Genomic DNA, 71,717 nt, shown 5'->3' with positions numbered 1-71,717 from the left:
CCAGTGAGATACGAACATAAGAATTAAGAGCAGGAGTAGGCCATTCGGCCCCTCCAGCCTGCTCTGCCATTTGATTAAATCATGGCTGATCTGATTTTGACCTCAACCCTACTTTCCCATCTACCTACTATCACATTTGACTCCCTTGTTCGTCAGGAATCTTTCTAACTCAGCCTTAAAAATATTCATTGACCCTGCCTCCACCGCTCTCTGGGGAAGGGAGTTCCGCGAACTCACGAACCTTTTAAACAAATTCTCCTCATCTCCGTCTTAAATGGGAGACCTTTAATTTTAAACTGTGGTCCCTAGTTCTAGTCTCTCACACAGGGGGAAACATCGTCTCAGCAATTACCCCTTCTAGTCCCCTTACGATATTAGATGTTTCAATAAGATCACCTCTCATTCTTCTAAACTCCAGTGTAAACAGGCCAAACTTGTCCAACCTTTCCTCAGAAGATAACGCCCTCATCTCAGGAATCAGTTGAGTGAACTTTCTCTGAACCGCCTCTAAAGCAATTATGTCCTTTCTTATACAAGGACACCGAAATCGCACACAGTATATTCTAGATGTGGTCTCGCCAGTGCCCTGTACAACTGTAGCAAAACATCTCTACTTTTATATTCCATTCCACTTGCAACAGAGGACAACATTCCATTTGCCTCCCTAATCATTTGCTGTACCTGCATACTAACCTTTTGCGATTCATGTACGAGGACACCCAAATCCTTCTGTATCTCAGATTTCTTCACTCTCTCTCCATTTGAATAATATACTGCTTTTCTATTCCTCCTGCCAAAGTGGACAAGTTCACATTTCCCACATTATACTCCATCTGCCAAATTTTTGCCCACTCACTTAAGCTATCTATATCCCTTTTCCGACTCCGTATGTCATCTTCACAACTTACTTTCCTACCTACCTTTGTGTCATCACTAAATTTTGCAAACATACATTCGGTCCCGTCATGCAAGTCATTGATATAGATTGTAAATAGTTGAGGCCCAAGCATTGATCCCTGTGGCACTCCACTTGTTACATCTTGCCAACCTGAAAATGGCCCATTTATGTCTATTCTATGTTCCCTGTGAGCTAACCAATCCTTTATCCATGCCAATAAGTTACCCCGCACACCATGAGCTCTTACTTTGTGTAACAGCCTTTGATGTGGCATCTTGTACAAAGCCTTCTAGAAATCCAAGTACATCACATCCACAGGATCCCCTTTATCCACGTTACTTGTTACTTCCTCAAAGAATTCTAATAAATTAGTCAAACACATTTTCCCGTTCAAAAAGCCGTGTTGACGCTGCCTGATTGCATTGACATTTTCTAAGTGCCCTGCAATAAACACCTTCATAATAGGTTCTAGCATTTTCCCAATGACAGATGTTAAGCTCACTTGCCTGTAGTTTGCGGCTTTCTTTCTCCCTCTTTTCTTGAATAGAGGAGTTACATTCGCTATTTTTCAATCTGATGGGAACCTTCCAGAATCTAGGGAATTTTGGAAAATTAATGCCAGTGCATCTACTATCTCTGCAGCCACTTCTTTTAAGACCCTAGGATGAATTCCGTTACGACCTGGGCACTTATCAGCTTTTAGTTCCAATATTTTTTTCAAAAACCTTTCCCTGGTGATTGTAAATGTTTTAAGTTCCTCCCTCCCTTTCAGCTCTTGATTCACAATTATTTCTGGCATGTTATTTGTATCCGCTATAGTGAAGACGGACGCAAAATATCTGTTCAATTCATCCGCCATTTCCTTATTCTCCATTATTAATTCCATAGACTCACTCTCTAGAGGACAAACGCTCACTTTACTTACTCTTTTCTTTTTTAAATATCTGTGGAGATTCTTACTACCTGTTTTTATATTTCTAGCTAGCTAAATTCTCCCTCCTTATTATTCTTTTAGTCATTCTTTGCTGTTTTTTATATTCTGTCCAATCTTCTGACCTGCCACTAATCTTCGCGGAATTTTCTGCCTTTCCTTTCAATTTGATACGATCTTTAACTTCCTTAGTTAGCCACGGATGGTACGTCCTTCCCCTGGAGCCTTTCTTTCTCACTGGAATGTATCTTTGCTGCGTGTTATGAAATATCTCATTAAATGTCTACCGCTGCATTTCTACTGATATATCTCTTAACTTAAGTTCCCAGTTCACTTCAGCCAACTCTGTCTTCATGCCCTCATTATTGCCCTGATTTAAGTTTAAAGCACTAGTCTTAGACTAAATCTTCTCTCCCTCAAACTGAATGCGAATTTCAATCATATTGCGATCAATGCTACCTAGAGGCTCCTTTATAATGAGGTCATTAATTAATCCTGTCTCATTGCACATTACCAGATCTAGAATAGCCTGCTCTAGAACGGCTGTAGAACGTGCTGTTCTAAGAAACTGTCCCGAAAGCACTCTATGAACTCATTTTCCAGGCTACCTTTGCCAATCAGATCTTTCCAATCGAAATGTAGATTAAAACCATTCATGATTATCGCTGTTCCTTTCTCACAAGCCCCCATTATTTCTTCCTGTATACTCTGTCCAACAGTGTGGTTACTATTCAGAGGCCGATAAACTACTCCCACAAGTGACTTATTGCCTATACTATTTCTTATCTCTACACAAACTGATTCTACATCTTGGTCTTTAGAACTAAGGTCATTTCTCTCTATTATACTCATGTCATTCTTAATTAACAAATCTAGTCTTCCACCTTTTCCTAGCTTTCTGTCCTTCCGAAATGTTAAGTGCCCTTGAATATTCAGGTTTCAGCCTTTGTCATCTTGCAGCCATGCCTCTATAATGGCTATCAGATCGTACATATTTATTTCTATGTGAGTTGTCAATTCATCCATTTTGTTACGAATGGTACGTGCATTCAGATACAAAGCCCTTAGTAATGTATTTTTTTTCTTAAGTTTGCATGCTCTGTCCCTTCCTGTCACCCTTTGATTATCATTTCCCTAATTGCTACCGTGCTCTCTTGCCTTGTCTTTTTTCTTTAATTTATCACATCTTCACTTACTTGATCTCTCTCACCCATTATTTAATTTAATGATTAGTGGCCAGTGTGTTAATGTGGTGGGAGGTAGAGGAGATCCCAGGACTGTAGGTGCCATTGAGTGATGATTTCCTAACTTCACTCCTGAAAGTCCTGTCTCTAATGTTTAGGTTATGTCCCCTGGTCCTATACACCACTACGGGCGGAAATAGTTTCTATCTATCCACCCCATCAGTTCCCCTTAGCATCTTGGAAACTTGGATCAAATCAGCCCTTAATCTACTAAATTCCAGGGAATGCAACCCTAGTTTGTGTAATCTCTCCTCACAATTTAACGCTTGGAGTCCAGGTACCATTCTAGTAAATCTACACTGTTGTCCCTCCACGGCCAATATATTCTTGCTAAGGTGCGGAGCCCAGAACTGAACACAGTACTCCAGGTGTGGTCTAATCAGAGCTTTGTATAGTTGTAGCATAATATCTATCGCCTTGTATTCTAGTCCTCTACTTAAAAAGGCCACCATTCCGTTAGCCTTTCTGATTAATTTCTGTACCTGTCCATGACATTTTAATGAACTATGCACATGACCCATAAGTCCCTTTGGAATTCCACAATTTCGAACCTTTCAACATTTATAAAATATTCTGATATATCCTTTTTAGGTACAAAGTGGATGACCTCACACTTGCCTAAATTTGAAATCCATTGACCACAGTTTTGCCCATTCATTTATTATATTAATGTCCCTCTGTAATTATATGCTTCCATCTGCACTGCTTACAATGCTGTCGTCGGTGTTATCAGTAAACTTCGATATGTGGCTTTCTATCCCGTCGTCTAATATCAATGAGACCGCCCGAATTGAGGTAAATTCACATTCAGTTTCAATCTCCTCATCATCTTGATATATTTTATTTACTTCACGTGTGTTGCGCCTTGGAAACTTCCGCACCCTGTCCTCTGGAGCTCAAATATGTACTGGATAGAATTCAATTCTCCCAACAGCAACGCTGGAAAGATGCGAGACGCCAATTGGTGACTTTTCACTAAAAGTATTAATACAGCAGGCCTCATTTGCGATTTGAACCCGGGACCTTTCGCATTTTAATCGATTAAACCTCCTAAGCGAGAATCATACCTCTATACCAACGTGCCGCTATCATAACTTATCATGCAGCCAGTGCAAAGGTTCGCTGCCATCTAAAGCCGATCGGCCTTCCGTTCAGATCTCTCCTGTCGATCCAATCTCATTTTCTATTCCGTGTACAGCAATATCAATTTGTGCACTAACAATTGCCAGTCACCAGTATTAGTCTCCCTTTACCAAATTGGTTTCGACTGTATGACTTGTATTATCAAGTAAGATGTTTCAGTATTAGTTGCTCTGAAACTACATTGTTTGGGAGGATACTGAGAGGTGCAGATGAAAAAAGTGACTTGGAGTGCATGTCCACAAATCCCTGAAGGTAGCAAGACAGGTAGATAATGTGGTTAAGTAGGCATACAGGATACTTTCCTTTATTAGCCCAGGCATAAAATATAAGAGCTAGGAGGTTATGCTACAACTGTATAAAACACCAGTAAGGCCACAGCTAAAGTAGTGTGTACCTTTCTGATCACCACAATGCAGGAAAGATGTGATTGCAGCAGAGTGTACAGAGGGGATTTACGAGGAAGTTGCCAGGACTGGAGAATTTGAGCTATGAGGATAGATTGGATAGGCTGGGGTTGTTTTGTTTGGAACCGAGGAGGCTGAGGGGAGATTTAATTGAGGTGTATAAAATTATCATGGGCCATGATAGAGTGACAGGAAGGACCTATTTCCCTTAGTAGAGACGTCAATAATTAGGCGGCATAGATTTAAGGTAATTGGAGGAAGGATTAGAGGGGAGGAGAATATTTTTCACCCAGAGGGTGGTGGGGGTGTGGAACTCACTGCCTGAAAGGGTGGGAGATGCAGAAACCCTCATCGCATTTAAAAAGTACTTGAATATGTACTTGAAGAGCCGTAAACTACAAGACTTCGGACCAAATGCTGGAAAGTGGGATGAGGCTCGATATCTCTTTTTCTGCCGGCACAGACACTGTGGGACGAATGGCCTCCTTCTGTGGTGTAAATATTTATGATTGTGTGGTTCTATATTTGATTGCCGGCTGTCTCGGCATCGTGATAACATACACTCTACCATAAGTCTACTTTAATTGATTTGGTGCTTTGTTTCTCTGTAAGACCGAAGAGACATTAACGTGTAGACATTAGCTGCAGCAGCTGGGTCGCACCTTTACTTTTCCTACCGTCTCAATCTTTCTTTTAACCCTCTCTGCTGGTGTTGCAGGTTCGATCAGCCGTCGCCGATCATGGAAGCCTGAGAAGTCCATCAGTGGACAACACGAGAGACAGAGAAAGGGAGAGATAGAAAAATGCATGCAAAGAAAATATAGAGTATAAATAGATTCATACAATCGTAAAATGGTTACAGCAGATAAGGAGGCTATTCGGCCCATCGAGCCCGTGCCGGCTCATTGTAAGAGCAATCCAGTTCGTCGCATTCCCTCGTCCCATTCCCCCGCCCCTTCCCGGTAGCCCTGCTTCAATTTCCCTTCAAGTACTTATCAAATTCCTTTTTGAAAGCCATGATTGAATCTGCTTCCACCATCCTTTCAGGGAGCGCTTTCCAGATTATAACTACTCGTTGGTAAAAAAGTGTTTCCTCATGTCGCCTTTGGTGCTTTTGCCAATCACCTTAAATCTGTGTCCCTGGTTCTTCGCCCTTCCGCCAATGGGAATAACTTCTCTTTATTTACTTTATCTAAAGCCATCATGATTTTGAATACTTCCATCAAATCTCCTCTTAACGTTCCCTGCTCTAAGGAGAACAACCCCAGCACGGGGTAAATGCGGTCAATTAGCTTCAATTCATTTATTTAAGCATTAAACATCTCTTTAAACGTAACTGTGACATTATGGTCGCGTGGCATCGCGGTCTAAGGTGTTCCATCAAATTTCTATGGAGGCGTGGGTTTGAATCCCACTGCTGTTAGAATTTCTGCCAATGTTTATTTTGATCTGTTCACAGAAAACCCGATTGTAGTGCGATGGAGCAGAGGATGTGAAAGGAGCTGAAAGTGAAAGTGCAGATATTATTTCCATCACGGGGACAGGACACGTTTCCACAGGTAAGGGCCTCTAACCTTAATATTCCTTCCAGCAGAGTGGGACAGGTGATCAGAGTAACCGGGCTCTAGCGGCACAATAAAGCAATGCGCGGTCCTTATATGACAGTACAGGGTCGGGAAATGCAAAGGTTTTTATTCGAGACTCACCTAGATCAACAATTGTTTTTCTTTGTGAACATTTCGAACGGAGCTGAAGGTATAATTTCGGTGTTCCAAATTGCATCAATTATTTGTATCACCACGTGGTTCCTCTTGTTGTAATAGTGATGAAATATTTAGTGTTATTAGTTTACAGGAGGGTGGCTGCGGTATTGGAGCCGCAAACTATGATTTAGATCAATCTACAAGTTATGAGATTTAGCTTGAGCTTTAAACCAGCGCGTTAGACCGGTCAGTCATGGTACTTTCCATCTTGCGATCGTCTGGAGCTACTTCTAGAGGAGTAGAAATACTGCAAGCAAGAATTCTACCCCTCAAGCACCAATACACGACCGGCAGCCGGATGCATGTGTCCAGTTAGAAATCTGTCTGAAGGAACATGCAGTCTGATAGAACCGGAAATCCAGCAGATTGACTTTTGCAGTGAGCAGATGATGAGCCTCCTTCTTGAGAGTGTTTCGCCAATCCAGCTCAGAGTGGATTAAGCATTATAAATTCGGGTGGGTCTGGAGCCACTTGTATAAGAGGAAGTGTAGGGGGTAGTTTCCCTTCCTTGAAGGACATTAATGATCCTGTTGAGGTTTTGCTGCAACATTTCACTTCGCAGCGCGGAAATCACCGAACCCTGAGCTAAAATTCAACGATGGTGAGATTCGGACACACAAACTTTTGCATTGATTAGAAGAAGTCCCACGTGCTACGCATGGCACCAAAAATCGGCTATCGATTAGTTTATTTCACGTATCACTTATGCTGCTTTGGAACTTTTGCTGCGGTGCAGTAAGTGGTTCAAAAGCTCAGTGTGGATTCAAAGCAGCTCCTGAGAAAGCGACACAGCGACGGTTTGTACAATGCATAGTCCTCTCTCTCTCTCCCATTTGCTCACTCTCGCTTTCTATATTGAGCTCTCACTCTCCCCGTTTATCTCTTGAGGGCTGGAATACAAAGAGGTGGAAGTTATGTTAAAGCTGCACAGAGCTCTGGCGAGACCCCATCTGGAGGACAGCATTCAATTCTGGGCACCCCACCTCAGGAAGGATGTATGAACCTGGATGTTCGAGGGGCTGAATGGCCTACTCATGTTCCCATGTTCCAAAAAATAAAAGAATAATTCAAGTATAGAGACCCTAATGTATCAGGATGAGTGAGTGAAGAATGTTTTCTGTTTGAAGTACTGATTTCATTAATTGAATACTCACAGTGCAGTGCAGTCCAGTCCAGACAAGCTGCTCGCAAAAATGGCATTTTCTGTGAGAACACGAAAGACTTGTTCAGGCCATGACAGTACCGAGTGCGGGTAGGCCTGCGCGTGAAATGGAAAATTGAAGTGAACTAATCCCACAAGCAGCGGATGTCTCTGTTTCCATTTCCAGAATGCACGCACGCACGGGTCGAATCGATACAGCTCCTGGGAAAGCTGCGGGGCGTCGCTGGGCTGCCGTGGATCATTTGAAGCAACCGTTTCACTTGGCATCTCCTGTTTCTGAATCTTCTTTCCCTCCTGCTTCCTTTACTCCTCCAACTGCCAGTTGAATTAGATGCTTGATGCAAAAACAGCGAATACATGAAACCCATCTTGACCTGCTCAGCAGGGAGAGGGAAAGAACGGTGTTGTCCATCGAGAAGGGATGGATTTTGCACATACCGGAAAAAATAGACGGAAAGGTCTCATCTCACTGCTTCTTTGCTTTGCGGAATATCTTAGAATTCAGGAGATGATCTCACTGCCCCCCAGGCCCATGATCCCCACTCACACTCTCCTTCCAATCTCAAACACTTTGCTTAGGTTTGAAATCGCGTATGTTTTCAGACTGGGATTTAATTTGCAGAAAGCGATGCTGTGATAACCCGGGGCTATTGAGGAGATGCAGTGCAAGAAGATATATAAAAGGCTAATGATAGCAATGACTGTTCTCACACTGTGAGCTACAGTTAAAGGCTGACAACATTTAAAGTCTCATGAAGCAGGTCCGGGCCCAAATCTTTCACGTGGCATCTCCTTCTGCTTCTGTCACTCCGTTTCCTCCACGTAGAGTTCATTTGGAATTCCTGTGCGGCTTCTTCGAGCGCAATTCGCTCCAGTACATCAATTGCAGATATTAGTTTGATCAAGGGGAGAGGACACCTTTTCACAGGCAAGGGCTGTTCATCCAATTGTTTTTCTGCCAGATTAGGGCAGATGATCAAAGTAACCGGATTGGGTGAACTGTCCGGACAGGTGCCTGGTGGGCTCGTGGTTATGAATCGTCGCTCACACCTCTATAATTAATTACATGAAACCAAATAAACTCGACGAAAAGAGGAATATTTCTGTAAACACCATTAACCAACCGATAACTTTCTGTTGCAGACTGAAAGAAACCCTAACGTGGTTACCGAGTGACACTCATGAGTTTAATAATGATTTGTTTTGTATGTGAAACGCTTTTCAGACTGCATTTTAGGAGACGGTTTTGAAATGTTCAGTGTATATCACACCAGGAGTTTGGTGCAGCCGTTGTTAAATTGATGTGGAGATGCCGGTGATGGACTGGGGTTAACAAATGTAAGGAATCTTACAACACCAGTTTATAGTCCAACTGTTTTATTTGAAAATCACAAGCTTTTGGAGGATTTCTCCTTCGCAGGTGAAGTGTGGGATTCCTTGAATGTTACCGCATTTATAGTCAGAGAACAATACCTGGTGATTACAGATAATCTTTCCAACTGCCCGTTGCCAAGGCAATCAAAGTGTTCAGACAGAGAGATGTTACATGCAGGACCACCGAATATCCAAACGGCCAGAACAAAAGACTGAGAGAGAGAGAGAGAGAGAAACATCCGAAAGGAAGAGAAAGAGAGAGAATGACCCGTTGTATTAAAAACAGATAAATTTTGTTCGCTGGTGGTGTTACGTGCAACGTGACATGAACCCAAGATCCCGGTTGAGGCCGTCTTCATGGGTGCGGAACTTGGCTATCAATTTCTGCTCGACGATGTTGCGTTGTCGTGTGTCTCGAAGGCCGCCTTGGAGAACGCTTACCTGAAGATCGGTGGCTGAATGTCCTTGACTGCTGAAGTGTTCCCCGACTACAGACCTGCTCGTTGCACCTGCTCATTTCATCTCATCTCATTTTCAGCAAAACTGAATATTACTGGAATATAGAATGGCGAATCACAGCTAAAAAATCAATCCTCTCTATCAGGAGGGGACTGAGTCATCCAACATACAGGTGTTTAATGGCAAGGTGAGTTTAATGTTCAGAAATAATAGAGCAAAAATCTTCTCTACTACTGGGCGACCAAGTCTTCCAACATACAGGCTTTTGGAGTCATGGGGAGTTTAATGTTCAGAAATAAGACAGCACAGATTATCACTCGTGCAAGCTGCACACCCTTTATTTTGGAAAAGTAAACTGATAGTAGAGAGATGTTATATTGATCACTGCAACCTGAAGCTTTAGCTCTGTGAATTAGTCCTTCAGCAAACTTAAAGTTGTGTTTCTGTTCGTGAAATTGGTTAGCGCGTTTGGCTCTTCACTGAAAAGTTGGTGGTTTGAACCCACCCGGTGATGCCGGAGTAACTTTTACCTTAAAATTCATTTTCTAGCATTTCTGGGGCTCGAATGTGTGTCTTGTCTGCAAGAAAAAGCACCATAAACATTGCCAGCTGATTGCGTCTGATTTTCCACCATTTATTCTGCGGTTGGACAACAGGCATCTGAAACATACCCAAAAGAAACGAGATTGGCTTGAAGGAAATCGGAATACTTCTTGACAGACAAAGTTCGAAGGTTGCAGGCGAGCTCCTTCACACTAACATGGATATTTCTGCAGTGAGCGACATCAGACTATTTCCACAATGAATGACATTCCCTTAATTTTTGAAAAGTAAAATGCTATTCACATTCCGACTGGTTTCAGTTGATTTGTGAGAGGTCGTAAAAGGATCAATCTCCCGTTAAGGCGTCCTTTTTCTCTGTCTCTCTCTGTTGGTCGAATCCAAAATGAAATTGGAGCTGGACTAATCAGGCAAGAAATCAGGAACCACTTCAGCAAACAAAATACGGCCGAAAGCTGGAACTCTCTCATCCCAAAGGATGTGGATTGTGGCTCAATTCATAATTTGAAGACTGCCATTGATAGATCTTTTTTCGATTCGGGTCCCAAGGAATATGAGTCCAAGGCGGAGATACAGAGATGAATTGCAGATCAACTCATGATCTAATTGAATGGGGCAGCAGGTTCGAGGGGCTGAATGGCCTTCTCTTGTCCCGATGTTCCTATACTGCTCAGCGCGGGGCTGGACAAATGGTAAAAGACATCAGACGAACTCCAGAATGAAAAAAACGGGTGTTCAGAAGAAGATACCCTGAGATTGTGGAACGAACTGAACTCCTGCAGCAAAGCCAACAGCTGTCTCTCTGCAATAATAAGATGGGAAGAATTTTGGCAACCGGCCAGGCTAGCTCAGTCGGTAGAGCATGAGACTCTTAATTTCACGATCGTGGGTTCGAGCCCCACGTTGGGCGATTTGTGTTCTACTTTTCACACTGGGTGATAAAAGTTTCAAAGTGCAACCTCTTATCTCCAGTTCATGAAATCCAGTTATTTTAACAGACACAACACTGAGCTGTGTGAAAGGAAACCGTGAGCGTTGCCAAATATCCAGTCCCTCCCGATACTATCTTCTCATTCCTTCCACATGGGACACGGCAGATACCGTTTCAATAGGTTTCATTTTTGCTGTTATTAAAAATGTTGATAGTTAGGATGTGTAATATTTATAAGATGCCAACTCTGGATCCATTCGCCTCTCTGATACCTCCTGATACCCACTTACCCTATTTGATTCTCCCTGATCTCCTTATCTTCTCTGATACCCTCAAAGAGTCCATTATCCGCTTTCAACCTTGTCAGCGCCCTTTACACTCTCTGATACACGCAGTCCTCACACACTGATACGCCCTGAGAGTCCTTACACTCTCTGATACCCTCTGACAGTCCTTCCCCTCTGTGAGATCTCAATATGCTCTCTGATACCCTCTGGCTGCCCGCTCCCCTCTCTGAGCCCCGTCACACTCTCTGATGCCCTCTGATAGTACCTTCCCCTCTCTGAGATGCCCTTGCCCCAATGGATCGCCACTAAGAAACGATTTGACGCCCTGAGGCCTTCTCAGAACCCATTACCGTCCCTGCTATCAAAGTGCGGTGTAACTTCACAGGTGGATCTACCGGTCTGTGTTAAGGATGAGATCCAGAGTTTGATCGGTCGCTGCTGCTTCCGCCTCTGAGAGCTCTATCGGCGGTCGGTACCGATCTTCCTTCTATAAACTGGGTGTGGATGTATGAATGCGCTGTTGATTTATAAACTTTGGTAGTTTACGTATGACAGCGATGAACTGTGGATGTATCTCTATGAGTACGATGTTTATATATGAACTGTGGGTGTATCTCTATGAGTATGATATTTATATATGAACTGTGGGTGTATATATTAGTGCGATGTTTATATATGAACTGTGGGTGTGTATATATAAGTGTGATATTTATATATGAACTGTGGGTATGCATATATGAGTGTGATGTTTGTTTATGAACTGTGGGTGTGTATATATGTGCGTGATGTTTGTCTATGAACTATAGGTGTGTATATAAGAGTGTGATGTTTGTATATGTATTGTGGGTGTTTCTATATGAGTGTGATGTTTATATCTGAATTGCGGATGTGTATATATGAGTGCGATCTTTATATATGAACTGCGGGTGCGTATATATGAGTGCGATGTTTATATACGAACTGGTGGTGTGTGCATATGAGTGCGATGTTTTTCTGTGAATTGCGGAATAAACAGGAGCTGCAATTCCTCCTGGGGTTATGTTTTCATCCAAGACAATGATGTAAAGGGATGTTGTGACAAGCGGCCGAAATAGCTCAGTTGGCAGAACGTTAGACTGAAGATCTAAAGGTCGATGGTTCAATCCCGGGTTTCGGCAGTTTTTGGTTGTTGAGTTTCTTCTTCCTTGCTTCGATTCTCGCATTTCATTGCAGTGAAATTTGATACCCGCCACTGAAGGATTGGGGATGAAATAGAGAGGCATCAAGGATGGGAAATATGTTTTCGTCTTGATATAGTTTTTATTTCTCTGTTACCTTCTGCCTTTTTCTCTTGTTTTTTCTCTCTCGGTGCCGGGGGACAATTTGATTTGATGCATTTGTCCTAAACTGATGCCTTTTCCACATCTCGCGGCGGTCAGACCCGCTCTGTCTGTCTGTTGCTGCTGATGATCATTAATGGGAACAGGCCGCGAGTTAAACGTTTCTCTGCAAACCGGAGAAAGAAAAATAAAAAGAAAGACGTGTTTCTCCGGCCCAGGGGCAAAGTTACATTGGATGTTATTCAATAAAACTGTCCCAGTGAATTTGTCTGTGGACCTGTTTGTCAAGGCTTGCATTTTAAAAGTTACAAAAACCCGAAATAAATAAAGTAAATTACAAGAATGGAATCCGTGATCATGACATTACGGCATAGTCTTTGCAAATGAGCTAACCGGCGGTCCGAATGGCTGTTTAATTAATTGTTGTACCTGTATGCTGATTGGTAGCGATTTCTGGACTTGGACCCCGAAATCTCTCTGCTCCTCCACAGTTCCTTTTTTCTCACCATTTAGAAAATAGCCTGAATTATTTTTATTAGATTTAAAGTGAATGACTTCGCTCTCCCCCACCTTGAACTCTATTTGCCGCAGTTTTGCCCACTCACTTAATCGATTAATTCCCACTTTTCAACGTCCTGCTTCGATCGACATGACTTATTGCGCCACCAGAAGGCTGCGTGTTCAAATCACGGGGTGACCATTACTTCTCGAGCTGATCGGATTCTGGATCGTTCCGGATTGAATATTTTATCTGCTTTTTCTCAATAAACAGAACCTTGCTCGAAAGTCTGCTTCCCTGGTTCCCAAATTTCAGGAAGGCGTCTCATTCTGCCCTTGACTTTTGATCTTGACCTGCAGTTGAAACTTTTGCAAAGAGGGAAATAATTCGCCAAATCGCTCCACGTGAATCTGAAACGCTTTGGGAAGAAGTTCAGTGCAACCAATCAGGACTATAAAGGCACCTCAATGACCTGCACTTTCATTGAATGAGTTTTGTTCGCCTCTCGGCTTTCATCTCACTGAAGTGAAGAGTGTGACCGCCTTGTATCTGTCAGCGTGTAAGTGACGAGTTTGGGGTGAGCACGGGTCGTCTTTATTTTTGAAATCTCACCAAGCAACAGGGAAAAGAAACTTCGAATCAAACTGTCCCTGTCAGTGAAGAATTGAAGTGAATATCGCTCCAAGCAGATCTGGACAATGAGCAGCGCAGCCGCACAGGAGTCCCAAATCCACCCTCTCGCCACTCGGCAATCACAACTTTACTCCGGCCCAGCATCGCCACGCTGAAATCAAGTATTTCTCGAACACATTTTTTTTAACATCATAGTTACTGGTTTAATAGTGAAGACTACGGTCCGCTTCACTGAAAGTGCAAGCGACAACTTTGTAGACAACGTGTCGTGTCACAGAGCTGCTCCTCGGACCTGCTCATTTCATCTCATCTCATTTTCAGCAAACCTGAATATTACTGGAATATAGAATGGCGAATCACAGCTGAAAAGGTCAATCCTCTCCACCACGAGGGGGCTGAGTCTTCCAACATACGGTGGTTAATGGCAAGGTTGGCTTCATGTTCAGAAATAATACAGCACAGATTTTCACTCATGCAAGCTGCACACCCTTTATTTTGGAAAAGTAAACTGATAGTCAGACAGCTGTTATATTAATCGCGGCAAGCTGAAGCTTCAGCTCGGTGAATTAGTCCTTCAGCAAATACAACGTTGTGTTTCTGTGGCGCAATTGTTTTGCGCGTTCGGCTGTGAACTGAAAGGTTTTTGGTTCGAGCTCCACCCGGTGGACGCTGGGTCGTAACTTTCACCTGAACATTCAATGTCTCGCGTTTCCAGCATTCGAATGTGTGTCCTGTCTGAACGAAAATATACAGGTGAGGTGCCTGAAGATTGGAGGGCAGCAAATGTTGTGCCTTTGTTTAAGAAGGGCGGCAGGGAAAAGCCTAGGAACTACAGACCGGTGAGCCTGACATCTGTAGTGGGTAAGTGGTTAGAGGGTATTCTGAGAGACAGGATCTGCAGGCATTTGGAGAGGCAGGGACTGATTGGGATTAGTCAGCATGGTTTTGTGAGTGGAAAATCATGTCTCACGAATTTGATTGAGTTTTTTGAAGGGGTAGCCAAGAAGATAGATGAGGGCTGTGCAGTAGACGTGGTCTACATGGACTTTAGCAAAGCCTTTGACAAGGTACCGCATGGTAGGTTGTTACATAAGGTTAAATCTCACGGGATCCAAGGTGAGGTAGCAAATTGGATACAAAATTGGATTGACGACAGGTGGTTGTAGAGGGTTGTTTTTCAAACTGGAGGCCTGTGTCCAGCGGTGTGCCTCAGGGATCGGTGTTGGGTCCGCTGTTATTTGTTATTTCTATTAATGATTTGGATGAGAATTTAGGAGGCATGGTTAGTAAGTTTGCAGATGACACCAAGATTGGTGGCATTGTGGACAGTGAAGAAGGTTATCTGGATTGCAACGGGATCTTGATAAATTGGGCCAGTGGGCCGATGAATGGCAGATGGAGTTTAATTTAGATAAATGTGAGGTGATGCATTTTTGGTAGATCGAATCGGGCCAGGACCTGCTCCGTTAATGGTAGGGCGTTGGGGAGAGTTATAGAACAAAGAGATCTAGGAGTACAGGTTCATAGCTCCTTGAAAGTGGAGTCACAGGTGGATAGGGTGGTGAAGAAGACATTCAGCATGCTTGGTTTCATTGGTCAGAACATTGAATACAGGAGTTGGGATGTCTTGTTGAAGTTGTACAAGACATTAGTAAGGCCACACGTGGAATACTGTGTACAGTTCTGATCACCCTATTAGAGAAAGGATATTATTAAACTAGAAAGAGTGCAGAAAAGATTTACTAGGATGCTACCGGGACTTGATGGTTTGACTTATAGGGAGAGGTTGGATAGACTGAGACTTTTTTCCCTGGAGATTAGGAGGTTTAGGGGTGATCTTAAAGAAGTCTATAAAATAATGAGGGTCATAGATAAGGTAGATAGTCAAAATCTTTTCCCAAAGGTAGGGGAGTCTATGACGAGGGGGCATAGATTTAAGTTGAGAGAGGAGAGATGCAAAAGGATCCAGAGGGGCAATATTTTCACTCAAAGGGTGGTGAGTGTCTGGAACGAGCTGCCAGAGGCAGCAGTAGAGGCGGGTACAATTTTGTCTTTTAAAAAGCATTTGGACATTTACATGGGTAAGATGGGTATAGAGGGATATGGGCCAAGTGCAGGCAATTGGGACGAGCTTCCTGGTATAAACTGGGCGACATGGACATGTTGGGCCGAAGGGCCTGTTTCCATGTTGTAAACTTCTATGATTCTATTCCGTGAACATTGCCAGCTGAGTGCGTCTAATTTTCCACCATTTAATCTGCTGTCTGAAAAATATTCAAAAAAAACGTGATTGGCTTGAAAGAATTCGGATTATTTCTTGTTTCCACAATGAATGACACTCGCTTTATTTTGGAAAAGTAAAATGGTATTCACATTCCGACAGGTTTCAGTTGATTTGTGAGAGATCTTTCAAGGATCAATCTCTGATTAAGGCGGCCTTTTTATCTCTCTCTCTCTGTTGGCAGAATACAAAATGAAATTGGAGCTGGACGAATCAGGCAAGAAATCAGGAATCACTTTAGCAAACAAAATAATGCCGGAAGCTGGAACTCTCTCATCCCAAAGCATGTGGATTGAGGCTCAATTCAAATTTTCAAGTCTGATATTGATAGATCTTTTTCTGGTTCGGTTACCAAGCGATACGAGTCCAAGGTGGGGGAAGAGAGATGAATTACTGATCACCTCATGATCAAATTGAATGGGACAGCAGGCTCGAGGGGCTGAATGGTCTTCACCTGTACCGATGTTGCACTCCTGCTCAGTGCGGGGCTGGACGACTGGTAAGAGGCATCAGACTTGACTCCAGAATGAAAATCGGGTGTTCAGATTCTGCCACCTTGGGATTGTCGAACAAACTGAACCCCGACAGCAACGTCACCACCTGCCTCTCTGCAATAATAGGATGAGAAGGAGCCCTGCCGCTGGCCCGGCTCGCTCAGTCGGTAAAGCACGAAATTCCTAAACTCGGGGTCTTGGGTTTAAAGCAAATATTGGGGGTTTTGAGTTATATTTTTCACAGTGGGTGATGAAAGGTTCAAAGTGCAACCTCTTATCTCCAGTTCATGAAATCCAGTCATATAAACAGACACAATACTGAGCTGTGTGAAAGAAAACCGTGAGCGTTGCCAAATACCCAGTCCGTCCCGGTACTATCTTCTCATTCCTTCCACATGGGACACGGCAGATATCGTTTCAATCGATTTCATTTTTGCTGTTATTAAAAATGTTGATAGTTAGGATGTGTAACATTAAGAAGATGCCAACTCTGGATCCATTCGCCTCTCTGATACCTCCTGATACCCATTTACCCTCCTTGATTCTCCCTGATCTCCTCATCTTCTCTGATACCCTCAGAGAGTCCATTATCCTCTTTCAACCTTGTCAGCGCCCTTTACACTCTCTGATACCCGCAGTCCTCACACACTGATACGCCCTGAGAGTCCTTACACTCTCTGATACCCTCTGGCAGTCCTTCCCCTCTGTGAGATCTCAACATACTCTCTGATACCCTCTGACTGCCCGCTCCCCTCTCTGAGCCCCGTTACACTCTCTGATGCCCTCTGATAGTACCTTCCCCTCTCTGAGATGCCCTTGCCCCAATGGATCGCCACTAAGAAGCGATCAGACGCCCTGAGGCCTTCTCAGAACCCATTACCGTCCCTGCCATCAAGGGGCGGTGTAACTTCACAGGTGGATCTACCGGTCTGTGTTAAGGATGAGATCCAGAGTTTGATCGGTCGCTGCTGCTTCCACCTCCGAGAGCTCTATCGGCGGTCGGTACCGATCTTCCTCCCATAAACTGGGTGTGGATGTATGAGTGCGCTGTTGATTTATAAACATCGTTGTCATACGTAGTTTACGTATGACAACGATGTTTATATATGAACTGTGGGTGTATCTCTATGAGTGCGATGTTCATATCGGAACTCTGGGTGTATCTCTATGAGTACGATGTTCATATATGAACTGTGGGTGTATCTCTATGAGTGTGATGATTTTATGATTTGTGGAATGAACAGGAGGGGCAATTCCTCCTGGGGTTATATTTTCTTCCACGACAATAACACAAAGTAATCGTCGGGTGAAGATCCGAAAGAGCTCTGTTGGGAGAGCGTTCGACTGAAGATCTGAAGGTCCTTGGTTCAATCCCGAGTTTCAGCAGTTTTTGGTTGTTCACTTTCTTCTTCCTTGCTTCGATTCTCGGATTTATTTACAGTGAAATTTAATTCCCGCCACTGAAGGATTGGGGATTGAATAGAGAGACATCAAGGATGGGAAATATTTATATCGTTTGTATTTGGCTGTTATTTCTCTGTTACCTTCTGCCTTTTTCTCTTGGTTTTGTCTCTCTCGGTGCCAGGTGACTATTTGATTTGTCCTAAACTGATCCATTTTCCACAACTCGGGGCGGTCAGACCCGCTCTGTCTGTCTGTTGCTGCTGATGATCATTAATGGGAACAGGCCGCGAGTTAAACGTTTATCTGCAAATTGGAGAAAGACAAATAAAAAGAAAGACGTGTTTATCCTGCCCAGGGGCAAAGTTACAACGGATGTAATTCAAAAAACGGTCCCCGTGAATTTTTCTGTGGATTTTCTTTGTAAAGCTTCGATTTCAAAAGTTACAAAAACGCGAAATAAATAAAGTAAATTACAAGAATCGAGTCCGTGATCATTCTCTTACATTATACTCTTTGCAAACGAGTTAACCGGCCGTACCAACGGCACATTAGGCTGTTTAATTATTTTTAGTACCTGCAGCGATTTCTGTACTTGGACCCCTAAATCTCTCTGCTCCTCCACAGCACCGAGTTTCTCACCATTTAGAAAATACTCTGATTTATCTTTCTTAGATTTAAAGTGTATGACCTCGGTCTCCCCCACATTGAACTCTATTTGCCACAGTTTTGTCCACACACTTAATCTATCAATTCCCACTTTTCAATTTCCTGCTACCATCTGCATTATTTCCAGCGTCACCAGAAGGCTGCGTGTTCAATACACGGGGTAACCGTTGCCTTTAGAGCTGATAGGGTTCTATATCCTTCCGGAATGAATGTTTCATCTGCTTTTTCTCAATAAACAGAACCTTGCTCTAAATTCTGGTTCTCTGGATCTCAAATTTGAGCAAATCGTTTCATTTTGCTCTCGACTTTTGATCTTGTGCTGCGGTTGAAACTTTTGCAAAGAGGGAGAAGAAGTCCCCAAATCGCCCCACGTGTATCTCAAACGCTTTGGGAAGAAGTTCTGTGTAAACAATCAGGAATTTAAAGGCACCTCAATGACCTGCGCTTTCATTGAATGAGTTTTTTTCGCCATTGGAATCGACGTGAAATCGCTGTCGGCTTTCATCTCACGGAAGTGGAGAGTGTGGCCGCCTTGTGTCGGTCAACGTGTTAGTGACGAGTTTGGGTTAAGCACGGGTCGCGTTTATTTCTGAAATCTCACCAAGCACCGGGAAAAGAAACTTAGAATCAAACTGTCCCTGTAAGTGATGAATTGAAGGGAATATCGCTCCAAACAGATCTGGACAATGTGCAGCGCAGCCGCACAGGAGTTACAAATCCACCCTCTCACCACTCGGCAATCGCATTAACTGAACTTTACTCTGGCCCGTGTCACCGCGCTGAAATCGAGTCTTTCTCGGCCACATTTTTTCTTAACATAATAATTACTGCTTTAAGAGTGAAAATTGTCGTCCACTTCACTGTTAGTGCAAGAGACAACTTTGTAGACACCGTGTAGTGTCACAGACCTGCTGGTTTGTCCTGCTCATTTCATCTCATCTCATTTTCCGCAAACCTGAATATTACTGGAACAGAGAATGGCGAATCACAGCTCAAAAATCAATTCTCTCTTCCACGAGCGGACTGAGTCCATCAACATACAGGTGGTTAATGGCAAGGTGAGTTTAATTTTCAGAAATAATACAGCACAGATTTTGAATCGTGCAAGCTGCACACATTTTATTTTGGAAAAGTAAACTGATTGGAAGAAAGCTGTTACATTGAGTGCGGCAACCTGAAGCGTCAGCTCGATGAATTGGTCCTTGAACAGTTGCAAGCTCTGTTTCTGTGGCGCAATTGTTGAGCGCATTCGGCTTTTTAACTGAAAAGTTGGTGGTTCGAACCCAATAGAAGGACACCAAAGCAACCTTTTACCTTAACATTCATTGTCTCGCATTTCTTAGGTTCAAATGTGTGTCTTGTCTGCCAGAAAATGTACCGCAAACATTGCCAGCTGAGTGCGTCTGATTTTCCACCATTTATTCTGCGGTTGGATAACAGGCATCTGAAAAATATCCAAAAAAAACGAGATTAGCTTCAACGAAGTCGGAATACTTCTTGACAGAGAAGGTTCGAAGGTTGCAGGCGAGCTCCTTCACACTGACATGGATATTTCTGCAGTGAGCGACATCAGACTGTTTCCACAATGAATGTCACTCCCTTTATTTTGGAAAAGTGAAATCGTATTCACATTCTGACTGGTTTCAGTTGATTTGTGAGAGATCGTTAAACGATCAATTTCCGGTTAGGACGGCTTTTTTCTCTCTCGCTCTTGGCCGAATCCAAAATGAAATTGGAGCTGCACTAATTATGCAAGAAATCAGGAATCACTTTAGCAAACAAAATACGGCCGAAAGCTGGAACTCTCTCATCCCAAAGGATGTGGATTGTGGCTCAATTCATAATTTGAAGTCTGATATTGATAGATCGTTTTTCGATTCGGGTACCAAGGAATATGAGTCCAAGGCGGAGAAACAGAGATGAATTGCAGATGAAGTCATGATCAAATTGAATGGGGCAGCAGGTTCGAGGGGCTGAATGGCCTTCTCTTGTCTCGATGTTCCGATACTGCTCATCAGACTAACTCCAGAATGAACAAACGGGTGTTCAGAAGTCGATCCCCTGAGATTGTGGAACGAACTGAACTCCTGCAGCAAAGCCAACAGCTGTCTCTCTGCAATGATAGGATGGGAAGAACGTTGGCAGTCGGCCCGGCTCGCTCAGTCGGGAGAACATGAGGCTCTTAATTTCAGGGTCGTGGGTTCGAACCCCGCGTTGGGCGATTTGTGTTCCACTTTTCACACTCGGTGATAAAAGTTTCAAAGTGCAACATCTTTTCTCCAGATTCGAACCAGACGCAACACTCAGCTGTGTGAAAATAAACCGTGAGCGTTGCCAAATATCCACTCCCTCCCGATTCAAACTTCTCGTTCCCTCCACATGGGACACGGACAGGTTATCGGTTCAATCGGATTCATTTTTTGCTGTTGTTAAAAATGTTGAAGGTCAGAAAATGTAATATTTAGGAGATGCCAACGCTGGAACAATTCACCTCTCTGCTGCCTCCTGATCCCCCCTTCCCCTATTTGATTCTCCCTGTGCTCCTTATCATCGCTGATACGCTCTGTCTCTTCCCTTTTCCGACACCCTCAGAGAGTCCATGATCCACTTTGAACCTTGTCAGCGCCATTCACCTGCTCTGATACCCACTGAGTGCCCCTTACACAGATGCGCCCTGATCCCCCTTACACTCACCCATACTCGGCAGTCCTTTCCCTCTCTCAGATCTTAATACACTCTCTGATGGCATCTCACTGTCCCTTCCTCTCTCTGAGCCCCCTTCCACTCTCTGATGCCCTCTGATAGTACCTTCCCCTCTCTGAGATGCCCTTGCCCCAATGGATCGCCACTAAGAAGCGATTAGACGCCCTGAGGCCTTCTCAGAACCCATTATCGTCCCTGCTATCAAAGTGCGGTGTAAGTTCACAGGTGGATCTATCGGTCTGTGTTAAGGATGAGATCCAGAGTTTGATCGGTCGCTGTTGCTTCCGCCTCTGAGAGATCTATCGGCGGTCGGTACCGATCTTCCTCCTGTAAACTGGGTGTGGATGTATGAGTGCGCTGTTGGTTTATAAACTTTGGTAGTTTACGTATGACAGCGATGTTTATATATGAAGTGTGGGTGTATCTCTATGAGTGCGATGTTTATATATGAACTGTGGGTGTATGTCGATGAGTACGATGTTTATATATGAATTGTGGGAGTATCTCTATGAGTACGATGTTTATATCTGAACTGTGGGTATATCTCTATGAGTGCGATGTTTACATATGAATTGTGGAAAGAACAGGAGAGGCAATTCCTCCTGGGGTTATATTTTCTTCCACGACAATAACACAAAGTAATTGCTGGGTGCAGAGCCGAAATAGTTCAGTTGGGAGAGCGTTAGATTGAAGATCTGAAGGTCTTTGATTCAATCCCGAGTTTCGGCAATTTTTGGTTGTTAACTTTCTTCTTCCTTGCTTCGATTCTCGCATTTATTTGCAGTGAAATTTATTTCCCGCCACTGAAGGATTGGGGATTGAATAGAGACACATCAAGGATGGGAAATATTTCTATCGTCTGTATTTGGCTGTTATTTCACTGTTACCTTCTGCCCTTTTCTCTTGGATTTGTCTCTCTCGGTGCCAGGTGACTATTTGATTTGTCTGAAACTGATCCATTTTCCACATATCGGGCGGCCAGACCCGCTCTGTCTGTCTGTTGCTGCTGATGATCATTAATGGGAACAGGCCGCGAGTTAAACGTTTATCTGCAAACTGGAGAAAGACAAATCAAAAGAAAGACGTGTTTATCCTGTCCAGGGGCAAAGTTACAACGGATGTAATTCAAAAAACTGTCACCGTGAATTTTTCAGTGGTTTTTTTTTGTAAAGCTTCGATTTCAAAAGTTACAAAAACGCGAAATAAATAAAGTAAATTTCAAGAATCGAGTCCGTGATCATTCTGTGACATTATACTCTTTGCAAACGAGTTAACCGGCCGTACCAACGGCACATTAGGCAGTTTAATTACTTTTTGAACCTGCAGCGATTTCTGTACTTTGACCCCTAAATCTCTCTGCTCCTCCACAGCACCGCGTTTCTCATCATTTAGAAAATACTCTGATTTATCTTTCTTAGATTTAAAGTGTATGACCTCGGTCTCCCCCACATTGAAATCTATTTGCCACAATTTTGTCCACACACTTAATCTATCAATTCCCACTTTTCAATTTCCTGCTACCATCTGCATTACTTCCTGCGTCACCAGAAGTCTGCGTGTTCAAAACACGGGGTAACCGTTGCCTTTAGAGCTGATAGGATTCTGTATCGTTCCGGAATGAATGTTTCATCTGCTTTTTCTCAATAAACAGAACCTTGCTCTAAATTCTGGTTCTCTGGTTCACAAATTTCAGCAAATCGTTTCATTTTGCCCTCGACTTTTGATCTTGTGCTGCGGATGAAACTTTTGCAAAGAGGGAGAAGAAGTCCCCAAATCGCCCCACGTGTATCTCAAACGCTTTGGGAAGAAGTTCTGTGTAAACAATCAGGAATTTAAAGGCACCTCAATGACCTCCACTTTCATTGAATGACTTTTTTTCGCCATTGGAATCGACGTGAAATCGCTGTCGGCTTTCATCTCACTGAAGTGGAGAGTGTGGCCGCCTTGTATCGGTCAACGTGTTAGTGACGAGTTTGGGTTAAGCACGGGTCGCGTTTATTTCTGAAATCTCACCAAGCGCCGGGGAAAAGAAACTTAGAATCAAACTGTCCCTGTAAGTGATGAATTGAAGGGAATATCGCTCCAAACAGATCTGGACAATGCGCAGCGCAACCGCACAGGAGTTACAAATCCAACCTCTCGCCACTCGGCAATCGCATGAACTGAACTTTACTCTGGCCCGTGTCACCGCGCTGAAATCGAGTCTTTCTCGGCCACATTTTTACGTAACATATTAATTACTGGTTTAAGAGTGACATTTTATTTTTATTCGTTCACGGGATGTGGGCGTCTCTGGCAAGGCCGGCATTTATTGTCCATCCCTAATTGCCCTCGAGAAGGTGGTGGTGAGCCGCTTCTTGAACCGCTGCAGTCCGTGTGGTGACGGTTCTCCCACAGTGCTGTTAGGAAGGGAGTTCCAGGATTTTGACTCAGCGACAATGAAGGAACGGCGATATATTTCCAAGTCGGGATGGTGTGTGACTTGGAGGGGAACGTGCAGGTGGTGTTGTTCCCATGCGCCTGCTGCTCTTGTCATTCTAGGTGGTAGAGGTCGCGGGTTTGGGAGGTGCTGTCGAAGAAGCCTTGGCGAGTTGCTGCAGTGCATCCTGTGGATGGTACACACTGCAGCCACAGTGCGCCGGTGGTGAAGGGAGTGAAGGTTTAGGGTGGTGGATGGGGTGCCAATCAAGCGGGCAGATTGAATTGTCGTCCACTTCATTGTAAGTGCAAGACACAACTTTGTAGACACCGTGTCGTGTCACAGACCTGCTGGTTTGTCCTGCTCATTTAATCTCATCTCATTTTCAGCAAACCTGAATATTACTGGAACAGAGATTGGCGAATCACAGCTCAAAAATCAATCCTCTCTTCCACGAGCGGACTGAGTCTTTCAACATACAGGTGTTTAATGGCAAGGTGAGTTTAATTTTCAGAAATAATACAGCACAGGTTTTCACTCGTGCAAGCTGCACACCCTTTATTTTGGAAAAGTAAATTGATTGGAAGAAAGCTGTCACACTGAGCGCGGCAACCTGAAGCTTCAGCTCGATGAATTCGTCCTTCACCATTCACAAGCTCTGTTTCTGTAGCGCAATTGGTTAGCGCGTTCGGCTGCTAACTCAAAAGTTGGTGGTTCGAACCCACTGGAGAACGCTAAAGCAGCATTTTACCTTATCATTCATTGTCTCGCATTTCTTGGGTTCGAATGTGTGTCTTGTCTCCCAGAAAATGTACCGCAAACATTGCCAGCTGAGTGCGTCTGATTTTCCACCATTTATTCTGCGGTTGGATAACAGGCATCTGAATAATATCCAAAAAAAACGAGATTGGCTTGAACGAAGTCGGAATACTTCTTGACAGAGAAGGTTCGAAGGTTTCAGGCGAGCTCCTTCAGACTGAATCACACTGACATGGATATTTCTGCAGTGAGCGACATCAGACTGTTTCCACAATGAATGTCACTCCCTTTATTTTGAAAAAGTGAAATGGTATTCACATTCCGACTGGTTTCAGTTGATTTGTGAGAGATCGTTAAAGGATCAATCTCCGGTTAAGACTGCCTTTTTCTCTCTCTCCATTGGCCGAATCCAAAATGAAATTGGAGCTGGACGAATCATGCAAGAAATCAGGAATCACTTTAGCAAACAAAATACGGCCGAAAGCTGGAACTCTCTCATCCCAAAGGATGTGGATTGTGGTTCAATTCATAATTTGAAGTCTGATATTGACAGATCGTTTTTTCGATTCGGGTCCCAAGGAATATGAGTCCAAGACGGAGAAACAGAGATGAATTGCAGATCAACTCATGATCCAATTGAATGGGCCAGCAGGTTCGAGGGGCTGAATGGCCTTCTCTTGTCCCGATGTTCCGATACTGCTCAGCGCGGAGCTGGACGAATGGTAAAAGACATCAGACTAACTCCAGAATGAAAAAACGGGTGTTCAGAAGTCGATACCCTGAGATTGTGGAACGAACTGAACTCCTGCAGCAAAGCCAACAGTTGTCTCTCTGCAATGATAAGATGGGAAGAATTTCAGCAGTCGGCCCGGCTAGCTCAGACGGTAGAGCATGAGACTCTTAATCTCAGGGTCGTGGGTTCGAGCCCAACGTTGGGCGATTTGTGTTCTACTTTTCACACTCCGTGATAAAATTTTTAAAGTGCAACCTCTTGTCTCCAGATTCGAAACAGGCACAACCCTGAGCTGTGTGAAAGGAAACCGTGAGCGTTGCCAAATATCCACTCCCTATCGATTCTACCTTCTCGTTCCCTCCACATGGGACACGGACAGGTTATCGGTTCAATTGGATTCACTTTTTGTTGTTATTAAAAATGTTGAAGGTCAGAAAATGTAATATTTCGGAGATGCCAACGCTGGAACAATTCGCCTCTCTGATGCCTCCTGATCCCCCCTTACCCCATTTGATTCTCCCTGTGCTCCTTATCATCGCTGATACGCTCTGTCTCTTACCTTCTCCGATACCCTCAGAGAGTCCATGATTCACTTTGAACCTTGTCAGCGCCATTCACCTGCTCTGATACCTATTGATTGCCCCTTACACAGATGCGCCCTGAGCCGCCTTACACTCTCCCATACTCGGCAGTCCTTCCCCTCTCTCAGATCTTAAAACACTCTCTGATGCCATCTGACTGCCCGCTCTCCTCTTTGAGCCCCCTTACACTCTCTGATGCCCTCTGATAGTACCTTCCCCTCTCTGAGATGCCCTTGCCACAATGGATCGCCACTCAGAAGCGATTAGACGCCCTGAGGCCTTCTCAGAAGCAATTACCGTCCCTGCTATCAAAGTGCGGTGTAACTTCACAGGTGGATCGACCGGTCTGTGTTAAGGATGAGATCAAGAGTTTGATCGGTCGCTGCTGCTTCCGCCTCTGAGAGCTCTATCGGCGGTCGGGACCGATCTTCCTCCCACAAACTGGGTGTGGATGTATGAGTGCGCTGTTGATTTATAAACTTTGGTAGTTTACGTATGACAACGATGTTTATATATGAACTGTGGGTGTATCTCTACGAGTACGATGTTTATATATGAATTGTGGAATGAACAGGAGGGGCAATTCCTCCTGGGGTTATATTTTCTTCCACGACAATAAAACAAAGTAATCGTTGGGTACAGAGCCGAAATAGGTCAGTTGGGAGAGCTTCAGACTGAAGATTTTGAAGGTCCTTGGTTCAATCCCGAGTTTCGGCAATTTTTGTTTGTTTACTTTCTTCTTCCTTGCTTCGATTCTCGGATTTATTTGCAGTGAAATTTCATTACCGCCACTGAAGGATTGGGGATTGAATGGAGAGACATGAAGGATGGGAATTATTTATATCGTTTGTATTTGGCTGTTATTTCACTGTTACCTTCTGCCTTTTTCTCTTGGTTTTGTCTGTCTCGGTGCCAGGTGACTATTTGATTTGTCCGAAACTGTTCCATTTTCCACATCTCGGGGCTGTCAGACCCGCTCTGTCTGTCTGTTGCTGCTGATGATCATTAATGGGAACAGGCCGCGAGTTAAACGTTTATCTGCAAATTGGAGAAAGACAAATCAAAATAAAGACGTGTTTATCCTGCCCAGGGGCAAAGTTACAACGGATGTAATTCAAAAACGGTCCCCGTGAATTTTTCTGTTGATTTTCTTTTTAAAGCTTCGATTTCAAAAGTTACAAAAACGCGAAATAAATAAAGTAAATTACAAGAATCGAGTCCGTGATCATTATGTTACAGTATACTCTTTGCAAACGAGTTAACCGGCCGTACCAACGGCACATTAGGCTGTTTAATTAATTTTTGTACCTGCAGCGATTTCTGTACTTGGACCCCTAAATCTCTCTGCTCCTCCACAGCACCGAGTTTCTCACCATTTAGAAAATACTCTGATTTATCTTTCTTAGATTTAAAGTGTATGACCTCGGTCTTCCCCACATTGAACACTATTTGCCACAGTTTTGTCCACACACTTAATCGATCAATTCCCCCTTTTCAATTACCTGCTACCATCTGCATTACTTCCTGCGTCACCAGAAGGCTGCGTGTTCAAAACACGGGGTAACCGATGCCTTTCGAGCTGATAGGATTCTGTATCGTTCCGGAATGAATGTTTCATCTGCTTTTTCTCAATAAACAGAACCTTCCTCTAAATTCTGGTTCTCTGGTTCTCAAATTTGAGCAAATCGTTTCATTTTGCCCTCGACTTTTGATCTTGTGCTGCGGATGAAACTTTTGCAAAGAGGGAGAAGAAGTCCCCAAATCGCCCCACGTGTATCTCAAACGCTTTGGGAAGAAGTTCTGTGTAAACAATCAGGAATTTAAAGGCACCTCAATGACCTGCACTTTCATTGAATGAGTTTTTTTCGCCATTGGAATCGACTTGAAATCGCTGTCGGCTTTCATCTCACTGAAATGGAGAGTGTGGCCGCCTTGTATCGGTCAACGTGTTAGTGACGAGTTTGGGTTAAGCACGGGTCGCGTTTATTTCTGAAATCTCACCAAGCACCGGGGAAAAGAACCTTAGAATCAAACTGTCCCTGTAAGTGATGAATTGAAGGGAATATCGCTCCAAACAGATCTGCACAATGCGCAGCGCAGCCGCACAGGAGTTCCAAATCCACCCTCTCGCCACTCGGCAATCGCATGAACTGAACTTTACTCTGGCCCAGTGTCACCGCGCTGAAATCGAGTCTTTCTCGCCCACATTTTTTCTTAACATAATAATTACTGGTTTAATAGTGAAAATTGTCGTCCACTTCACTGTAAGTGCAAGAGACAACTTTGTAGATACCGTGTAGTGTCACAGACCTGCTGGTTTGTCCTGCTCATTTTATCTCATCTCATTTTCAGCAAACCTGAATATCACTGGAACAGAGAATGGCGAATCACAGCTCAAAAATCAATCCTCTCTTCCACGAGCGGACTGAGTCTTTCAACATACAGGTGTTTAATGGCAAGGTGAGTTTAATTTTCAGAAATAATACAGCACAGATTTTCACTCGTGCAAGCTGCACACCCTTTATTTTGGAAAATTGAACTGATTGGAAGAAAGCTGTTACATTGAGTGCGGCAACCTGAAGCGTCAGCTCGATGAATTCGTCCTTGAACATGTGCAAGCTTTGTTTCTGTGGCGCAATTGGTTCGCGCGTTCGGCTGCTAACTGAAAAGTTGGTGGTTTGAGGACGCGAAAGCAACCTTTTACCTCAACATTCATTGTCTCGCATTTCTTGGGTTCGAATGTGTGTCTTGTCTGCCAGAAAATGTACCGCAAACATTGCCAGCTGAGTGCGTCTGATTTTCCACCATTTATTCTGCGGTTGGATAACAGGCATATGAAAAATATCCAAAAAAACGAGGTTGGCTTGAATGAAGTCGGAATACTTCTTGACAGAGAAGGTTCGAAGGTTGCAGGCGAGCTCCTTCACACTGATATGGATATTTCTGCAGTGAGCGACATCAGACTGTTTCCACAATGAATGTCACTCCCTTTATTTTGGAAAAGTAAAATGGTATTCACATTCCGACTGGTTTCAGTTGATTTGTGAGAGATCGCTAAAGGATCAATCTCCGGTGAAGACGGCCTTTATCTCTCTCTCTGTTGGCCGAATCCAAAATGAAATTGGAGCTGGACTAATCATGCAAGAAATCAGGAATCACTTTAGCAAATAAAATACGGCCGAAAGCTGGAACTCTCTCATCCCAAAGGATGTGGATTGTGGTTCATTCATAATTTGAAGTCTGATATTGACAGATCGTTTTTCGATTCGGGTACCAAGGAATATGAGTCCAAGACGGAGAAACAGAGATGAATTGCAGATCAACTCATGATCCAATTGAATGGGGCAGCAGGTTCGAGGGGCTGAATGGCCTTCTCTTGTCCCGATGTTCCGATACTGCTCAGCGCGGAGCTGGACGAATGGTAAAAGACATCAGACTAACTCCAGAATGAAAAAAACGGGTGTTCAGAAGTCGAGACCCTGAGATTGTGGAACGAACTGAACTCCTGCAGCAAAGCCAACAGTTGTCTCTCTACAATGATAAGATGGGAAGAATTTCAGCAGTCGGCCCGGCTAGCTCAGTCGGTAGAGCATTAGACTCTTAATCTCAGGTTCGTGGGTTCGAGCCCCACGTTGGGCGATTTGTGTTCCACTTTTCACACTCGGTGATAAAATTTTAAAAGTGCAACCTCTTGTCTCCAGATTCGAAACAGGCACAACCCTGAGCTGTGCGAAAGGAAACCGTGAGCGTTGCCAAATATCCACTCCCTATCGATTCTACCTTCTCGTTCCCTCCACATGGGACACGGACAGGTTATCGGTTCAATTGCATTCACTTTTTGTTGTTATTAAAAATGTTGAAGGTCAGAAAATGTAATATTTAGGAGATGCCAACGCTGGAACAATTCGCCTCTCTGATACCTCCTGATCCCCCCTTACCCCATTTGATTCTCCCTGTGCTCCTTATCATCGCTGATACGCTCTGTCTCTTACCTTCTCCCGATACCCTCAGAGAGTCCATGATTCACTTTGAACCTTGTCAGCGCCATTCACCTGCTCTGATACCTATTGATTGCCCCTTACACAGATGCGCCCTGAGCCGCCTTACACTCTCCCATACTCGGCAGTCCTTCCCCTCTCTCAGATTTAATACACTCTCTGATGCCATCTGACTTCCCGCTCTCCTCTTTGAGCCCCCTTACACTCTCTGATGCCCTCTGATAGTACCTTCCCCTCTCTGAGATGCCCTTGCCACAATGGATCGCCACTAAGAAGCGATTAGACGCCCTGAGGCCTTCTCAGAAGCAATTACCGTCCCTGCTATCAAAGTGCGGTGTAACTTCACAGGTGGATCTACCGGTCTGTGTTAAGGATGAGATCAAGAGTTTGATCGGTCGCTGCTGCTTCCTCCTCTGAGAGCTCCATCGGCGGTCGTTACCGATCTTCCTCCCATAAACGAGATGTGGATGTATGAGTGCGCTGTTGATTTATAAACTTTGGTAGTTTACGTATGACAACGATGTTTATTTATGAACTGTGGGTGTATCTCTACGATTACGATGTTTATATATGAATTGTGGAATGAACAGGAGGGGCAATTCCTCCTGGGGTTATATTTTCTTCGACGACAATAACACAAAGTAATCGTTGGGGACAGAACCGAAATAGCTCATTTGGGAGAGCGTTAGACTGAAGATCTGAAGGTCCTTGGTTCAATCCCGAGTTTCGGCAGTTTTTGTTTGTTTGCTTTCTTCTTCCTTGCTTCGATTCTCGGATTTATTTGCAGTGAAATTTAATTCCCGCCACTGAAGGATTGGGGATTGAATAGAGAGACATCAAGGATGGGAATTATTTATATCGTTTGTATTTGGCTGTTATTTCACTGTTACCTTCTGCCTTTTTCTCTTGGTTTTGTCTCTCTCGGTGCCAGGTGACTATTTGATTTGTCCGAAACTGTTCCATTTTCCACATCTCAAGGCGGTCAGACCCGCTCTGTCTGTCTGTTGCTGCTGATGATCATTAATGGGAACAGGCCGCGAGTTAAACGTTTATCTGCAAATTGGAGAAAGACAAATCAAAAGAAAGACGTGTTTATCCTGCCCAGGGGCAAAGTTACAACGGATGTAATTCAAAAACGGTCCCCGTGAATTTTTCTGCTGATTTTCATTTTAAAGCTTCGATTTCAAAAGTTACAAAAACGCGAAATAAATAAAGTAAATTACAAGAATCGAGTCCGTGATCATTATGTTACAGTATACTCTTTGCAAACGAGTTAACCGGCCGTACCAACGGCACATTAGGCTGTTTAATTAATTTTTGTACCTGCAGCGATTTCTGTACTTTGACCCCGAAATCTCTCTGCTCCTCCACAGCACCGCGTTTCTCACCATTTAGAAAATACTCTGATTTATCTTTATTAGATTTAAAGTGTATGACCTCGGTCTCCCCCACATTGAACACTATTTGCCACAGTTTTGTCCACACACTTAATCTATCAATTCCCACTTTTCAATTTGCTGCTACCATCTGCGTTTCTTCCTGCGTCACCAGAAGGCTGCGTGTTCAAAACACGGGGTAACCGTTGCCTTTAGAGCTGATAGGATTCTGTATCGTTCCGGAATGAATGTTTCATCTGCTTTTTCTCAATAAACAGAACCTTGCTCTAAATTCTGTTCCTCTGGATCTCAAATTTGAGCAAATCGTTTCATTTTGCCCTCGACTTTTGATCTTGTGCTGCGGATGAAACTTTTGCAAAGAGGGAGAAGAAGTCCCCAAATCGCCCCACGTGTATCTCAAACGCTTTGGGAAGAAGTTCTGTGTAAACAATCAGGAATTTAAAGGCACCTCAATGACCTGCACTTTCATTGAATGACTTTTTTTCGCCGTTGGAATCGACTTGAAATCGCTGTCGGCTTTCATCTCACTGAAGTGCAGAGTGTGGCCGCCTTGTATCGGTCAACGTGTTAGTGACGAGTTTGGGTTAAGCACGGGTCGCGTTTATTTCTGAAATCTCACCAAGCACCGGGAAAAAGAAACTTAGAATCAAACTGTCCCTGTAAGTGATGAATTGAAGGGAATATCGCTCCAAACAGATCTGGACAATGTGCAGCGCAGCCGCACAGGAGTTCCAAATCCACCCTCTCGACACTCGGCAATCGCATGAACTGAACGTTACTCTGGCCCGTGTCACCGCGCTGAAATCGAGTCTTTCACGGCCACATTTTTTCTTAACATAATAATTACTGGTTAAAGAGTGAAAATTGTCGTCCACTTCACTGTAAGTGCAAGAGACAACTTTGTAGACACCGTGTAGTGTCACAGACCTGCTGGTTTGTCCTGCTCATTTCATCTCATCTCATTTTCCGCAAACCTGAATATTACTGGAACAGAGAATGGCGAATCACAGCTCAAAAATCAATCCTCTCTTCCACGAGCGGACTGAGTCTTTCAACATACAGGTGTTTAATGGCAAGGTGAGTTTAATTTTCAGAAATAATACAGCACAGATTTTGACTCGTGCAAGCTGCACACATTTTATTTTGGAAAAGTAAACTGATTGGAAGAAAGCTGTTGCATTGAGTGCGGCAACCTGAAGCGTCAGCTCGATGAATTAGTCCTTGAACATTTGCAAGTTCTGTTTCTGTGGCGCAATTGGTTAGCGCGTTTCGCTGCGAACTGAAAAGTTGGTCGTTAGAGGACACGAAGGCAACCTTTTACCTTAACATTCATTGTCTCGCAAATTCTTGGGTTCGAATGTGTGTCTTGTCTGCCAGAAAATGTACCGCAAGCATTGCCAGCTGAGTGCGTCTGATTTTCCACCATTTATTCTGCGGTTGGATAAGAGGCATATGAAAAATATCCAAAAAAACGAGGTTGGCTTGAACGAAGTCGGAATACTTCTTGACAGAGAAGGTTCGAAGGTTGCAAGCGAGCTCCTTCACACTGACATGGATATTTCTGCAGTGAGCGACATCAGACTGTTTCCACAATGAATGTCACTCCCTTTATTTTGGAAAAGTGAAATGGTATTCACATTCCGACTGGTTTCAGTTGATTTGTGAGAGATCGCTAAAGGATCAATCTCCGGTGAAGACGGCCTTTTTCTCTCTCTCTGTTGGCCGAATCCAAAATGAAATTGGAGCTGGACTAATCATGCAAGAAATCAGGAATTACTTTAGCAAACAAAATTCGGCCGAAAGCTGGAAGTCTCTCATCCCAAAGGATGTGGATTGAGGCTCAATTCAAATTTTCAAATCTGATATTGATAGATCTTTTTCCGGTTCGGTTACCAAGGGATATGAGTCCAAGGCGGGGAAACATTGATGAATTATTGGTCACTTCATGATCTAATTGAATGAGACAGCAGGTTCGAGGGGTTGAATGGTCTTCTCCTGTAATGAATTTCCTCTTCTGCTCAACGCGGGGCTGGGCGACTGGTAAAAGGCATCAGACTGACTCTAGAATGAAAAGCGGGTGTTCAGATTCAGCCACCTTGGGATTGTCGGACAAACTGAACCCCTACAGCAACGTCACCACCTGCCTCTCTGCAATAATAGTATGAGAAGGAGCCCTGCCGCTGGCCCGGCTAGCTCAGTCGGTAAAGCACGAAATTCCTAATCTCAGGGTCTGTGGGTTTGAACCACAGATTGGACGTTTTGTGTTCTATTTTTCACAATGGGTGATGAAAGGTTCAAAGTGCAATCTCTTATCTCCAGTTCATGAAATCCAGTTATTTAAAAAAAAACACTGGGCTGTGTGAAAGGAAACTGTGAGCGTTGCCAAATATCCAGTCCCGCCCGATACTATCTTCTCATTCCCTCCACATGGGACACGGCAGATACCGTTTCAATCGGCTTCATTTTTGCTGTTATTAAAAATGTTGATGCTGAGAAAGTGTAATATTTAGAAGATGCCAACTCTGGATCCATTCGCCTCTCTCATACCTCCTGAGCCCACCTTACCCTCTTTGATTCTCCCTGAGCTCCTTATCTTCTCTGATTCCCTCAGAGATTCCATTGTCCTCTTTCAACCTTGTCAGCGCCCTTTACATTCTCTGATACCCGCTGGGTGCACTTCACCCACTGATACTCCCTCAGAGTCCTTAATCTCTCTGATACCCTCTGGCAGTCCTTCCCCTCTCTGAGACCTCAATATATTCTCTGATACCTTCTGATTTTCCCCTCCCCTCTCCGAGCCCCGTTACACTCTCTGATGCCCTCTGGCTGTCCCGTCCCCTCTCTGAGATCCCCTTACACTCTAAGATGCCCTCTGAAAGTTCCTTTTTTCTCTGTGAGATCCCCTTGCCGCCAGTGCATCGCCACTAAGTAGCCATTAGAAGCTCTGAACCCTTCTCAGAACCCATTACCCTCCCTGATACCCAAGTGCGGTGTAATTTCACAGGTGGATCTACCGGTCTGTGTTAAGGATGAGATCCAGAGTTTGTTCGGTCGCTGTTGCTTCCGCCTTTCCAACTCCGAAAGCTCCACCGGCGGTCGGTACCGATCTTCCTCCTATAAACTGGGTGTGGATTTGTGAGTGCGCTGTTGTTTTATAAACTGTGTGAGTTTCTATATGACAGCGATGTTTATATATCAACTCTGGGTTTGTATGTATAATTGTGATGTTTTTATATGAAGTATGGGTTTGATTGGATTCGTGTGATGTTTATGTATTAACTGTCGGTGTGTATATATGCGTGTGATGTTTATGTATGAACTGTGGGTGTGTATATATGAGTGCGGTGTTTGTATATGAACTGTGGGTGTGTATATATGAGTGCGGTGTTTATATATGAACTGTGGGTGTGTATATATGAGTGTAATGTTTATATATGAACTGTGGGAGTGTATATATGAGTGTGATGTTTATATATGAACTGTGGGTGTGTCTATATGAGTGTGATGTTTGTATATGAACAATAGGAGTGCATATATGAGTGTGATATTTATATATGATCTGCGGGTGTACATATATGAGTGCGATGTTTATATATGAACTATGGGCGTGTATATATGAGCGTGATGTCTAAGTATGAAATATGGGTGTATCTATATGAGTGTGATGTTTATACATGAACTGTGGGTGTGTATATATGAGTGCGATGTTTTTATATGAATTGCGGAATGAACAGGAGGGGCAATTCCGCCTGGGGTTATGTTTTCTTCCAAGACGATGACATAAAGTAAAATTTTGATATGGCGCTGAAATAGCTCAGTTGGGAGAGCGTTAGACTGAAGATCTAAAGGTCCTTGGTTCAATCCCGAGTTTCGGCAGTTTTTGGTTTCGTTTTTTCTTCCTTCCTTTTCAGTGAAATTTAATACCCGCCACTGACGGATTGGGGATGGAATAGAGAGACATCAAGGATGAAATTTTCGCAGAGAGGGAGAAGTCCCCAAATCGCTCAACCTGAATCTCAAACGCTTTGGGAAGAAGTTTAGTGCAAACAATCAGGAATTTCAAGGCACCTCAGTGACCTGCACTTTCTTTGAATGAGTTTTGTTCGCCTTTGCATTCGACCGTGAAATCGCTCTCGGTTTTCATCTCAATTAACCAGATTGGAGCCGCGTTGTATCTGTCAGCGTGTAAGTGACGAGTTTGGGGTAAGCACCGGTCACCTTTATTTTTGAAATCTCACCAGGCACCAGAGAAAAGGAACTTAGAATCAAACTGTCCCTGTCAGTGATGAATTGAAGGGAATATCGCTGCAAGCAGATCTGGACAACTCGTAGTGCAGCCGGACACGAGTTCTAAATCCACCCTCTCGCCACTCGGCAATCGCATTAACTGAAATTTACTCTGACCCAGTGTCACCGCGCTGAAATCAAGTCTTTCTCGGTTACATTTTTTCTTAATGTCACATTTAATGGTTTAACAGTGAAAACCGCCGTCCGCTTCACTGTAAGTGGAAGAGACCACTTTGTAGACACCCTGTAGTGTCACAGACCTGCTCGTTGGACCTGCTCATTTCAACTCCTCTCATTTTCTGCAAATTTGAATATTACGGAAATCGAGAATGGTGAATCACAGCTGGAAAAATCAATCCTCTCTACTACTGGGGGACTGAGTCTTCCAACATACAGGCATTTAGGGGCAAGGGGAGTTTGATTTTCAGAAATAAGACAGCACAAGCTGCATACCCTTTATGATGGAAAAGTAAACTGATAGTAAGACAGCTGTCATATTGATCGCTGCAAGCTGAAGCTTTAGCTCGGTGAATTACCGATTCAGGATCTACAATGTGATCTCTCTGTGGCGCAAATGGATAGTGCTTTCGGCTATTTAACTGAAAAAATGGTGATTCAAACCCACCTGGTGACGACTGGGTAACTTTTACCTTAACATTCATTGCCTCACATTTCCAAGTTTCGAATGTGTCTCTTATCAGCAAGAAAATGTACCGTAAACATTGCCAGCTGAGCGTGGCTGGTATTCCACCATTTGATCTGCGGTCGATAACAGGCATCTGAACAATATCCAAAAAACCGAGATTGGCTTGAAGGAAATCGGTATATTTCTTTACAGACAAGGTTCAAAAGGAGGAATCACTGTTAAAGTAAAATTGTTTTCATATTCCGACAGGTTTCAGTTTATTTTTGAAAGATCATTAAAGGATCCTGCATCGCTGCCTCCGTTAATACCAGCAGCTCGAAGCCGCATTTTTTACGCAGCAACAATCTCATCAGTTTTCCGCTGTTCCCCAGCTCCCCGAGTGAGTGAGGCCGTGACAACAGCAACATTGTCCGGCCCTGCTCTCTCCAATCACCGGCTGCCGACGGAAAGCAGCGAATGCAGTCTCAGACCGAGTTTTGCTGCCTCTCCCTGGGAAAATGAATACCACGGCCCGACCAAACCTCCACATACACAGGAGCACGGGCACAGGAAAATCCGGGGAGATTGCATTCTGGTCACTTGGTCTTCCAGCAGGATTTACCAAGAACCAGAGAGAGTGAAACGGTAATCAGGCCCTCCTGAGAAAATCAGGGTCATTAAACTAAAGCTTTTGGAGTCAGGATGACTGAATTGTTTAAGGCACTGCGTTCAGGTAGTAGTTTCCCTTTGGAGGTGTGGGTTTGAATCGCACTTCTGACGTTCAGTCCTTTACAATTACAAAACTATTTTTGTGCCCTCGGCTGGAGGTGATTTTTCTGCTCAGTTGATTTGTTCCTTCCAGAAAACCAACCCGACATCCGTCCCCGGCAGGTTTGTTTTTATTTGTTGTTAGAATGTGTATTGTTGGGGGTCAGCAGAACACGGCCCGTGGAATCAATCCACTGTGGCATTGAGCAGTATTGGCCAATACCATAGACAATAGACTCATCTGGCTAAATGGGAATCCAGAAGTAGTTAACTGCAATTGCGATTATTAAATAAAAACATGAGTAATGGGCACAGACTTTGTGCCTGTGATCTCAACACGAAAATTCGCATGACGTATGCATGTGAACTTTAACCCTTTCTTGTGTTGTTGATAAAATTGTAAGATGGAAAGCAGAGTGTGCGAGTGTTTTGATCGTTGTGAGGAATTTACTTCCTCGGGTACTGAATGGTGGGAGATGTGTGTTATGAGATATAAACATATGAAGTACATCTCACTGTATATTGTGTGTGTGTAAAATGTTTTCTACTTAAATCCCTTCATGTGGCTCAAAGGGTATCGCCAAAGCCACACCTGCAGCTTGTCAGCAATTTCTATCGGATCACACTGGCATAGAGCATGGCCGAGTTTTATTTATATTCGTTCATGGGATGTGGGCGCCGCTGGCGAGGCCGGCATTTATTGCCCATCCCTAATTGCCCTTGAGAAGGTGGTGGTGAGCCGCCTTCTTGAACCGCTGCAGTCTGTGTGGTGACGGTTCTCCCACTGTGCTGTTCGGAAGGGAGTTCCAGGATTTTGACCCAGCGATGATGAAGGAACGGCGGTATATTTCCAAGTCGGGATGGTGTGTGACTTGGAGGGGAATGTGCAGGTGGTGTTGTTCCCATGTGCCTGCTGCTCTTGTCCTTCTAGGTGGTAGAGGTCGGTGTGCAGTCGCACCCCCAGCTTTGGAAGACAGCGAAACTTTACACTGGCTGCACGAAGCAAGTAACAGCTCTTGGTTGATCCAGATGCATGATTCTCGCTGAGGGGCTTCAGTTGATTAATATCCGAAAGTTCAACGTTCAAATGCCCGATGAGCCTTGATGTCCCACTAATTTGAGTGAAAAGACAGCAATTGGCTTCTGACATCTTTTCAGTATTGCTGTTGGTAGGATTGAATTACATGCAGAGCATGTTTGAGCACCAGAGGACAGAGTGCTGAAGTTCTCAGGGCGCAACACATGTAAAGTAAATAAAATGTCTCAAGATGATGAAGAGATTGATGCTGAATGTGAATTTCCCCCAGGTCAGGCGGTCTCATTGATATTAGATGACGGGATAAAGAACGACATATCGAAGTTTGCCGATGGCCCCAAAATGGGGAGCGTTGTAAGCAGTGTAGATGAACGCATAACATTCCAGAGAAACATTAATATAATAAATGAATGGACAAAACCGTGGCAAATGGATTTCAATTTTGGCAAGTGTGAGTTCATCCACTTTGGACTTCACAAAGATAGATCAGAATACTTTACAAAAGGTGAAAAATTCGAAACTGTGGAGTTCCAAAGGAACTTAAGTTTCCATGTACATAGATCAATAACATGTCATGGACAGGTACAGGAAATAATCAAAAAGGCTAATAGAATGGTGGCCTATATATTTAGAGGACTAGAATAAAAGGGAATAGACGTTATTCTAGAGCTACACAAAGCTCTGGTTGGACCAAACCTGGAGTACTCTGTTCAGTTCTGGACACCGCACCTTAGGAAGGATATACTGTCCTTGGACGGAGTGCAGTGTAGATTTACCAGAATGATACCTGGACTCTAAGCGTTAAATTGCTAGGAGAGATTACACAAACTATGGTTCTATTCCCTGCAATTTAGTCGATTAAAGGCTGATGTGATCGAAATTATCAAGGTATTAAGAGGAACTGATGGGGTAGTTGCAAAGAAACTATTTCCGCTGGTTGAGGTCTCTCGGACTTGGGGGCATTGCCTAAACATTAGAGTCAGGACTTTCAGGAGTGAAGTTATGACACACTTCGACAAGCAAAGGGAGGTAGAAGTCTCTTCCACAAACGGCAGTTGATGCGAGCTAAATTGTTAATTTCAAACTCGTGATTGAGAGATTTTTGTTAACCAAAGGTATTTAGAGATATGGGACTAAGGCGGGTTCAGGGAGTTCGGTCACAACTCAGCCATGATCTCATTGAGTTGCGGAACAGGCTGGAAGGACCAAACACCAAACTCCTGTTCCGAAGTTCCTCCTTGGTTCCGAATGCAAAATGATCGTGCATTGGCTGGGAATCGAACCCGGGTGTCCCGCGTGGTAGTCAAGAATTCTACCCCTGAAGCACCAATGCTGGCTTGTGTAGTGCTTGCATGTTTCTAAATGGAATCCTGTCTGAACGAACATGCCGTTTTGCAGCTGCGATGGCCGAGTGGTCAAAGCTGTTGTCTCAAAACTCCAATGGGGTTTCCCTGCCTCGGTTTGAATTCGGCTCGCAGTGCTTCGGCTGAAAGATCTCTTCAATGCTCAAATACATTAAATTGAATTAATTGACCGCGTTTACCTCTCTCTCAGCATGAGAGACACTTCAAAAGTGGCCGGTGCTTTTAAACGGTCGTCCAGTCTTCTCTTCTAAGATTTCAAGACCCGAGAAGGAATCTTTCCAAATCTCTAACTTAAATTCTGCTAGTTTGCAAAACCTGACATTTATACTCTTTATTTTATTTGCATGCATCTCTCCATCTTTCCCTGTCTCTGTCTCTTGTCTCTCTGTGTGACCCCTGATAGACTTCTCAGACTTCCTTGAACGGCGAAGGCTCATCTCACCTGCTACACCAGCAGAGAAGTGTAAAAAAAGGCACTGAGACGGTTGGAAAAGTAAAGGTGCAACCCAGCTGCTGCAGCTATTGTCTACACACTTCAGTCTCTTCGCTCTCACAGTGAAACAAAGCACCAATTTGATTGAAGTATACTTATGGTAGAGTGTATGTTATCACGATGCCGAGACAGACGGCAATCATAACATAGAATCCTAGAAAGTTAGACGATAGAAGGAAGCCATTCTGCACATCGTGCCAGTGCCGGCCGAAAAAGCTGTACCAAGCCTCATCCCAATTTCCAGCGTTTGGTCCCTAATCCAGTTGGTTACGGGTCTTGACGTGCATATTGAAGTTTTTATTTTTCAATGCGATGAGGGTTTCTGCCTCTCCCACCCTTTCAGGCAGTGATTTCCAGACCCCCACCACCTGCTGGGTGGAAAAAAAATCTACCGCTCCCCTCTAATCCTTCTACCAATTATCCTAGATCTATGTAACCTGATTATTGACATCCGTGCTAAGGTAAATAGGTTCTTACTATCCACTCTATCTAGGCCCTTCTTAATTATATACACCTCAATTAAATCTCCCAACAGCCTCCTCAGTTCCAAAGCAAACAACCCGAGCCTATCCAATCCAATCTCATAGCTAAAATTCTCATGTTCTGTCAACAGTGTCGTAAATCTCCTCTGTACCATCTCTAGTGCAATCACATCTTTCCTGCAATGTGGTGACCACAACTGTATGCAGTATTCTTGCTGTGGCCTAACTGTAGTTTCATAAATTTCTACCATAACCTCTCTGCTCTTACATTCTATGCCTCGGCTAATAAAGGAAAGTATCTTGTATGCCTTTTTAACCACCTTAACTACCTGTCCTCTTACCTTCAGGGATCTGTGGACATGCACTCCAAGGTCCCTCTTTTCATCAACACCTCTCAGTATCCTCCAAAGCAATGTAGTTTCAAAGCAACCAATTCTGAAACGTCTTACTTGATAATACAAGTCGGACAGATGAAACCAATTTCTTAAAGGGAAACGAATATTGGTGACACTAAATAGTTAGTGTACAACTTGATATTACTGCATACCGGAATAGAAAACGAGATTGGATGGATAGAAAAGTTCTGAAAGGATGGCTGATCTGCTTTGTGAGACAGCGAAACTTTACACTGGCTGCACGAAGCAAGCAACAGCGCTTGGTTGATCCAGATGCATGATTCTCGCTTTGGGGCTTTTGTTGATTAATATCCAAGAAGTTCCGGGTTCAAATCCCCGATGAGCCTTGCTGTCCCACTACTTTGAGTGAAATGACACCAATTGGCTTCTGACATCTTCTCAGTATTGCTGTTGGTAGGATTGAATTACATGCAGAGCATGTTTGAGCTCCAGAGGACAGAGTGATGGAGTTCCCAAGACGCAACACATGTAAAGTAAATAAAATGTCTCAAGATGATGAAGAGATTGATGCTGAATGTGAATTTCCCCCAGTTCAGGCGGTCTCATTGATATTAGATGACGGGTTAGAGAACGACATATCGAAGTTTGCCGATGGCCCCAAAATGGGCAGCGTTGTGAGCAGTGTAGATAAAAGCATAACATTCCAGAGATACATTAATATAATAAATGAATGGCCAAAACCGTGGGGAATGGATTTCAATTTTGGCAAGTGTGAGGTCATCCACTTTGGACCTCACAAAAATAGGTTAGAATACCTTACAAAAGGTGAAAAATTCGAAACTGTGGAGTTCCAAAAGAACTTAGGTGTCCATGTACATAGATCATTAACATGTCATGGGCAGGTACAGGAAATTATCAAAAAGGCTAATGGAATGGTGGCCTACATATTTAGAGGACGAGAATACAAGGGAATAGACATTATTCTAGAGCTACACAAAGCTCTGGTTGGACCACACCTGGAGTACTGTGTTTAGTTCTGGGCACCGCTCCTTTGAAAGGATATACTGTCCTTGGAGGGAGTGCAGTGTAGATTTACTAGAATGATAACTGGACACGAAGCGTTAAATTGCTAGGAGAGATTACACAAACTATGGTTGTATTCCCTGCAATATAGTAGATTAAGGGCTGATGTGATCGAAATTATCAAGATATTAAGAGGAACTGATGAGTTATTTATATAGAAACTATTTCCGCTCGTTGGGCTGTCTCGGACTTGGGGGCATAGCCTAAAAATTGGAGTCAGACTTTCAGAAGTGAATTTGGGACAACTGTCCACAAGCAAAGGGAGGTAGAATTGTGGCAGTCTCTTCAACAAACGGCAGTTGACGCGAGCTCAATTGTTAATTTCAAACCCGTGATTGAGAGATTTTTGATGACCAAAGGTATTTCGAGATCTGGGGCTCAGGCGGGCACAGAGAGTTTGGTCACAACTCAGCCATGATCTCATTCAGTTGCGGAACAGGATGGAAGGACCAAACACCAGACTCCTCTTCCGAAGTTCCTCCTTGGTGCAGAATGCAAAATGATCGTGCATTGGCCGGGAATCGAACCCAGGTCACCCGCGTGGCAAGCGAGAATTCTACCCCTGAACCACCAATGCTGCCTTATACAACAGCTGCATGTTTCTCTATGGAATCCTGTCTGAACGAACATGCCGTTTACAGCTGCGATGAACGATTGGTTCAAGCGGTGGTCTCAAAACTGCAATGGGGTTTTTCCTGTCGAGGTTTCAATTCTGTTCGCAGTGCTACGGTTTAAAGATCTCTTCAATGCTCAAATACATTAAGTGGAATTAATTGACCACATTTACCTCTCTCCCAGCATGAGAGATACTTCAACGTGGCCGGTGCTTTTAATTGGGCGTGCAATCTTATCTTCCAAGATTTCAAGACCGAGAAGCAATATCTCCCAATCTGTAACTTGAATTCTGCTAGATTGAAAAACCTGACATTTATACTGTTTATTTTCCTTGCATGCATCCCTCTATCTTTCCCTGTCTCTGTCCCTTGCCTCTCTGTGTGTCCCCTGATGGACTTCTCAGGCTTCCTGAACGGCGAAGGCTGAACGAAACTGCAACACCAGGAGAGAAGGTAATGAAAAGTACTGAGACGGTAGCAAAAGTAAAGGTGCAACCCAGTTGCAGCAGCCAATGTCAACACACTTATGTCTCTTCGCTCTCACAGTGAAACAAAGCACCAATTTGATTAAAGTATACTTATGGGAGAGTGCATATTATCACGATGCCGAGGCAGACGGCATTCATATCATAGAATCCTAGAAAGTTACACCACAGAAGGAAGCCATTCTGCACATCGTGCCTGTGCCGGCCGAAAAATCGGTACCGAGCCTCATCCCCCTTTCCAGCATTTGGTCCCTGATCTTGTCGGTTACGGATCTTCACGTGCATATTGAAGTTTGGATTTTTCAATGCGATGAGGGTTTCCGCCTCTCCCACCCTTTCAGGCAGTGATTTCCCGACACCCATCACCCTCTGGGTGGAAAAAAAATTCTTCCGCTCCCCTCTAATCCTTCCACTAATTACCTTAGATCCATGTATCCTGATTATTGACCTCTCTGTTAAGGGAAATAGGTCCTTACTATTCACTCTATCTCGGCTCGTCATAATTGTATACAGTTCAATTAAATCTCCCAACAGCCTCCTCAGTTCCAAAGCAAACAACCCGAGCCTATCCAATCTAATCTCATAGCTAAAATTCTCCAGTTTGGCAACATTGTCGTAAATCTCCTCTGTACCATCTCTCGTGCAATCACATCTTTCCTGTAATGTGGTGACCACACCTGTACGCAGTATTCTTGCTGTGGCCTAACTATTGTTTTATAAATTTCTACCATAACCTCCCTGCTCCTATATTCTATGCCGCCGCTAATAAAGGAGTTTATACTTGATGGCTTCTTAACCACCTTATCGACCTGTTCTGCTACCTTCTGGGATCTGTGGACATTCACTCCACGGTTCTGCTGTTTCTCTACATCTCTCAGTCTCCTCCCAAGCAATGTAGTTTAAGAGCAACTAATTCTGAAACGTCTTACTTCATAATTCAAGTCGTACAGTCGAAACCAATTTGGTAAAGGGAGACTAATATTGGTGAATGGAAGCAGTTAATGCACAACTTGATCTTGCTGGGTACCGGAATATAAAACGAGATTGAATGGACAGAAGAGGTCTGAAAGAATGGCAGATCGGCTGTGGGAGGCAGCACACCTTTAAATTGGCTGCACGTTTTTAGTATTAGCGGTTCGTTGGTTTAGGGATATTATTCTCGCTTATGAAGGTTATGCTCGGCGCTATACGCAAGATCTCAGCTTCAAATCCCGCACGATCCATGCTGTTTCACTGCTTTTAGTGAAAAGTCACCAATTAGCTTCCGACATCTTTTCGGTTTTGCTGTTGGTCGAATTGAATTCTGTCCAGAGAATGCTTGAGCTCCAGAGGACAGAGTGCGGAAGTTTCCAAGGCGCAACACACGTGAAGTAAATAAAATGGGCCCGATTTTACCAGGGGTGCGGGTTTCCGGCGGGGCGGCCAGCGGGCCCGGTGAAATTAGTGGGTTGCCCGCGCGATCGGAGCAGGCAACACACGAATTGGATCCACTGACCTGCTCCTCCGGGTTCCCCGATGCTGATCTGCGCGTTGGGCGGGCTGCGCATGCGCAGTAAGATCTGTCAGCTGGAGGCGCTCTATTTAAAGGGGCAGTCCTCCACTGACAGATGCTGCCACAAACAGCAAAAATTACATCATGGAGCAGCCCAGGGGGAAGGCTGCTCCCAGTTTAATGATGCCTCACCCCAGGTATCATTAGATGGGGTGAGGAGGAGGGGGAGGACAGAGATCTTTCCCCCGGCGGGCGGGAGGAAGCGGCCCACCTCTGCCACCAAGAAGGCCTGGCTCGAGGTGGCAGAGGGGGTCACCTGCGCCACAAAAATATCGCCCACCTGCATACAGTGCAGGAGGCGCTCCAATGACCTCAGTAGGTCAGCAACAGTGAGAACACGTAGTCTTTCCCCTACACTACGCCAGCCACAACACTGCCCCCACCCCACATCTCCTTCGGCACTGCCAACACTACTCTGTCACATGACCCCTCATACCCACTCAAACCTCATCCTCAACTTACCTGCACCTACTCACCTCGCGAGTACTCACCCCGCCACTACCACGCAACCCAATCCTCATACAATCTCATGGCTCTATCCCATACTCACCCTCTCGTGCATCTCTCTCACGGCCAGCCTCACTCAACCTGCCACCACCTGTGCTGCAGCCACAGGGCATGCATCACATATGTGCAGTAGGCAGCGTAAGGCAAACGTGTCGTGAGCATGAAGGGGATGCACAAGGGTGTTTGAGGGATTGTCTTGGTTCTTACTTCTATTGAATTAAAGAACAACTCACATCACACATTATATTGGCACCACTACTGCCATGTCTTCGCGAATCCTGTCCGGTTTTTGCAATAATGCCCGCTCCTGGGTATCCCTATGACGACCCACCACTGATGCCACCCAGTGTGTCACTGCAGAGTGGGTGTAGGTGTATTTGCAGGGCCCTTCTGCGCAGACGACTGAGAGACATCGTGGATGTCCCCGGTTGCAGTCTGGAAGGCTGTGGAGCAGAAGTTCGGGAGGGCAGTGGTGACTTTGACAGCGACAGGTAGGAAGCTGGTGCACGGGCCAGCCAGGAGCAGCTCGGCATAAAAGAGGCTGCAGATGTCCACGGCTACATGTCGAGTGACTCTGAGCCTCCGTGTGCACTGCTGCTCAGAGAGGTCCAGGAGGCTGAGCCTCGGCCTGTGGAACGTGTGGCGAGGGTAGTACCCTCTGCGACGCATCTCTCTCTGCGGTAGCCCTCCCTCCTGCTGTACAGGTGGATGTGTCACAGCACTCTGTTGTGGAGCTCCACGTGTCAGAGGTGGACGGCGTGGATGGCGAGGCTGGTGAGGCTGGTGATGCCGTTCGCCCTCCGAGGAGGTCATGACTGCAGCTACGGCGGCCCCCATCCGCAAGATGTACATCTGAGGGGGTCCGCAATGTAGATACATGTCTCTGGACCCCGGGGTAAGTGTGCAGGTTGGTGACTTCGACCATCAGGAGGAGGGTGGTGGAGGCCAAACTTTGTCCCAAGTGACAGAGCGGCCTCCTGCAATGGCTGAGGGTCTCCCCCCACCCCACCTGTCAAATGGACCTTTGCAGCTTCCACAGGCTGACGGCTGCAACACGTCCATTTCAACTGGGATTGTTTCCCCCAGTGTGTGAAACGGTCCCATGTTTATCCAAAATCACACACAGTCCCTTAATCAGGTCAGTTAATGACCTGAACAACCAAAGTAAATACACTCAAGTGGCATCACGTTGGCTTTAATTGCCTGCGGGATTCCCACCAGCGGGGGCTGCGCACGTCAGCGCGGAACCCGGACGTGGGCGGGATCGAGGCGCGATCCGGTCCCGCTCCGGGATTTCGGGATTTTCGGGGCCCCCCCGCCGAGAACGCACCCAGTAGCGGGTGCTAACATCGGGCCCAATGTATTTATATTTGCAATAGTGCCTCTGCTAGCTCTTCCCTAACTACTTTTGATATGTATTGATCCACTTTCTCCAGACCTGAGGTTTTATCCTTTCTAAGTTTGATTAGTTTATTAATTAACTCTACCTTTTTTTCTTAAATGTCTTTACACCTTTTCTGATCTCTTCTTCTAATGTCCTGCCCACCTTGTTAGTCTCCTCTGGTAAATACTGAGGCAAAGTAAGCATTCAATTTTTCTGCCATTTCACTGTCATTATCTGTGAGTTTATCTTGTGTATCCCTTCGTGGCTCAATTAATTTGGTAAGTACCCTTTTGTTATTGATGTGTCTGCAGAATAATTTATTATTTCTTTTTATATTCCTTGAGAATTAATTTCCTAGATTCTCATTGCTTTCTGAATTGTTTTTTGACACCCTTCCTAACCTCTTCCTATTGCCTTTTGCCCAGTGCCTGACACCTCCCTGAAAGTCTGAAGGCTCCCCCAGAGTCTGACTCCTCCCCCAGAGCATGACTCCTCCTCCAGAGCCTGACCGCTCCCCCAGAGCCTGACTCCACCCTCAGAGTCTGACTTCGCCCCCAGAGTCCGGACTCCGTCCCCAGAGACCTGACTCTCCTGCACAGTTTCTGACACCTCCCCAATGTCTGACTCCTCCTCCATAGTCTGACTCCTCCCCAGAGTCTGACTCCGCCCCCAGAGTCTGACCCCTCCCCCAGACACTGTCTCCTCCCCAGAGGCTGATTCCTCCTCCAGAGCCTGATTCCTCCACAAAAGCCGGACTCCTCCTCCAGAATTTGACTCCTTCCCCTGAGCCTGATTCCTCCGCTTGCCTCAGTTTCTTTGACTTTGATCAGGCACTGTACAGACGCAGAATCTTGCGATCATAGACTGGTTACAGCACAGAAGGAGGCCATTTGGTCCATCGAGCCGGTGCCAGCTCTTTGTAAGAGCAATCCAGTTATTTCCATTCCCCCGCTCTTTCCTTGTAGTCTTGCAAATTTAAACCCTTCAAGTGTTGATCCAATTCCCTTTTTAAAAGCTGCAATTGAATCTACCTCCACCGTCCTATCAGGCAGCACATTCCAGATAAGGAACACTTACTTTAAGATAATTAAAAGGTTCCATATGGCGGACAGAGAGAGGAAATGTTTCTATCTTGCGGCGGAGGCCAGAACGAGAGGTCATCGATATCAGATGGTCTCTGATGTGGTAAGAATGAGGAACTCGCCACCACGAGGAGCAGTCGGAGCAAACAGGACAGATGGATCACAGGGGAAGATGGAGGAGATGAATTGGGGAGGGAGGAGGCTCGTGTGGAGCTTGAACCGTGGCATGGACCAAACGGGATGAGTGGCCTGTTTCCCTGCTGTCGACTCGACGTAAACATCAATCCTGTTGCTGCACGGAAGGCAGACTGAGTTTGTGATTCCCAAGATAAGAACTTAAAAGGTAGAGAGGGCATCTGGATTTGAACCAAAGACCTCTTAATCAGCAGTCAAACGCTCTACCACTGAGTTACACCCCCCACCTCTATGATGACTTCTTGCACACACAAGTTAACGGAGCTCAGTAACTGGCCGTCACCAATTTTGATACAACCAACCTGAATAGAAGCTGCATCAGTTATTCTGGGAGACAAATAACTACGGCAATCAGAAATGTTTCATGAATGGAGTGAGTCACACTGTTGTGTACAGATGCGATGTACAACCCAACATGGACAGTGTTGTCACTAAACTTCAGTGAAAAACATCCTTACCACAGAACGCAGAACTCGAAGCACCAGATAAACGACACCTGAATTTCAACGAGACGTTTCTCCAGCTGCAGTCAAATGCTCTCTCACTGTGCTCTGCTCCCAGCTCTTTAGATCGTTGCAGTCAACACAAGAAACACCAGGTTCAATGTGCAGTTTCTCAACATCATGCTCTCAGTGCCATATATGGAAGTGTACAGAATATCGCACCAATGTAATATATTCATCTAGCAGGCATTAGGCAAGTGGACGGGAGGAGACAGTGTGTGAAGCGACTGTAACTTGTATGAAGTCAGTAAGCTCGTTTGCAGGTTGCGGAACAGAAGCGGGTCTTAATGAATGGAAACGTGTGTAAATTGCAGAATTCACATCCTGGCCATGAAATAAGAGGCTGTGAAAGTTCAAAATGTGAATCCTCCAGGAATTAAAAGTGGAAAATGCTAAAAAAAAGTATCTTTTCATCCATCAGATGCAAGCAGAATGTTCTGGTGACAGGGTTGTGGCCGTCTTTCTCAATCATTATTTTAAACCTTATTATGTTATGATCGCTATTACCTAGATGTTTCCCTACCCTGACATTTCTTAACTCCTCCGTTTCACTTCCCATTACGAGATCCAGCAGTGATTCATCTCTTGTCTGCCTGTCTTTGTTTTATCATTTCATCACTCCAGCCTGCTCTCCCTGCCTCACTCTCCCACTCAATCACTCACTCATTCACTTCTTCAATCACACACTCACTCATTCACTCACACACTCACTCACAAACTCACTCATTCACTCACTTACTCAGTCGTTCATTCGCTCATTCACTAACTCACTCACTCATTCACTCATGCACTCACTCATTTACTAGCACACTCAATCACTCACACTTTCACTGAATCCCTCACTCGCTCATTCACTCATGCACTCATTCAAGCACTCACCCGTTCACTCACACACTCACTCACTCACTCACTCTCACTCACTCGCTCACTCAGTCTCACTCACTCACTCAGTCTCACTCACTCACTCAGGCACTCACTCACTCACTTATTTACTCTCACTCACTCACTCACTCACACAATCGTTCCACCCGAAGAGATTGAGAAAGACATAATTAAGACAAGGACCAAAGTGATAAATTGGATCAAAGCTCCTTTTGATGGGATCAGAATGGAACTACGTCAAAAAAACTGGAAAACATTTTGACAGACAACGAGATAGAACAGCAGAGGTAAATGTTTAAAACGGAGATCAGGAGAAATATATTCCTCAAAATAACATGAACAAACTAGTCAATAATGAAACACCATTTGGTTGCCCATCCCAATATGTACACAATACATAAAATAATAAAATTACATAATATTATAAAAAGGTTATAGGGGCGTTGGAGAAGATGCAAAAAAAACGATTTACCAGGATGATACCAGAACTGAGAGGATGTAACTGTCAGGAAAGATTGAACAGGCTGGGGCTCTTTTCTCTAGAAAAGAGAAGGCTGTGGGGTGAACAGATAGAGGTCTTTAAGATTATGAAATTGTTAGACATGAAGAAAATGTTTCCACTTATGGGGGAGTACAAAACCATAGGTCATAAATACAAGATCGTCATTAATAAATTCAACAGGGAATCCAGGAGAAACTTCTTCACCCAGAGAGTTGATGAAAAGGCGGAATTCGCAACCATAAGGAATAGTTGAGGCCAGTAGCTTAAATGCATTTAAGGGGAAGCTAGATAAAATAACAAAGGATAAAGGAATGGAAGGGTTTGCTGATATGCTTAGATGAAGTAGGGAGGAGGTTGACGTGGAGCATCAATGCCGGCATAGACCAGTTGGGCCAAATGGCCTGTTTTGCTGCTGCAGACTCAATGTAACTCAACATGAAGAAGAATCCTGCAGCTGCAGGGAAGGCAGACCGAGGGTCTGACTCACAACAGGATGAACTGAAAAAAAAAGGGGGCGTTTGGATTGGAACCATAGACTTCTAGACCTGCAATCAAATGTTCTAATACTGAGCTGCAGCCACAAATCTGCGATGATTTTTTGCACGCACAAGGTAACGGAGCTCAGTACCTGGCCGTCACCAATGTTGATATAACCAACCTGAACAGAAGCTTCATCAGTTATTCTTGGAGACAAACAACTACGGCAATCAGAAATGTTTCATGAATGGAGTGAGTCACACTATTGCGTACAGATGCGATGCACAACCGCACATGGAAACTCTTGTCACTGAGCTTCAGTGAACACATTCTTACCACAGAACGCGGAACTGGAAGCACCAGATAAACGACACCTGAATGTCATCCAAATGTTTCTCCAACTGCAGTCAAATCTCTCTCACTGTGCTCTGACCCCAGCTCTTTCGATCGTTGACGTCTTCACAAGCAACACCAGGTTCAATGTGCAGTTTCACAAGATCATGCGATCAGTGCCATATATGTAAGTGTACAGCATATCGCATCAATGTAATAAGAACATAAGATAAGAACATAAGAAATAGGAGCAGGAGTGGGCCATACAGCCCCTCGAGCCTGCTCTGCCATTCAATCAGATCATGGCTGATCTTCGACCACAACTCCACTTTCGCTTTCTATCCCCAAATCCCTTGATTCCCCGAGAGTCCAACAATCTATCCATCTCAGCCTTGAATATACTCAGCGACTGAGCATCCACAGCCCTCTGTGGTAAAGAATTCCAAAGATTCACAATCCTCTGAGCGAAGAAATTCCTCCTCATCTCAGTCTTAAATGAACGACCCCTTATCCTCAGACTATGCCCTCTACTTCTAGACTCTCCAGAAACATCCTCTCAGTAACTATCCTGTTAAGTCCCCCAATAATCTTGTTTGTTTCAATGTGATCACCCGTCAGTCTTCTAAACTCCAGAGAGTACAGGCCCATTCTACTCAATCTCTCCTCATAGGACAACCCTCTCATCCCAGGAATTAATCCAGTGAACCTTCGTTGCACCGCCTCTAAGGCAAGTATATCCTTCCTTAGATGAGGAGAGCAATACTGTAAACAGTACTCCAGGTGAGGTCTCACTAAAGCCCTGTACTATTGCAGCAAGACTTCCTTACTTATTTACTAAAAACCCACTTGCAATAAAGGCCAACATGTAACTTGCTTTCCTAATTGCTTCATAAATAAGCATCCAGCAGGGATTCGGCAAGTGCGGAGAGGAGGAGCTCGTGTGCAAAGCAATGGTAGCACATGTTAAGTCAATACATTCAGTTGCAGGTTACGGAACAGAAATGGGTCTGAACTAAAGTCACCAAACAATGTGCGCAGTGGGGAAAGTAATAAATCAACTTCACCACAAGAGGCTAAAATGACACATTAGTAAGGTGCGTCGATGGATTTGGACTAAGAACGTTTCTGATTTATCGTCAAGTGTTCCACTGCTGATCTAAACCCACACAGGACAATATCCACTGTTACAGCCTTGTTCAAAAAAGGGTGTATGGATAAACCCGGCACCTACAGGCCAGTGAGTTCAACCGCAGTGGTGAGGAAGCTTTTCGAAAGAATAATCCAGGACGGAATTAGTAGTCACTTGGACAAATGTGGATTAATAAATGAAAACCAGCACGGATTTGTTGAAGGCAAATCGTGTTTAACTAACTTAGAATAAAATCATAGAAATGTTACATCAGGGAAGGTGGCCATTTAACCCATCAAGTCCGTGCCAGCTCCATGCAAGAGGAATCCAGCAAGTCCCAATCTCGGTCGCCCTGCACATTTTTTCGTTTCAAGTACTTATCCAGTTCCCTTTTGAAGGCCATGATTGAATCTGTCTCCATCAGCCCCTAGTGCATTGCATTCCAGATCCTAACCACTCGCTGTGTAAAAAAGTGTCCTCATGTATTATGGACCGACGAGGATCCACAAACAAGTGTTCTTTTATTATTGGCCCGATTGTTCTTCTGTTTAGAGGAATATATTGCTACTGAACTCTATTGGTCTCCGTTTTAAATATTTGCCTCTCCTGTTCTATCTCTTTGTCCGTCAACATTTATTGCAGTTTATCTTCCCTAGTTCCATTCTCATCCGCTCAAAATGAGCTTTGTTCTAATCTATCACTTTGGTCCTTGTCTTACTTCTGTCTTTCTCAATCTTTTACAATGGAGGAATTGAGGGAGGGAGTGACTGTGTGAGGATGTGAATGAGTGAGTTAGTTAGTGAATGAGTGAGTGAGTCTGTAAGTGAGAGAGTGTGAACGTGAGTGAGTCTGTGAATGAGTGAGTGAGTGATTGAGTGAGTGTGAGATAGGGGCTGGGACGGCTGGCAGTATCAACGAAATCACAAAAGGGAGACAGGCAGACAAGAGAGGCATCATTTCTGGATCTAGTCATGGCAAATAAAACGGATGAGATGAGAAACGTAATCGCAGGGGAACAAATCGGCACTAGCGATCATAACATAATAGGGATAAAAAGAATGATAGAGGAAGAGGGCCAGAAGTCAGTCATCAGCACTTGCTGCCTTCATTTTACGGCCAAAGATAGCCTTTCAGCATTTTCCACTTTTATTTCATGGACAATTCACACTTTGGACACTCACAGCTTCTTATTTCATGGCCAGGATATGAATTCTGCAATTTACACGCTTTTCCATTCATTAAGACACATTTCTGTTCCGTAACCTGTAACTGAATATTTTGACTTAACACATGTTACAGTCACTTCACGCACTATCTCCTCCTGTCTACACTTGCCTAATGCCTGCTGGATGCGTATTTATTACACTGATGCGATATTCTGTAAAGTTACATATATGGCACTGAGAAACTGCAGATTGAACCTCGTGTTTATTGTGTCAACTGCAACGATCTAAAGAGCTTGGGAGAGAGAACAGTGAGAGAGCATTTAACCGCAGCTGGAGAAACCTCTGGTTCAAATTCAGGTGTCGTTTTGCTGTTGCTTCATATCCACGTTCTGTGGTCAGGATGTGTTCAATGAAGCTTAGTGACAAGGCTTTCCATGTTGGGTTGTGCATCGCATCTGTACACAATAGTGTGACTCTTTTCATTCATGAAACATTTCTGATTGCCGTAGTTATTTGTCTCCCAGAATAACTGATGCCGTTTCATTTCAGCATGGCGATATCAATATTGATGATGACCAGGTACTGACGTCCATTACCTTGTGAGAGAAAAATAACCGGATAGGTGTGGGGGTTTAGCTCGGTCGTATAGCATTTGACGAGCGATCAAGCTACTTTTGATTCAATTTCAGGCGCCCCCTCTATCTTTAAAATGTTATCTCTAGAGAGTCATACAGTAAGTCTGTTCCCGCAGCTGCAGGTTTGTTATTTACGTTGAGTTGCATTGAGTCCACAGCAGGCCATTTGGCTCAAGTGTTCTGTGCCAGCATCCAGACTCGTTCATCTAAAACTCTCCATCGACCCTTCCATTCCTTTCTCCTTCTTGTGCTAATCTAGTTTCCCCTTAAATGCATCGAAGTTATTTAACTCAACTATTCCATGTGGAAGCCTTTTTAACATTCTTGCAACCCTTTGGGTAAGAACGTTTCTCCTGAATTCCTTATTGGATTCATTAGTGATTATCTGATATTGATAACCTCCAGTAATGGACTCTCCACAAGTGGAGACATTTTCTCTACCTTTACCCTATCTTATGTACCCCCGAGTGGTCCTAATAATCTGGCAAGTATACTTTTGTTATTGATGTGTCTGTAGAATAATTTACTATTTCCTTTTATATTCCTTAAGAATTAATTTCCTAGTTTCTCATCGCTTTCTGAATTGTTTTTTGACATCCTTCCAAACCTCTTCCTATACCCTTTTACCCCAAACCACTTCCTATTCCCTTTTACCCCAAACCTCTTCCTATTCCCTTTTGCCTGACCAATCCCCCAGAGTCTGACCCCGCCCTCGGCGTCTGACTCCTAACGCAGAGACTGGACTGCTAACCAAGAGTCGGACCCCGCTCCTAGCGTCTGACGCCTGCCCCAGAGTCTAACCCCTCCATAGAGTCTGACTCCACCCACAGAGTCGAACTCCTCCACCAGAGCCTGAAAACTCATCCAGAGCCTGAGTCCTCCTCCAGACACTGACTCTTCCCCCAGAATCTGACTCCTCCCAATGCCTCAGTTTCTTTGACTTTGATCAGTCACTGTGCAGACGTAGAATTATAGAATCAACGATTGGTTACAGCACAGAAGGAAGCCATTTGGCCCATCGAGCCCGTGCCGGCTCTTTGTAAGGGCAATGCAGTTAGTCCCATTGCCCCGCTCTTTCCCCGTAGCCCTGCAATTTTAATCCCTTCAAGTGTTTATCCAATTACCTTTCTGAAAGCTGCAATTGAATCTGCATCCACTGTCCGAATGAGGCAGCGCATTCCAGATCATAAACACTTTCCTTAAAATAAATAATGGCTTTAATATGGCGGACAGGGATGGAGGAAATGTTTCCATCATGTGGGGAAGACCAGAACGAGAGGTCATCGCTATAAGATGGTCACCAGTGTGGTGAGAATGTGGAACTCGCCACCAGGAGGAGAAGTCGGAGCAAACAAGACAGATGGGTGAAAGGGGAAGATGGATGAGCACAGAATGGGGGACAGGGATGGAAGGGGAGTGTGATGGGGTGAGATGAAGTGGCGAGGGAGGATGTTCGTGTGGAGCATCAACAGCGGCATTGACCAAAGGAGATGAGTGGCCTGCTTCCCTGCTGTAGACTCGATAAAAACATCAATTCTGTTGTTGCAGGGAAGGACGGACTGAGTGTCTGATTCCCGAGATAAGAATTTAAAAGGAGGAAAATGGATTTGAACCAGAGACCTCTTTATCTGCAGTTAAATGCTCGGTGATGATTTCATGCACACACAAGGTAACGGAGCTCAGTATCTGGCAGTCACCAATGTTGATATAACCAACCTGAACAGAAGCTTCATAAGTTATTCTGGGAGACAAATAACTATGACAATCAGAATGTTTCCTGAATGGGGTGAGTCACACTATTGTGTATAGGTGCGATGCACAACCCAACATGGAAAGCCTTGTGACTAAGCTTCAGTGAACCCATCCTTACCACAGAACGCGGAACAAGAAGCACCAGCCAAACGAAACCTGAATTTCAACCAGAGGTTTCTCCAGCTGCAGTCAAATGCAATCTCACTGTGCTCTGCCCCAGCGGCCAACACAAGAAACAGCAGGTTCAATGTGCAGTTTCACCATATCATGCTCTGTCTGCCATATATGGAAGTGTACTGAATATTGCATCAATGTAATAAATAATCGTCCAGCAGGTATTAGGCAAGTGTGGACAGGATGAGATAGTGTGTGAAGTGACTGTAAGTTGTTTGAAGTCAATACATTCGATTGCAGGTTGCGGAACAGAAGTGGGCCTCAATGAATGGAAAAGTGTGTAACATGCAGAATTCACAACCTGGCCATGAAATAGGAGGCTGTGAGTGTCCAAAGTGTGAATCCTCCAGGAAAAGAAAGTGGAAAATTCTGAAAAGTCTGATTTTTTCCGTCAGATGGAGGCAAAAATTGGTGGCGACAGGCTTGTGGCCGTCTTTCTCAATCATTATTCGAAACTTTGTTATGTTATGATCGCTATTGCCTAGATGTTCCCCGAAACTGACATTTCTTATCTCCTCCGTTTCACTTCCCATTACTAGATGCAGCAGTGATTCCTCTCTTGTCTGCCTGTCTCTGTTTTATCATTTCATCGCTTCAGCCTGCTCTCCCTGCCTCCCTCTCGCAGTCAATCACTCAAACACTCACTCATTCACACACTAACTCATTCATTCTCTCACTCCCACAATCCCTCGACCCGAAGAGATTGAGAAAGTCATTAGTAAGACAAAGTAATAGATTGGAACAAAGCTAATATTCAGCGGATGAGATTGGAACGACGTTAAATAAACTGTAAAACATTTTGACAGACAAAGAGATGGAACAGCAGAGGCAAATATTGATAACGGAGATCAATAGAGTTTAGCAGAAATATATTCCTCAAAAAACAAACTAGTCAATATTGAAACACCATTTGGTTGCCCATCCCCATCTGTAGACAATACATAAAATAATAAAATTACACAATATTATAAAAAGGATATCGAGGCATTGGAGAAGGTGCGTAAAAGATTTACTGGGATGATACCAGAACTGAGATGAGACATCTATCAGGAAAGATTGAACAGGCTGGGGCTCCTTTCTCTAGAAAAGAGAAGGCTTAGGGGTGACCTGATCGAGGTCTTTAAGATTATAAACATTTTAGACACAGAGAAAATGTTTCCACTTGTTGGGGAGTCCAAAAGCATAGGTCATCAATATAAGATCGTCACTGATAAATCCAATAGGGAATTCAGGAGAAACTTATTTTCCCAGCGAGCGGTGAGAATGTGGAACTCGCTACCACAAGGAATAGTTGAGGGGAATATTGTGGATGCATTTTAGTGGAAGCTGGATTATCATATGGGAGAGAAATGAATCGAAGGATATGATGATGGGGTCAGATGAAGTAGGGAGGGAGGAGGCTATTGTGGAGCATCAGTGTCAGCATAGACCAGTTGGGCCGAGTGGCCTGTTTCTCTGCTGTCGACTCAATTTTGCTCAACATAAACAACAAACCTGCAGCTGCAGGGAAGGTAGACCGACGGAATGACTCCCAACAGGATGCAGTTAAAAAAGGGAGAGCGGATATCTGGATTTGCACCAACGACATCACGATTTGTAGTTAAATGCTCTGCCACTGAGCTACACCCCCACATCTGTGATGATTTCTTGCTCACAAACGTAACGGAGCTCAGTACCTGGCAGTCAGCAATGTTAATATAACCAACCTGAAAAGAAGCTTCATCAGTTTGTATGTGCACCAAATCATCACAGATGTCAAGGTGTGGCTCAGTGTTAGAGCATATAACTGCAGATTACAAGATTTTCGGTTCAAATCCAAACGCCTCCTTGCACGTTTAACTTCTTACCTTGGGAATCGTGCCCTCAGCCTGCCTTCACTGCAGCAGTAAAATTGTTGTTTACATCGAGTCGACAGCAGGGAAACAGGCCGACTCGTTTGGTTTCTGCCATCGTTGATGCTCCACACAAGCATCCTCCCACCCGACTTCATCTCACGCGATCTCCCTCCCCTCCCGTTCTTTTCTCCCTCGTCTGCTGCTCCGGCGAAGAAACATAGAAAATAGGAGCATATTCGGCCCTTCGAGCCTGCTCTGCCGTTCAATGTGACCATGGCTGATCCTCGATCTCAATACCATATTCCCGCTCTCTCCACATACCCCTTGATGCCTTCAGTGTCTTGAAATCGATCTCTCTCATTCTTCAATATATTCAGTGATTTGGCCTCCACAGCCATCTGTGGTAGAGAATTCCACAGGTTTCCCACCGTCTGAGTGAAGAAATTTCTCCTCATCTCAGTCCTAATTGTCCTACCCCGGACCTGTGACCCCTTGTTCTGGACCACTCGGCCAGCGGAAAAATCCTCCCAGTATCCAATCTGTCTAGTCCTGTCAGAATTTTTTTGTTTCAATGAGATCAGCTCTCATTCTTCTAAATTCGAGTGAATACAGGCCGAGTCAACCCAATCTCTCCTCTTCAGGGTCAGGCCCTGAGGGCGGAGTCAGATACAGGGGCGGGTTCACTTTCTGGGGGAAGAGTCAGATTATCGGGTCGGGGTGGGTGTCTGGCTCTGAGGCAGGATTAAAGCTCTGGGGAAGAGTCAGGCTCTGGGGGAACAGTCAGACTCGGGGGAGGGGACCGAATCTGAGGGAGGAGTAAGGCTCTGGGAAGGAGTTAGACTCTGAGAGAGGAGTAAGGCTCTGAGGGAGCACTCAGACGCTGTGGAGGTGTCCGGCTCTTTGGGCGGAGTCAGTCATTGGGGGAGGAGTCAGTCATTGGGGGAGGAGTCAGGCTCTGGGACAGTGGTCAGACTCGGTGTCGGGTCAGACTCTGGGGGAGGTGTCAGATTCTGGGGCAAGGTTCAGACTCTGGGGGAGGAGTCCGACTCTGGAGGTAGGGTCAGACTCTGGGGGAAGGGTCAGACTCTGGGGCAGAGGTCAAAGGCTGGGGGAGGGGATCCGACACTGAGTGCCGTGTCAGATTCTGAGGGCGGAGGCAGACTCGAAGGGAAGAGTTAGATTCTGAGGGACGGGTCAGGCTCTGGAGGTGGAGTCATATTCTTGCCTATCAGAATAACTCATGAAGGTTCTTTTCAGAATGGTGCGATCAATGTTGATGATGGCCAGGTGCTAGACTCCATTGACTTGTGTGTGCTAATGCTTCATGCAGATGTGGGGGTGTAGCTCAGCGATAAAGCATTCGACTGCAGATCAAGAGGTCTTTGGTTCAAATCCAAGCGCCCCCTCTATCGTTTAATTGTTCCCTGTCGGAAGTCATGCAGTCAGTCTGTTCCTGCAGCTGCAGGATTGTTATTTACATTGAGTCCACAGTCGGCCATTTTGCCCACTTGTTCGATGCCAGCGTCCATTCTCCACACAGGCCCTCTTCCTCCCTCGTTCATCGAACCCTTCCATTCCCGTCCCCTCTCGACTTTGAGGGAGTGCCAGAGAGAGATTAATCACCTTCTTAAATATTTCCCACTCCTGTTCTATCTCTTTGTCAATTTTTTTCAACTTCCCCAGTTCTATTCTAATCCGTTCAAAATTAGTTTGTTTCAAATTAATTACTTTGTTATTTGTCTTACTTAAGTATTTCTAAATATTTTACTGAGGAGGGATTGAGGGAGGGAGTGAGTGTGTGAGTGAGTGAGGGAGGGAGGAAGTGAGCGAGGGAGGAAGGGAGTGAGTGAGTTCGTGAGCGTTTGAGTGAATGAATGAGTGAAAGCGAGAGGGGAACAGATAGAGCAGGCAGGAACGATGTAATGATAAAAGGGAGACAGGTGGGCAAGAGAGGAATCACTGCTTGATCCAATAATGGAAAATGAAACGGTGCAGGTAAGAGAAGTAAGTGTAGGAGAATAGCCAGGCACCAGCGGCAAGATTTAAAATAATGATTGAGAAACACAGCCACAAGCCTGTGGCCAGCAATTTCTATTCGAATCCGGAGGGTCAAACAGAGGCTTTTGAGCATTGTCCACTTTGGACATTCACGGTCTCTTATTTCATGGTTAGGATGTGAATTCTGCAATTTAGACACTTTACCATTTGATAAACCAACTTCTCTTCCGTAACCTGCAACTGAATATTTTGACTTAACACATGTTACAGTCGCTTCACACACTATCTCCTCCTGTCAACACTTGCCTAATACCTGCTGGAAGCTTATTTATTACACTGATGCGATATTCTGTACACTTACATATATGGCACTGAGAGCATGATCTTGTGAAACTGCACATTGAACCTTTTGTTTCTTGTGTTGACTGTAACGATCGACAGAGCTAGGGGCAGAGCAGAGTGAGAGAGCACTTGACAGCTGCTGGAGAAAAATCTGGTTGAAATTCAGGTGTCCTTTGTCTGGTGCTTCCAGACAAACGTTCTGTGGTAAGCATGTGTTCACTGAAGTCTGAGGGAGTGAGTGAGTGTGTGAGTGAGTGAGGGAGGGAGGGAGTGAGGGAAGGAGGTAATGAGGGATGGATAGAGTGAGTGAATTAGCGTCTTCTTGAGTGTGCGAGTGACTGAAATAGTGAGAGCGAGAGGGAGGCAGGGAGAGCAGGCAGGAGTGATAAAACTACAAAAGAGAGACAGGCAGACAAGAGAGGAATCACTGCTGGATCTAGTAATGGGGAATGAAACGGAGGAGATAGGAGAAGTAAGTGTCGGCGAATATCGAGGCACTAGTGATAAGGTTTAAAATAATAATTGAGAAAGACGGCCACACGCCTATTGCCAGCACTCTCTGCGAGCATCCGCGGGTCAAATAGAGGCTTTCAGCATTTTCCACATTTATTTCCTGGCGACGTCACACTTTCGACACTCACAGCTTCTTATTTCGTGGCCAGGATGCAATTTACACACTTTCTCTTTCGTTAAGTCCCACTTCTGTTCCGTAACCTGTAAATGAATCTATTGACTTAACAAATATTACAGTCACTTCACACACTATCTCCTCCTGTCCGCTCTTGCCAAATGCCTGCTGGATGTTTATTTATTACATTGATTCGATATTCTGTACACTTACATATATGGCACTGATAGCATGATCTTGTGAAACTGCACATTGAACCTGTTGTTTCTTGTGTTGAGTGTAACGATCCACAGAACTAGGGGCAGAGCACAGTGAGAGAGCACTTGACAGCTGCTGGAGAAATATCTGGTTGAAATTCAGGTGTCGTTTGTCTGGTGCTTCCAGTTCCGCCTTCTGTGGTAAGGATGTGTTCACTGAAGTTCAGTGACAAGGCTTTCCATGTTGGGTTGTGCATCGCATCTGTGCACAATATTGTGACTCACTCCGATCAGGAATCATTTCTGATTGCTGGAATTATTTGTGTCCTATAATAACTGATGAAGCTTCTTTTCAGATTGGTTCTCACTTCAGTGATGACTGCCAGGTACTGAACTCCGTTGCATTACTTCATCCGTGGACGATATCAGTGGGTGCATTGCTTAATTGCAGTGTTTCATTGTAAATCAAGCGATCGCTGGTTTAAATCCCGATACTCCCTCTTCTTTCTAAATAATTTTGTGATTCATACAGTAAGTCTGAATTCCCTGTAGCAGCAGGATTGTTGTTTACATTGAAGCTTCAGCAGAGAAACAGGTTAGCTATCTCGATTGGTCACTTCCGGTATTTATGCACCACATGAGTCTCCTCCTGCCCTATTTCATCTCGTTCTATCAGCCATACATTCCTTTCTCTTTCATCTCTTCATCGAGCTTCCCTTTTAAAGCATCTATGCCATTTGCCTCAATTATTCCTTTTGGTGGCGAGTTCCACATTCTTACCGCCCTTTGGGTAAAGAAGATTCTCCTGAATTCCCTCACAAATGGAAACGTTTTTTCTGCGTCTACCCTATCGAACCCTTTCATAATCTTAAAGACCTCTATCAGGTCACCCCTCAGTCTTCCCTTTTCTGGAGAAAAGAGCTTCAACCTGTTTAGTCCTCCTGAGAAGTATATGCTCCGAGTTCTATTATCATCCTTGTGAATCTTTTTTTCAGCTTTGCCAATTCCTCTTTATTCTTCTTATAATCTGTCGACCAGAATTGTTCACGTTACTCCAAGTGTGGTTTCCTTTTTCACTTCACCTCTGAACTTTCCATTCTCAGCCTGGTTCTGACTTTAATTATCAACCTGATATGTGCCATACGGCCACTTCCTCTGCTTCATTTTATTCTCTATCTCCTTCGTCATCCAGAGAGCTCTGGCTTTAGTTGCCCTACCCTTTCCTCTTGTGGGAATGGACACAGACTGTACCCGAACAATCTCCTCTTCAAAAGCCGCCCATTGCTCGATTACAGTTTTGATTCCATTTTACCAGGGCCGGATCAGTTCTCAACCCTCTGTAATTGACCCTCTTCCAATTAAGTATTTTTACTCTAGATTAATCCTTCTCCTTTTCCATTGTTATTCCAATTCTTATGATACTCTGTTCGCTGTTCCCTAAATGCTCCCCCAAGGACACTTGCTCCACATTAACTACCTCAATCCCTAGAACCAGGTCCAGCATTGCCTCCTAACTAATAGGTTACAGTTGCTTCACACACTAGCTCCTCCTGCCACACTTGCCTAATGCCTGCTGGATGCATCTTTATTATATTCTGTACACTTACATATATGACACTGATAGCATGATCTTGGAAAACCACGCATTGAATCTGGCACTGCATTTGTTGACTGCAAGTATCTAAATAGCTGGGGGCAGAGCACAGTGACAGAGGACTTAAAGCAGCTGAAGACCTCTGCTTGCAATTCTGATGTTGTTTGTCTGGTGCTTCGAGTTCCGCGTTCTGTGGTGAGGATGTATTCACTGAAGCCGAGAGACAAGGCGTTCCAAGTTGGGTTGTGCATCGCATCTGTACACAATAATGTGACTCACTCCATTCATGAAACATTTCTGATTGCCGTAATTATTTGTCTCCCAGAATAACTCATGAAGCTTCTTTTCATGTTGGTAATATCAATATTGGTGACTGCCAGCTACTGAGCTCCATTACATTGTGCGTGCAAGAGCATTGAACAGATGTGGGGATGTATCTCAGTGATAGAGCTTTTGACTGCAGATCAAGAGGTCTCTGGTTCGAATCCAGGCGCCCCTTGCACATTCGAAGTGCTTCTTTTGGGGACTCAGAAAATCAGGAATCTGTCGCTGTCGTTGTTGATATTGAGTTTGCCCCACAGATCCAGGCCTTTTGACCCAACGGGTTTGTGCCAGCCTTTATGCTTCACACAAGACACATCCCTCCCTACTTCATTTGCACCCATCCGCACACTCTTCCATTCCTTTCGCCCCGTGTGTTTATCTAGTTTGCAATTTCATGTATCGATGTTATTTGCCTCTTTATTCATCCACAATGTTTCATTATTGACGATTTGTTGTTTTTTTTTAGAGGAATGTATTTCTCTTGAACTCTATTGATCACCGTTTCAAATATTTCCCAAAACCTGTTCTATATCTTTGTCAAGATTTTTTCCAAGTTCTTCTTCCCAGGTTCCAATCTCATCCCCTCAAAAATAGTTTGATTCCAATCTATTAATTTGTTCTTTGTCTTACTGATGTCTCTCTCAATCTTTACGGTGGAGGGATTGAGGTCGGGAGTGATGTGTGAGTGAGGGAGGGAGTGAGGGAAGGAGGGAATGAGGGATGGATAGAGTGAGTGAATTAGCGTGTTCGTAAGTGTGCGAGTGACTGAATGAGTGAGAGCGAGAGGGAGGCAGGGAGAGCAGGCAGGAGTGATAAAATTACAAATGAGAGACAGGCAGACAAGAGAGGAATCACTGCTGGATCTAGTAATGGGGAATGAAACGGAGGAGATAGAAGAAGTAAGTGTAGGCGAATATCGAGGCACTAGTGATAAGGTTTAAAATAATAATTGAGAAAGACGGCCACACGCCTATTGCCAGCACTCTCTGCGAGCATCCGCGGGTCAAATAGAGGCTTTCAGCATTTTCCACTTTTATTTTCTGGCGACGTCACAATTTCGACACTCACAGCTTCTTATTTCATGGCCAGGATGCAATTTACACACTTTCCCTTTCGTTAAGTCCCACTTCAGTTCCGTAACCTGTAAATGAATCTATTGACTAAACAAATATTACAGTCACTTCACAGACTATCTCCTCCTGTCCACTCTTGCCAAATGCCTGCTGGATGTTTATTTATTACATTGATTCGATATTCTGTACACTTACATATATGGCACTGAGAGCATGATCTTGTGAAACTGCACATTGAACCTGTTGTTTCTTGTGTTGACTGTAACGATCTACAGAATTGGGGCAGAGCACAGTTAGAGAGCACTTGACAGCTGCTGGAGAAACATCGGGTTGAAATTCAGGTGTCGTTTGTCTGGTGCTTCCAGTTGCACGTTCTGTGGTAAGGATGTGCTCACTGAAGTTTAGTGACAAGGCTTTCCATGTCGGGTTGTGCATCGCATCTGTACACAATAGTGTGACTCACTCCGTTCATGATTCATTTCTGATTGCTGTATTTATTTGTCTCCCAGAATAACTGATGAAGCTTCTTCTCATGTTGGTAATATCAACAATGGTGACTGCAAGCTACTGAGCTCCATTACATAGTGCGTGCAAGAATGGTCAACAGATGTGGGGGTGTAGCTCAGTGGTAGAGCATTTGACTGCAGATCAAGAGGTCTCTGGTTCAAATCCACGCGCCCCCTTGCACATTCTAAGTGCTTCTTTTGGGGACTCAGAAAATCAGTAATCTGTCGCTGTCGTTGTTAAAATTGAGTTGACCGCACAGATACAGGCCTTTTGACCCAACGGGTCTGTGCCAGACTTTATGCTTCACACAAGACACCTCCCTCCCTACTTCATTTGCCCCCATCCGCACACTCTTCCACTCCTTTCGCCCCCGTGTGTTTATCTAGTTTGCCATTTCATGTATCGATGTTATTTGCCTCAACTACTCCTTAAGGTAGCGAATTCCACATTCTTGCAACTCTTTGGTAAAGAAGTTTGCCATGAATTCTCTATTGGATTCATTAGTGACTATCTTATATTGATAACCGATAGTTTTAGAGTCCCCTACGAGTGGAAACATTTTCTCTACGTCAACCCAATCAAACCCTTTCATTATCCAAAGACCTCCATCATGTCAGCCATCAGCCTGTTAAATCTATCCTGACAGGTATTATCTTTCAGTTCTGGCATCATCATTATTTTCACCTTCGCCAATTCCTCGATATCCTTTTGATAACAGGGAGACCAGAAGTGTTCACAGTGTTCCAAGTGTGGTTTAACCAAGGATCTCGGACTACAGGTACACAAATCACTAAAAGTGGTGACGACATAAAAAAAAAACAAGCCAAGCACTGGGGTTCATTTCCAGGGGGATAGAATTGAAAAGCGGAGAAGTTATGTTAAGCATGTATAGTCTCCCTGATAAATACTGAGACAAAGTAACTATTCAATATTCCAGCCATTTCACTATTATTACCTCTGAGTGTATCTTGTGTATCCCTTGTTGGCCCTATCCTTATCCTGATGTTATTGACATTTCAGTGGAATAATTGACTATTTCTTGATAATTTAATTTTATGTTTCCTTTCGGCTTTCCTGATTGCTTATTGACATCCTTCCTAACGTCTTCATTTTCCCCTTTATCATCCTTTCCTTTATTGTCCATGTCGTTAGAATATGCATTTGTTCAATTTCAATTTTACCCTTATCCCGTTATTCATCCACAATGTTTCATTATTGACTATTTGTTGTTTTTTTTGGAGGAATATATTTCTCTTGAACTCTATTCATCACCGTTTCAAATATTTCCCAAAACCTGTTTCATATCTTTGTCAAGATTTTTTCCAAGTTCACCTTCCCAGGTTCCACTCTCATCCCCTCAAAAATAGTTTGATTCCAATCTATTAATTTGTTTGTCTTACTGATGTCTCTCTCAATCTTTACGGTGGAGGGATTGAGGTAGCGAGTGATGTGTGAGTGAGTGAGGGAGGGAGTGAGGGAAGGAGGGAATGAGGGATCGATAGAGTGAGTGAATTAGCGTCTTCTTGAGTGTGCGAGTGACTGAATGAGTGAGAGCGAGAGGGAGGTGTGGAGAGCAGTCATGAGCGATAAAATTACAAATGCGAGACAGGCAGACAAGAGAGGAATCACTGCTGGATCTAGTAATGGGGAATGAAACGGAGGAGATAGAAGTAAGTGTAGGCGAATATCGAGGCACAAGTGATAAGGTTTAAAATAATAATTGAGAAAGACGGCCACACGCCTATTGCCAGCACTCTCTGCGAGCATCCGCGGGTCAAATAGAGGCTTTCAGCATTTTCCACTTTTATTTCCTGGCGACGTCACACTTTCGACACTCACAGCTTCTTATTTCATGGCCAGGATGCAATTTACACACTTTCCCTTTCGTTAAGTCCCACTTCAGTTCCGTAACCTGTGAATGAATCTATTGACTTAACAAATATTACTGTCACTTCACACACTATGTCCTCCTGTCCGCTCTTGCCAAATGCCCGCTGGATGTTTATTTATTACATTGATTCGATATTCTGTAAACTTACGTATATGGCACTGAGAGCATGATCTTGTGAAACTGCACATTGAACCTGTTGTTTCTTGTGTTGACTGTAACGATCTACAGAACTAGGGGCAGAGCACAGTGAGAGAGCACTTGACAGCTGCTGGAGAAACATCTGGTTGAAATTCAGGTGTCGTTTGTCTGGTGCTTCCAGTTCCGCGTTCTGTGGTAAGGATGTGTTCACTGAAGTTTAGTGACAAGGCTTTCCATGTTGGGTTGTGCATCGCATCTGTACACAATAGTGTGACTCACTCCGATCATGAATCATTTCTGATTGCTGTATTTATTTGTCTCCCAGAATAACTGATGAAGCTTCTTTTCATGTTGGTAATATCAACATTGGTGACTGCCAGCTACTGAGCTCCATTACATTGTGCGTGCAAAAGTGGTCAACAGATGTGGGGGTGTAGCTCAGTGGTAGAGCATTTGACTGCAGATCAAGAGGTCTCTGGTTCGAATCCAGGCGCCCCCTTGCACATTCTAAGTGCTTCTTTTGGGGACTGAGAAAATCAGTAATCTGTCGCTGTCGTTGTTGATATTGAGTTTGCCGCACAGATCCAGGCCTTTTGACCCAACGGGTCTGTGCCAGTCTGTATGCTTCACACAAGACACCTCCCTCCCTGCTTCACTTGCCCACATCCGCACACTCTTCCATTCCTTTCGCCCCCGTGTGTTTATCTAGTTTGCCATTTCATGTATCGATGTTATTTGCCTCAACTGCTCCTTAAGGGAGCGAATTCCACATTCTTGCAACTCTTTGGTAAAGAAGTTTCCCATGAATTCTCTATTGGATTTATCAGTGACTATCTTATATTGATAACAGATAGATTTAGAGTCCCCTCCGAGTTGAAACATTTTCTCTCCGTCGACCCAATCAAACCCTTTCATTATCCAAAGACCTCCATCATGTCAGCCATCAGCCTGTTAAATCTATCCTGATAGGTATTATCTTTCAGTTCTAGCATCATCATTATTTTCACCTTCGCCAATTCCTCGATATCCTTTTTATATAGGAAGACCAGAAGTGTTCACAGTGCTCCAAGTGTTGTTTAACCAAGGATCTCGGACTACAGGTACACAAATCACTAAAAGTAGTGACGACATAAAAAAAAACAAGCCAAGCACTGGGGTTCATTTCCAGGGGGATAGAATTGAAAAACGGAGAAGTTATGTTAAGCATGTATAGTCTCCCTGATAAATACTGATACAAAGTAACTATTCAATATTCCAGCCATTTCACTGTTATTACCTCTGAGCATATATTGTGTATCCCTTGTTGGCCCTATCCCTATCCTGATGTTATTGACGTTTCAGTGCAATAATTGACTATTTCTTGATAATTTAATTTTGTATTTCCTTTCTGCTTTCCTGATTGCTTGTTGACATCCTTCCGAACGTCTTCATTTTCCCCTTCATCATCCTTTCCTTTATTGTCCATGTGGTTAGAATATGCATTTGTTCAATTTCAATTTTACCCTTATCTCTTTATTCATCCACAATGTTTCATTATTGACTTTTTGTTGTTTTCATTAGAGAAATATAGTTCTCTTGAACTCTATTGATCACCGTTTCGAATATTTCCCAAAACCTGTTCTCCATCTTTGTCAAGATTTTTTCCAAGTTCACCTTCCCAGGTTCCAATCTCACCCCCTCAAAAATAATTAGTTTCCAATCTATTAATTTGGTCTTTGTCTTACTTATGTCTCTCTCCATCTTTTACGGTGGTGGGATTGAGGTAGGGAGTTAGTGTGTGAGTGAGTGAGTGAGGGATGGAGGGAGTGAGGGAAGGAGGGAATGAGGGATGGATAGAGTGAGTGAATTAGCGTGTTCGTGAGTGTGCGAGTGACTGAATGAGTGAGAGCGAGAGGGAGGCAGGGAGAGCAGGCAGGAGCGATAAAATTACAAATGCGAGACAGGCAGACAAGAGAGGAATCACTGCTGGATCTAGTAATGGGGAATGAAACGGAGGAGATCGCAGAAGTAAGTGTCGGCGAATATCGAGGCACGAGTGATAAGGTTTAAAATAATAATTGAGAAAGACGGCCACACGCCTATTGCCAGCACTCTCTGCGAGCATCCGCGGGCCAAATAGAGGCTTTCAGCATTTTCCACTTTTATTTCCTGGCGACGTCACAATTTCGACACTCACAGCTTCTTATTTCATGGCCAGGATGCAATTTACACACTTTCCCTTTCGTTAAGTCCCACTTCAGTTCCGTAAACTGTAAATGAATCTATTGACTTAACAAATATTACAGTCACTTCACACACTATCTCCTCCTGTCCGCTCTTGCCAAATGCCCGCTGGATGTTTATTTATTACATTGATTCGATATTCTGTACACTTACATATATGGCACTGAGAGCATGATCTTGTGAAACTGCACATTGAACCTGTTGTTTCTTGTGTTGACTGTAACGATCTACAGAATTGGGGCAGAGCACAGTGAGAGAGCACTTGACAGCTGCTGGAGAAACATCTGGTTGAAATTCAGGTGTCGTTTGTCTGGTGCTTCCAGTTCCGCGTTCTGTGGTAAGGATGTGCTCACTGAAGTTTAGTGACAAGGCTTTCCATGTCGGGTTGTGCATCGCATCTGTACACAATAGTGCGACTCACTCCGTTCATGATTCATTTCTGATTGCTGTATTTATTTGTCTCCCACAATAACTGATAAGCTTCTTTTCATGTTGGTAAGATCAACATTGGTGACTGCCAGCTACTGAGCTCCATTACATTGTGCGTGCAAGAATGGTCAACAGATGTGGGGGTGTAGCTCAGTGGTAGAGCATTTGACTGCAGATCAAGAGGTCTCTGGTTCAAATCCAGGCGCCCCCTTGCACATTCGAAGTGCTTCTTTTGGGGACTCAAAAAATCAGTAATCTGTCGCTGTCGTTGTTTCTATTGAGTTTGCCGCACAGATCCAGGCCTTTTGACACAACGGGTCTGTGCCAGTCTGTATGCTTCACACAAGACACCTCCTCTCTCTACTTCATTTGCCCCCATCCGCACACTCTTCCATTCCTTTCGCCCCCGTGTGTTTGTCTAGTTTGCCATTTCATGTATCGATGTTATTTGCCTCAACTACTCCTTAAGGTAGCGAATTCCACATTCTTGCAACTCTTTGGTAAAGAAGTTTCCCATGAATTTTCTATTGGATTTATTAGTGACTATCTTATAACCGATAGTTTTAGAGTCCCCTACGAGTGGAAACATTTTCTCCACGTCGACCCAATCAAACCCTTTCATTATCCAAAGACCTCCATCATGTCAGCCATCAGCCTGTTAAATCTATCCTGACAGGTATTATCTTTCAGTTCTGGCATCATCATTATTTTCACCTTCGCCAATTCCTCGATATCCTTTTGATAATAGGGAGGCCAGAAATGTTCACAGTGCTCCAAGTGTGGTTTAACCAAGGATCTCGGACAACAGGTACACAAACCACTAAAAGTGGCGACGACATAAATAAAAACAAGCCAAGCACTGGGGTTCATTTCCAGGGGGATAGAATTGAAAAGCGGAGAAGTTATGTTAAGCATCTATAGTCTCCCTGATAAATACTGAGGCAAAGTAACTATTCAATATTCCAGCCATTTCACTGTCATTACCTGTGAGTATATCTTGTGTATCGCTTGTTGGCCCTTTCCCTATCCTGATGTTATTGACGTTTCAGTGGAATAATTGACTATTTCTTGATAATTTAATTTTGTATTTCCTTTCTGCTTTCCTGATTGCTTGTTGACATCTTCATTTTCCCCTTCATCATCCTTTCCTTTATTGTCCATGTGGTTAGAATATGCATTTGTTCAATTTCTATTTTACCCTTATCTCTTTATTCATCCACAATGTTTCATTATTGACTATTTGTTGTTTTCTTTAGAGGAATATAGGTCTCTTGAACTCTATTGATCACCGTTTCGAATATTTCCCAAAACCTGTTCTCCATCTTTGTCAAGATTTTTTCCAAGTTCACCTTCCCAGGTTCCAATCTCACCCCCTCAAAAATAGTTTGTTTCCAATCTATTAATTTGGCCTTTGTCTTACTTATGTCTCTCTCAATCTTTTACCGTGGAGGGATTGAGGTAGGGAGTTTGTGTGTGAGTGAGTGAGGGAGTGATGGTGGGAGTAAGGGAAGGAGGGAATGAGGGATGGATAGAGTGAGTGAATTAGCGTGTTCGTGAGTGTGCGAGTGACTGAATGAGTGAGAGCGAGAGGGAGGTATGGAGAGCAGGCAGCAGTGATAAAATTACAAATGAGAGACAGGCAGACAAGAGAGGAATCACTGCTGGATCTAGTAATGGGGAATGAAACGGAGGAGATAGGAGAAGGAAGTGCAGGCGAATATCGAGGCACTAGTGATAAGGTTTAAAATAATAATTGAGAAAGACGGCCACACACCTGTTGCCAGCACTCTCTGCGAGCATCCGCGGGCCAAATAGAGGCTTTCAGCATTTTCCACTTTTATTTCCTGGCGACGTCACACTTTCGACACTCACAGCTTCTTATTTCATGGCCAGGATGCAATTTACACACATTCCCTTTCGTTAAGTCCCACTTCTGTTCCGTAACCTGTAAATGAATCTGTTGACTTAACAAATATTAGTCACTTCACACACTACCTCCTGCTGTCCGCTCGTGCCAAATGCCTGCTGGATGTTTATTTATTACATTGATTCGATATTCTGTACACTTACATATATGGCACTGAGAGCATGATCTTGTGAAACTGCACATTGAACCTGTTGTTTCTTATGTTAACTGTAACGATCTACAGACCTAGGGGCAGAGCACAGTGAGAGAGCACTTGATTGCTGCTGGAGAAACATCTGGTTGAAATTCAGGTGTCGTTTGTCTGGTGCTTGCAGTTCCACGTTCTGTGGTAAGGATGTGTTCACTGAAGTTTAGTGACAAGGCTTTCCATGTTGGCTTGTGCAACGCATCTGTACACAATAATGTGACTCAATCCGTTCATGAATCATTTCTGATTGCTGTAATTATTTGTCTCCCAGAATAACTGATGAAGCTTCTTTTCAGGTTGGTTCTTTCAACAGTGATGACTGCCAGGTACTGAATTCTGTTGCATTCCCTTGTCTGTGGACGATGTCAGTGGGTGCATTGCTTAATTGCAGTGTTTAATTATAAATCAAGCGATCACTGGTTTAAATCCCGATACTCCCTCTTCTTTCTAAATGATTTTGTGATTCATACAGTAAGTCTGAATACCTTGTAGCAGCAGGATTGTTGTTTACATTGAAGCTTCGGCAGAGAAACAGGTTAGCTATCTCGATTGGTCACTACCGGTATTTATGCACCACATGAGTCACCTCCTGCCCTATTTCATCTCGTTCCATCTGCCATATATTCCTTTCTCTTTCATCTCTTCATCGAGCTTCCCCTTTAAAGCATCTATGCCATTTGCCTCAACGATTCCTTTTGGTGGCGAGTTCCACATTCTTACCGCCCTTTGGGTCAAGAAGATTCTCTTGAATTCCCTCACAAATGGAACCGTTTTTTTCTTGGCCACCCAATTGAATCCTTTCAAAATCTTAAAGACCTCTATCAGGTCACCCCTCAGTCTTCACTTTTCTAGAGAAAAGAGCTTCAACCTGTTTAGTCCTCCTGAGAAGTATATGCTCCGAGTTCTATAATCATCCTTGTGAATCTTGTTTTCAGCTTTGCCAATTCCTCTTTATTCTTCTTATAATCTGTCGACCAGAATTGTTCACGTTACTCCAAGTGTGGTTTCCTTTTTCACTTCACCTCTGAACTTTCCATTCTCAGCCTGGTTCTGACTTGTATTATCAACCTGACATCTGCCATACGTCCACTTCCTCTGCTTCATGTTATTCTCTATGTCCTACGTCATCCAGAGAGCTCTGGCTTTCGTTGCTTCTTGTGGGAATGTACACAGACTGTACCCGAAAAACCTCCTCTTCAAAAGCCGCCCATTGCTCGATTACAGTTTTGATTCCATTTTACCAGGGCCGGATCAGTTCTCAACCCTCTGTAATTGACCCTCTTCCAATTAAGTGTTTTTACTCCAGATTACTCCTTCTCCTTTTCCATTGCTATTCTAAACCTCATGATACTCTGTTCGCTATTCCCTAAATGCTCCCCCAGGGACACTTGCTCCACATTAACTATCTCATTCCCTAGAACCAGATCCATCATTGCCTCCTAACTACAGTTGCTTCACACACTAGCTCCTCCTGCCACACTTGCCACATGCCTGCTGGATGCATCTTTATTATAT

At 44.1% G+C, this 71,717-nt stretch overlaps 14 non-coding genes across 14 annotated transcripts; 12 read left to right on the top strand and 2 right to left on the bottom strand.

Annotated features, from left to right (window-relative positions):
• Window positions 1-10,776: 10,776 nt before the first annotated feature.
• On the top strand, window positions 10,777-10,849 carry trnak-cuu (transfer RNA lysine (anticodon CUU)). Its single transcript has one exon. It is a non-coding gene; the product is annotated as a tRNA-Lys (tRNA).
• Window positions 10,850-12,241: 1,392 nt separating this feature from the next.
• On the top strand, window positions 12,242-12,314 carry trnaf-gaa (transfer RNA phenylalanine (anticodon GAA)). The gene has a single exon. It is a non-coding gene; the product is annotated as a tRNA-Phe (tRNA).
• An 8,287-nt stretch (window positions 12,315-20,601) lies between these two features.
• On the top strand, window positions 20,602-20,674 carry trnak-cuu (transfer RNA lysine (anticodon CUU)). The gene has a single exon. It is a non-coding gene; the product is annotated as a tRNA-Lys (tRNA).
• A 1,138-nt stretch (window positions 20,675-21,812) lies between these two features.
• trnaf-gaa (transfer RNA phenylalanine (anticodon GAA)) lies at window positions 21,813-21,885 on the top strand. The gene has a single exon. It is a non-coding gene; the product is annotated as a tRNA-Phe (tRNA).
• A 3,315-nt stretch (window positions 21,886-25,200) lies between these two features.
• Window positions 25,201-25,273, top strand: trnak-cuu (transfer RNA lysine (anticodon CUU)). Its single transcript has one exon. It is a non-coding gene; the product is annotated as a tRNA-Lys (tRNA).
• A 1,018-nt stretch (window positions 25,274-26,291) lies between these two features.
• Window positions 26,292-26,365, top strand: trnaf-gaa (transfer RNA phenylalanine (anticodon GAA)). The gene has a single exon. It is a non-coding gene; the product is annotated as a tRNA-Phe (tRNA).
• Window positions 26,366-29,214: 2,849 nt separating this feature from the next.
• On the top strand, window positions 29,215-29,287 carry trnak-cuu (transfer RNA lysine (anticodon CUU)). The gene has a single exon. It is a non-coding gene; the product is annotated as a tRNA-Lys (tRNA).
• Window positions 29,288-30,305: 1,018 nt separating this feature from the next.
• trnaf-gaa (transfer RNA phenylalanine (anticodon GAA)) lies at window positions 30,306-30,378 on the top strand. Its single transcript has one exon. It is a non-coding gene; the product is annotated as a tRNA-Phe (tRNA).
• Window positions 30,379-34,846: 4,468 nt separating this feature from the next.
• trnaf-gaa (transfer RNA phenylalanine (anticodon GAA)) lies at window positions 34,847-34,919 on the top strand. The gene has a single exon. It is a non-coding gene; the product is annotated as a tRNA-Phe (tRNA).
• A 7,124-nt stretch (window positions 34,920-42,043) lies between these two features.
• On the bottom strand, window positions 42,044-42,114 carry trnag-gcc (transfer RNA glycine (anticodon GCC)). Its single transcript has one exon. It is a non-coding gene; the product is annotated as a tRNA-Gly (tRNA).
• A 5,394-nt stretch (window positions 42,115-47,508) lies between these two features.
• On the bottom strand, window positions 47,509-47,580 carry trnas-gcu (transfer RNA serine (anticodon GCU)). The gene has a single exon. It is a non-coding gene; the product is annotated as a tRNA-Ser (tRNA).
• A 15,931-nt stretch (window positions 47,581-63,511) lies between these two features.
• On the top strand, window positions 63,512-63,583 carry trnac-gca (transfer RNA cysteine (anticodon GCA)). The gene has a single exon. It is a non-coding gene; the product is annotated as a tRNA-Cys (tRNA).
• Window positions 63,584-65,863: 2,280 nt separating this feature from the next.
• Window positions 65,864-65,935, top strand: trnac-gca (transfer RNA cysteine (anticodon GCA)). The gene has a single exon. It is a non-coding gene; the product is annotated as a tRNA-Cys (tRNA).
• A 2,292-nt stretch (window positions 65,936-68,227) lies between these two features.
• Window positions 68,228-68,299, top strand: trnac-gca (transfer RNA cysteine (anticodon GCA)). The gene has a single exon. It is a non-coding gene; the product is annotated as a tRNA-Cys (tRNA).
• The last annotated feature ends 3,418 nt before the right edge of the window (window positions 68,300-71,717 follow it).

The sequence above is a fragment of the Heptranchias perlo genome, chromosome 20, assembly GCF_035084215.1.
Source record: "Heptranchias perlo isolate sHepPer1 chromosome 20, sHepPer1.hap1, whole genome shotgun sequence".
Lineage (NCBI taxonomy): Eukaryota > Metazoa > Chordata > Chondrichthyes > Hexanchiformes > Hexanchidae > Heptranchias > Heptranchias perlo.
Note: the sequence above shows the minus strand (reverse complement) of the source record. Positions and strands in the feature narration are given on the sequence as shown.